This window comes from Pongo pygmaeus, chromosome 12 (genome assembly GCF_028885625.2).
Source record: "Pongo pygmaeus isolate AG05252 chromosome 12, NHGRI_mPonPyg2-v2.0_pri, whole genome shotgun sequence".
NCBI classification, from domain to species: Eukaryota; Metazoa; Chordata; class Mammalia; order Primates; family Hominidae; genus Pongo; species Pongo pygmaeus.
Window position 1 is genome coordinate 65922350 of NC_072385.2, and position 72089 is coordinate 65994438.

Sequence of the window (72089 nt, forward strand, 5' to 3'; positions counted from 1 at the left end):
AGCTTTCAGAAAATGGAATGATCACAGAGAGTGCAGAATTAAGAAGAGTTTTGTGTAGGATGCTTCTCAAGTTTTAAACATGCTAGCATATGTGTTAAAGAGTAAAGTAATGGCTTTTTAGGAAGAGTAGAATATTATACACAGTTTTTAAGAATTAAGCAGAGCTAGGTGCTGGTAATTTCATCAGATTGTATGTCTTAACTGTGCATGATTTTTATCAGCAGCCAAAAAGACATCAAGGTCTATGTGAAGTCAAGGGTAGTGTGGCAGAGTGTTCAAACAAAGTTTTCAGGTCAGCAGACAGCCTTGGATGTACTTTTAGAGGGTGAGGTCAATAACATCACAGCAGCAAGCATAAGCTAATCATCTTGAGAGATTAATGATTTGCTGTTCTCCTAGCCCAGAGACTCAGCAACAATTTTCCCCAAATAACTTCACATTTAAAGGGTAGAAACAATAAGTGTGTGTTTGTGCTCAGGCATGTATATGTGTGAGCTTGTGAATGAGTGCATACTATGAACATACATGTATGTTTGTACCGTAAGGGAAGAGGCTTGCTCTTTTATTACCAAGGAATCCATTTTTTTTCTCTTGTTTTATACATCAATGAGGCCTGTCTAGCCTTCAAAAGCCTTGCAAAGTTCATTATAGTGGCATTAAACAGTAGAGAAAAAAGTAAGATTTTGCAGTTGAAGCATTTGAATGAGATGACCCTTTGGATCTAGTGATATATTGATTCAGAGCACAGGAAGAAACTTAAGAAGACTATCTGTGTTAGGAAAGGGGTCTGCTGGACACCTTTGAAGGATTTTTTTTCATAGTGACAGTCCAACCCATTGGTATAGTTGGCTGATAGGTGATAAACATTATGAAACATGAAAATTATACTACATGGCTAAGTTTTGCTTTTTCAACAACTGTGCTGTTGGGCTGACATAACTCATTTCCTGTTTCCATTATGGTTGTTAGTCCCAGTTCCTCCCACATCTGCACCCAGATATATCTTATTCTGCAGCCTGTCTGCCCATGTGGGCTCTGTGGTGACCTCATTCTTGAGAAGAGGACTGTGAGCTGTGCTCAAGATGGACAGCCCCTGACAAATGGGTGTGTATGCCCTGAGTGCACAGCTGGGGACTGCTCCAGCCATCCTGGGCTCACTGTACTGTGGTGGGGCTTTACAAAAGGTTTCCAGCATATGTTTGTCTGGATATTTTCAACACTCCCACACAGCTCTGTTTTAAATATTTGACCTTATATGACGATGTCTGAGGCTTCCTGAAGTTATTCCTGTGATTTATAAAAGAGGAGAAATCTGATCATACGAATAGCAATAGAATGATCAAAAGACCAAATTGTAATCCACTCATTTGCTGTCTTTTTTTTTGTTTTGGGACTTTATAGATAGAGAACTTAGATCTCAGCTGTTGCCCCGCTTGCCAATGAATCTGTCAATATGTCTTTCTTGAGCCTCATACATACTAAGCACAAAGGTAAATACAGAAAAGTGAGTCTTAGAAACCCTGCTTTCTGGTGTACAGCCTAATTGGAAAATACTGTTGGATACTATGGAGTGGCATTATATAAGACTAACAGAAAACAGTTTTTTGAGTGTTTACTATGTGCCAAGGCCTCATGTTGTCTTTAAGTGTATCATGTCATTTACATTCTGTCATAACAATCCTATCAGGTAGGTGGTGTTTTTCTCCCCATTACTTTGATGAGAAACCTGAAGTTAGTGGGACTGAGGAACTTGGCAAAACCACTCTTCCAGGAGAGCCAGGATTCACACCTAGTTCTTTCTGAGTTCCCAGCTGGATGTGGCTCCGGAAGTCAATGTGGTAATCACATGCTGCAGCACACCTCTAGTGCTGGTCTCTGTAGTGCACAAAGTCAATACTGTTGGAGTGAAGAAGAAAGGGCCTGAGAGCATTAGAATCTTCAGTGGTCTTCTCCCACTCAGCACATGGAAGTGGGACTTGGGCCTTCATCTGGGTTATTCGAAGTGACCCCACATCAAAAGCACCTCACGCTCACCCAAGGTTAAATTCCTCAATCTGTTCTTTTTAATTCAACATAATCATATTAGCACAAATTAGTATATAAAAACATGGAGGCTTGGGTTTTTGTCATTGTTGTTGTTTTTAACCTTATTCCTGCCACCAAACCTGTTTTAGATCATGTGGATAATTACTTGACTTCAGTTTACAAGTTAACTCCATGTAGGAAATAAAGACTCTATGAGTAACTCCACATTCTTTGTTATCTTTTGTAATTTCTTCTTAATTATTATAGTATAGTAGTTAAGAGGAATGGCTTTGGAGTCATACTGTCTATATTTGAATCCTAGCTCCTACACTTACTGGTGGTAGGTGTACCCTCTCTGTGCCTCAGTTTCCTTATCTGTACCTACCTTACTGGGTTATTGAGAGGATTAGTAAAATATATAAAATCTTTGAAAAGTGGCTGGTGCAAAGTAAGTACTTAATGTATGCTGACACTTCCGTGAAGTAATAGTTGTCAATTATTGATGATGGGATGATTAGATATATCCTTTACCCAGTGACTATTTTCCCCAGCATATAGATATTCTCTAAATATTTGTTGAGGCCAGGCCTCAAAGTGTCTGTAATCCCAGCACTTTGGGAGGCCAAAGCAGGTGGATCATGAAGTCAGGAGTTCAAGAGCCAGCCTGGCTAACATGTTGAAACCCCAACTCTACTAAAAATATAAAAATTACCTGGGCACGGTGGCAGGCACCTGTAATCCCAGCTACTAGGGAGGCTGAGGCAGGAGAATGGCTTGAACCTGAGAGGCGGAGGTTGCAGTGAGCCGAGATCACACCACTGCACTCCAGAGTGGGAGACAGAGGGAGACTCTGTCTCAAGAAAAAAAAAAAAATTGTTGAATAAGAGACACAAAGATTTCATTCACTATGTGAGTTGAGCCTTTGATGCTAAGGGTGATAATCATAACATGTGTCTGAGTTCTGAGGATTCTTTCTATTACAGATTTATACAATGTCAGAGCTGCAAGAGGTCCATAGCAGTCTCTGGGTTTAGCCCTTCTAGGCTCACAGATAAGCAAATAGAGGCCAGAGATTCACAGCACCCCAGTGAGGAAGCCTGTGCAGGTTTTTATCCCCATCTGAGAGAAACTTGTAGCAGGGATCCTCAGACTTGTAATATCAGAAGGCACCTTCAATTCTCAAAGCACACTCAAAGAACAACCCATCTTGATTCTCTTTAGCTTAGAAGTAAGATTGGTCATACATCATTCCTCGGGGTTGTTGATGATTACCAGTGAAACCAACTGGGGTTGCCACACTGCCTAGTTCCAGAGGCCATAATTCCCTTAGTCATCATCATCTATAAGAATAGTACCCTTGGGGTTATGTGTGCACAGTATAACTCTGGCTCTGATAAATCAACCAATACAATGTAGATCATCAGAGCTGGGAACTGTGACAATGGATGATACTCAAATCTTTTTATTGGTTACAATATGACAGCAGGTATAGCCACTCTGTGACTTGTGTAGTTCCTCTTTGTTTTTCAATATTTTAATAAATGGGCATTTATTTAGCAAATATTTACTGAGGACCATGATCCAGGAACTAGCCTGGAAACTATGGATGCCCTCCTGGAGCTTACATTATTCTGGAGATGCATAAACAGATCAGAAACAACGAGTTGGCTTGACAGAAACAACTAATTTGAATTACGTGATGCAAACAACTAGTTGAGTGGCCAATTAATTTTCTCAACAATATCTTTGTGTGTGTCATGGGAGAGGGCACAATGTAGGTAGAACTTATACCAGGGCATATACCACAACAGGAATCTATTTTTTTTATAGCTACTTGGCTTCATTTTTCTTCTGAAGATGAAGGTCAGTATTATTCTGTCTTAATATGATGAGGCAGTCAACAGAATAATTTGAGGTCTTGGGTGAAAGAAATTTGTATGGAAAATTTGAGATTGCCAAACAATATCTTAGATTTCAGCAGTGCCTCTATAAAAGCTCAAAATTCTCAATTTTATGCAATATGTAACACTGAGTGATTAAGTCAGATTAAATCATATCGAAGACTATAATATTTTTATTGTAGAACTCATTTGTGTTCCCCACTCAAAACTTCCCCCATCTGTTCATCACACTCAGTAAATTTGTAGCCTTTGCTCCACAAATGCATTTTAATAAACAGAAACATTTTCTTTTTCCTGAAAGTGAGTTACTTATCTCTTTATTTTTCCAAGAGGAAATTCAAGAGAAAAGTTTGGACTATATCTGTGGTACCATTTTCATAGCTCTGTCGACCAGGACTTGGAAAAAAAAAAAGGAACATTTGAATCCATGTGAACATTTTGATTGTTAACTTCAGCTATGTCTTTGTGGATTAAGATTTCAGGAAAAAATACATGCCAAGGTGACAATGTGTAGACCAAGCTTCAGCCCAGAGCCGTCTGAGCTGTCAGAGATATTAAAGCTCGTTAACAGGCTTCTTGTAAGAAACACTCACGAATTATTACTCAGTCATGTGAGCCTCTCAACCACAGTCTCACACTTCACAGTTCTTAGGAAAATCTTCTCATTGATGTTGGAGTGTTGCACTCAAGCTGAGAGCCTGAGGCTTTTAATTGAAAGGCAAACATATTGGTTTTATATCTTGTCCTTTCTGGAGGGTGTAGTTTTTTGTTTGTTTTGTTTTGTTTTGATTTTGTTTTAAAGTAACAGTAGTGAGAAAGTGGAAGGGGGGAAATCCACTCACCTGTGACTATATTAAACCACCCACCAGCTGTTAATAATATAGCACATTATTCCATCCTATAAGAAGTCTTTAATATACGAAAGGAAAGTCCTCGCTGGGGGATTAACAAGCAGAATGGGGTGAAATGCTACACTTGCTTTTGATGGTGTCAGAGTTATCTTTTACAAGCTATTGATGCTGTTTTCTACTGTTTTCTTAAAGATTAGCCTTAGGGAATATAAATAATTAGGCATAAAATCTCTGGCATGATATTTAATCCATCACGTGTCAGTTTTCAGTGGCAGGAAGGGCCGCAGTCAGCTGTGGGGAGAGCAGATCTGGCTGAACTGCCCTTGTCACCTGCTGGGTGGGCGTGTTCTCAGCAGGATCAGAATAGTCCTGAACAAGCTGTATCCTTGAGCAATCTGGTCACATTGCTGATGTTTCTGTGTTTGTTTGTAGTGTGGCCTGAAGGTCTTCTTTGCAGGCAAACTGAATCCTTATAAAGGGGTAAGGGCAAACCAGTGAAACATCAGAGGGTTGCCTCTTTGGGAAAAATGGGGGGATTATGTAACTCTCATAGTTCCAGGGAGAATGGAGAGGAATGATGAAATTAGTGTAGGCTGGTGAAATTGCCTGTGAACCAGGCCAGTATTTGACATTCCAGCTCATGAGTGTGTTTGTCAAGGTTCTGCAGAGAAACAGAACCAATAGGACATACATAAATATATAGAGAGATGTAAAGATTGGTCTCATGTAATCATGTGAAGCTAGTGAGTCCACAGTCTGCAGGGTGGGCTGGCAGGCTGGGAACCCAGAGAGGAACTGATGTTGCAGTTCAGGTCCAAAGGCCAACTTCTGGCAGAATTCCTTCTTTCTCAAGGGATGTCAGTCTTTGTTCTATTCAGGTCTTCAACTGATTGGAGGAGGGTCACTCACATTATCTGTGAGTGGCAGTCTGCTTTATTGAAAGTCCACTGGTTTAATTGTTAATTTCATCAGAAAAACACCCTCACAGAGATATCCAGAGTATCTCTGTTTGACCAAATATCTGGGCACTGTGGCCCACATAAGTTGACATATGAAATCAACCATTATAGCAGGTGACTTGTCAACTAGACTAAATATTGTATATTTGCATCATGTCAAATTCCAAAGTATTTTGGAAAGACAGGCCAAGAAAAGACTACGGTGAATATATGTCAGAATCTTTAAGATAGTATGTAAAAACCTAGTGGATAAAAAGTAGGATAATACAGATTGAATATTGCTTATCCAAAATGCTTGGGACCAGAAGTATTTCAAATTTTGGATATTTTTAGATATTGGAAGATTTTCATGATATATACTTACTGGTTCAGCATCTCTAATCTGAAAATCCAAAATCTGAAATGCTCCAATGAGCATTTCCTTTGAGTTTCTTATCAATGCTCAGAAAGTTTCAGAAATTGGAGCATTTCAGGCTTCACGTTTTTGGATTAAGATACTCAACCTGTAATAGTAGTATAATAATAATTAATAAATAATTATAAATAATAGCAAACATTTATTTGGTACTATGTGTCAGGAATCCTTAAAAACTGTGTGAAGTAGTCAATATCCTGGAATCAATAACTGCATTCAAGTCCCAGCTCTGTGACTTACTGGCTATGTGACCTTGGAAAGTCCTTCAGCCTCTCTGTACTTTAGTTTTCTTACTGGGGGAATGGGAACAGTAATAGCCCTAACGCCAAGGATTACTTGGAAGATCAAATGAGTGTTTTTATACCAAGTGTTAAGAATAGTACCTGACATGCTGGAAGCACTCAGTAAAAGCTATTATTCTTATAGAGGATAATAGAGCAGAGAGATGATGGGAATGGAGGCATGAGATCCATCCAAAACCTAGAAATGATGTATTCATTGGATATCCCTGCATGCTCATATCGAGCATGTTTATAGATTGATAAATGAACATATCCTTCCACTGAAGCTTTAGGAACCTGAAATTCAACTGAAAACACCAAATTCTTGTCTCCCTTGGTAAACCCAGTGACCTATTTTGCCAAAGGAGAATATAAGGGGAAGCGCAACACATATCTTGTGTCTTCCTTAATATTGACACTTTTGATTATCTTTATTGAGTTGGGATTAAATAAAACCATCTTATGCATGGAGCTTCCTCTAGAGATGACAGCGGAACAAAGTAGAAATGGTACCCAGACTGAGCAACCCAAAATAATTTAGGATGGGCCAGTGTGAGAGACTTCACGGGCTTAAGCCTCCCTAGATTTGTTTTTATTATATCTCAGGCTACAGGAATTGTCTTGGGGAAATACTTTTTGACTTACAGTAATACTATTATCTCCATACTGAAAATCAATGTGTATTTTGTTTCACTTTAGAGAATCTTAACAAGAGTAGCCTAAAACACACTTTGGAATGCTCATAGTGCTATTAAAAGTCAGACAGACCTTAGTTTTCCTGTAACTCAGTCAAGGACATTTTAGAGCTGTGATGGCCCAAGTCACAAGGGAACTCTTGGTAAGATCTTTAGGTTTAATGACTTCTTGATTTAACATCTTATTGTTGAGTTTCTCAGCTTTTCCTGTCCTTATTTGTGAGACGGAACTCATCTCTCAGTTTTCATGCCACATTTAACTATTTGGTTTCTTTTCCTTGTCTGACTTTGATTATTGTTCAATGTACTTATAAGTTTCTTTTAGCTAGGGCTTTGGTTTATAAGAGATTTCAAAACCCTCACACAATTATTTTCTCACCAGGATAGAGTCCTGATTAAGAGAACTCTTCCTATTCTGAAAACCCATGATGTCATAGGCCTGACCTAGTTGTTTTCTGCTTGTGGCCTCAGTCTTTTAACTCTAAGTATGGAAAACCAGTAAGCAGCAACAAACAATTTTAGGCTAAGTAGGTTGAAGGGGATTTTCCAGTCCACCATTAAAAAGAAAGAAAAATAATCAGATCATCACAAAAGCCAGTAAATTCTTAGATAACCAGAGTTGTTTACAAATGTTTTGACCACTCCACTTGGCATAAAGGTGAGCTGGATGGCAAAGGGGTGATCACATAAGTCCCCCACATGATGTTTTATTTGCTTAAATGATTTATAAATCCTATATCCATGAGATAATTGGCAACTCGTTTCAATATAGATGTGGATTATGCAACTGCAGTGGGAAAAGGATTCACTGAAGCTGATCTACTAGAAATCTTTACTTTCAATCTATAAAATATAATGTGGTTGAGAATACAAACGTGTAGCCAAATGCCAGTGTTTCCAAAGCAATAGACAAATGGAAAGCAATAAGTATTATCAAGATATGTTGATCTATTAATCTATCTATTTATATATCTGTCTATGTATCTATCTAAGGACTCTAGTAAATGTTAAAATAATCAGTATTATAATTCCGTTTTTTTTTTTTTTTTTTTTTGCTAATAGCCCTCCAGAGCTTCATAGTGGAGTCTAACTTCAGCTTCAAACACTGTATTTTAGGATTCTTTTTTCAATCAGTAGTTTTCTTCTCCCTACCCATTCTTTATGTGATGCTGCATCTTATAGATCAATTGCTACTATTAATCAACTGGAAGAATAAATAAAGTTAACATCACAGACACATCAAGGATCAGTTTTGCCAGCTGGCAAGGACTGGAAAAGGTGTAGTGTGTGTGTGTTAGTGTCATAAATGGCTCTGCATGATGATGTAGTTGTTGTTATTTGCAGAAAACTTTATATTTTTGTTAGGTCAAGAAGCCTATAATTCTTCAAATGATCCCTGAACTTTATTTAATGCAGCAAACCACAAAAGGAGCTGGGTTGAACTTTGGTGTCTGCAAGTTAGAAAGTAATAACTTTCCCCATCTCTTCTGTAAGTGACTTGTGCCAGTGATGAATGCAGACCCTTCCGTCACAAGGGTTTCCTGATATTATACACTTGTAGCAAATAAGGTTAGAACCTTTAAAATATAGCATTTAGTAATGTGCTGGAAATAGCTTCTTCTTGATTCTTTTAAAGGTCACTGCATTTGCTTTCCAGGCATTGTTTTAGCTCAAACCTCTACTGAGTGGAACTGAGAACATGCTTGCTTTTGTGTCTTCAATTTTCCTAAGCTTGAGAATAAAATGGCAGGCTCTTTCACATAAAGTAAGTGGGGTGTGTGTGTGTGTGTGTGTGTGTGTGTGTGTGTGTGTGTGTGGGTGTGTGGGTGCACTCCTGTGAGTTTAGATGTATAAATGCATTCTCAACATAATATTAATATTGGTTATATATATGCACCCTGCTTTTTCAGTAAGGTTAGACTTTTGTTATCATCAGTCTGAAAGCCAAGCTTATGGGAGTGAAACTTGAGGTCCAGCAACTAATGGAAAGCAAACTCCAAAGAAAGCAATCAATTATTTGTACTTCATCTCTGAGCTGCATGGATTAGCCTTCAACAAAAATATATTGACAAGACTCTAGCCAGATCAAATTAACATCAGTCCATAAGCTTTGCTTCTGTTACACTGAAAAAATGAATTCATTAAGCCATTGATATAAAGCAAGAAAAATATAGTCAACCACAGCATTGCTATCAAAACTAGTATTGGGATGATAGAGAATGTTTTATAGTAATGGATAGAAATCAAGGCCAGGCTAGTAAAAAAAAAAAAAAAAAAGGCTTCTTTTATAAAGTATATTTTTGGTACAATTTTGTAATTTTTGTGTACAAATTTGTATTTTTTTGTACAATTTTGTAGTTAGTCAGCACCAACAATATCCCCACCTTCCTCACACCACCATCATTAGAACTGTCATTAACATCATTTTTACCATATTTAGAGTCAGCAGTTGTGGTTCTGTGTAGAAGCCTATTGCAGTGAAGTAAATGTTTATTTTCCCTTATAATTTGTATGTTGAAATCCTAACCCTCAAGATGATGGTAGTAGGAGGTGGGGCTTTGGGACGTGATTAGGTCATGAGAGTATAGCCCTCATGAATAGGTACTAGTGTCCTTATAAGAGAGATTCCAGAGAGCTTGTTCTCTCTGTTGGCCATGTAAGAACACAGCACGAAGGCACCATCTATGAACCAGAAAGTGGGACTTCACCAGACACCGAATCTGCCAATGCCTTGAACTTGGAGTTTCCAGCCTCCAGAATGTGAAAAATAAATTTCTCTTGTTTATATGCCTCCCAGTTTAAGGTTTTTCATAACAGCAGCCCAAATGGACTAAGACACACACTAAAGATTAAAAGTGGTTCATATCTGCTAATAACTTGTATTCTATGTTCATGCCCTAGCTAATTCTGATCCCCTCTCTATTCCTCACAAATTTTACCTGTAACTCCAAGCCCCAAGGACTAAATTCTCTTCCTCCATCCATGATCTGTCTTCTTCTGAATTCCCCATAGTAGTCACTATCTGGTTATTAATAATTTTTCATTTGCAATTATCTTTTTTTTTGGCTTTTAGCCATCTTTACAAATGTGCATTTTTTTTTTCAACTAGAATATAATGGTCTTCAAGGAAAAGACTGTGTTTTGTACATTGGTGTAAATACCATATTATTTGGAGTAGTGCCTTACATGTAGTATTAGTATTTAATAAATATTCAACAAATATTAATCAATAGATTGTAATTTACAGAAAGTTGAATAATTTTTTCACAGTGAAAATGTTTCTATAAGAGGTGTTAATTTAGCCAGGTAAGCTTGTATGTGGAGACCATACCATATGCACTTATCACAGGGTCTTTCATGAGTGCCTGGCTGGGGCTGGGGTGGTTGAGTCAATCAAGAAAGTTGGAATTTGCATTTCAAGTGCAGAATATTTCTCAGAAAAAAGAAGACTTGGTCTAATCTGTAAAATATTCTCTGCATGTGATATGTAGGTTCAGGAAAGTCTGTTAAGAGGGTTGGAGAAAAATGCTATGAGAAGGAAGTAAAAATATAATCAAAAGGTTAAACCAGTAGCACAGAGAGTGAGATTAGTATGGGAGACTGAACTAATGAACAGCATTGAAAAGCAGGGTCAAGAGTTTGCAGTTGGGCTGCACAGATGGTAGTTGTCCTTAGAAGATTATGAATAACTGAAGTATGCCCTTCATACAAGCACATGTAAAGGATTGCTTTAGTGGCACTAAGAAGTGAGCAAGGAGAACTCATGGATAGAATAATCTAGATCTGAGCAGGGCTTTGAGCAAAAAAGGAGGGAAATGAATGATGTACAGAGGAAACTGCTTGACCTGCAAACTGTATTAAGAGGCAAGAGGGAGAGGATGACATTGTCACTCCTACCGGAGCCTCAGTGGAAGAGAAAGACGGCCTTTCCCCCTTCCGGAGAGGAAGAGTGCACAGTAGTCCCAGTTAATGAGCGTAGGAGTGTGGAAGATTGTTCTCTGCCTAATTCCAAAGAGATCTCTCCTTAGGGTCCAGCTCATGGATGATGATGGGAAGGTTTAAGTTCATATAGATTTGTGGCTGGTGAGTTGAGATATTGTTAACCTTTTAGTAGAGAGATGGTACAGAAAGACACTGATTGAAATCAGGAAACTGGATTTTAGATTTGGCCATGTATTAATTGCAAGCTACTAACTTCTCTGACCTTTTGAAAAACAAGAGGAACAGATCAAATAATCTCTAAGCAAGCATTCATAGTCTGTGCTTTATTCTGGATTTTGGCAAACCATTGCTTTAGATTTGACAGCATGGTGCTGGTATAATTTCTTGGGATTCAGCCCAGAAAGCAGCACAGAGCTCCTATAATGAGGGGCCATCTTTTCTAATATCTTTATTTTGTAATATATATTGATTTACATCAAATTTTGTTCAAGGGATGTGTCTTCCAAGATTGTTTGTAGTTGAGTTTGCTGCAGAGGAGCTATGTCAGGTATGACAAGTATGAGAAAATGAGTGTCCTAGAAGATAGGGAATGAAGAAAATAGAGACCTTGAAAGAAGAGTTACATTTTTAGCCTGCTCTGTTCATGTGGGACTTTCAAGAGTGTGGGATGAAGAATGTTGATCAAGAAAGTATCCAGGAACCTGTCTGCATTCTTACAAATGAGAACACAGTGTCTGTGCTTATAGATCTACACTTGTGCATTTCATTTTCTTCAACTTGGAAATGTTAGCTTATGTGAATTTCAAAATAACACCCTGCCATGTGAACTCACTTTGTTTAGATTATTTATTTGTATAAATGAAATGGAACCTCTCTGCAGGTTGGAATTTTCCAGACACTTTGAAATATATATATCTAAGGTGCGGGAAAATATATGAATACGCTTCCTGGACTGATGATTCAGATAACATCCACACCTAAATCTGATGAAGCTTCTAGATCCAGCTATCAATTTATAAGAGAGAAAAGAAGAAAGTGTTAAGCTATTATACGGAGATACAATCGCAACATCCAAACTGTGGAAAAATCTACAGGGCATATTACCTGGCTACTTCAATAAAAATGTTAAAGAAAAAAGAGAGATGAGATGAAATTCATAGGTTAAAAGAGACTTCAAATACTTACAAATGAATTGAATGAATTGATTATGTGGATGGCATTTGCATCCTAATTCAAAGAAACAAATTTTTAAATTATGACATTTATGAGATAACTGAATGTGAGTACTGACTAGATAGTTGATAATTGCTGATGAAATAGTGTTAACTTTTAAGCTATGATAATAATGTTTTTAAGATTCATTATCTTTTTGAGATATATGAGATACATATAGGAGGAGGAAGTGGCTGGAATTGGAATTTCCAAAATAATTTGCTTCAAAATAATATAGTAGGAGGAAGTGGCTGGAACTGGAATTAGCCATGATATGGTTATAGTTGAAGCTGGATGATGGATACATGGCAGTTCATTGTATTATTCTTTGCTTAAAATTTCATAATAAGAAAAAGTGTAAAAATGCCATCAATTTGCATGGAGCATTTTCTTTGATTCTTGGAACTTTATTAGCACTTCCTGAAGTGACAGGGTAGACTATCCCCAAAAGAATGGGATATAGATATTGTTGGCCTTTAGGTAGAAGGTGTTACTAATGCTAAAGTGGGACAAGAATTGCTAATAAAAGGAAGTATAACTTATATTGTGTTAATGGGTTTTCCCTCCAGTTTCCAAGCTAGGTACAGGAGGAGAAGAGAAGCTTAATTTTTCCGGCATTGCTCTTTCTCTTGGGCAGTCTTTTTGGCCTTTTTGTAGAGGCGAGTTATTGGCTGAAAGAGACTACTATGCATTAACAAGTCACAGCAGTTAGACTTAATTCTTCTAGATTCCATGTGTTTTTCAAGCCACACATATGCTTTAGACAGACATTTAGGACATTGGAAATACAAACATTTATAGCAATGGCTTCTCTCCCCTTCACTTTCTGAAGCCCATGAAAAGTGAGCAGTCCTCTTCAGCACTCACATCTTTCTCTGTCACGGTACCTGTAGTGGGCATTTATTGTTCTCAGAGTACCCTGACTTTCATTGGTGAATTCTCTTCTCTCCTCCTCTATTCTACCAATAGACTTTAGAGTAACCTGATCCCACTTCCAGCTCTAGGGGTGGGCCCAGATTGGCTTAACCTACCGATCAGCACATTCCACCAGTTATGGCCATTGTTTCTGGAGAGGACATATACCCCATGCCAGTGTGAAAAGTGTGTATCTCAGTGCGTATCTCAGTGCTAGCATAATACTGGGGCAAAAGGAATGTATCCTACTGAACAAAGATGCTTGCATCCCTGACTATGTCAGGCATTTATCCTACTACCACAAGGAGAGCAGATGTTAGGATGGAGCTCATATTGAGAACTGCTGAGCAGAAAGATAAAAAGAAATTGGGTCTCTGGAGATATGACTGAGATGCTAGATCAGTGAACAAGGAAGCTGCCTTTCCTTGAGACTGTTAAGTTCTGAGAGCCAATAAATCTCCCTATTGTTTAAGCCAAATGAATTGTGTTTTATAACAAATGAAAAATTCTTACCTTTTGACACAGAAATGCTGGGAATATAATATTTTAATGAAGAATCCAGGAGTGAGAATAGACTGCTCACTTTGCCTTTTTAATGGTCTACACCTCAGATCAGATGTGTTAAGACAGTATTGAGATGACCTAGTTGGAAATGTCAAATAAATATACACATTCAGTGATTAGACAAGACCTAAAGGCATGATTTTGCTGAGTCTGATTCTGTCTGGTGGATCCGGAAAATTCTGAATAGTACCAAGTAAAAGAGTAAAAGTGATATTTCAGAACTGCAGAGTAACCTGCATGATGGTACCAGCTACTGGGAGCATGATGTCACTAAAGCTTGAGAGGTAGGGGCAGAAGGAAATCTGGGTTTAGCACTATGTTTCTATTCCCTCCTTGAAAAAACTTAAGTCAACTGTATAGGTCAGCATATACACCTCAAATGGTACTAGACTGCTCCACAGGATAAGCTGCATTTGCCTTAATTGCCTTTGTATTCGTTAATTATGTCAATTGTGTCATCTGTATGTCAGGCACCACCATTCTAGGTACTGGGAAACCTTGCATTATAAGTAGATCATATAGTAAGCAAATAGACAAATAAATATATAGTTTATCAGATAGTAATTAGTGTTAAGGAAAAAAGTAAAATAGGCTAAAGAGTGCCAAGGAAGAGCGAGATAATATATAATGGTCCAGAAGGTGACATTTGAACAGAAACCTAAAAGACATGAAGGAAAGAGCCACATGTATATCTGGAGGAAGAAGGTGTGAGGAGGAGGAAACAGCCAGTGCAAAGGGTCCATAGTAGAAGCAAGCTTCGTATGTTTAAGGGATGTCAGGGAGGACCGGGTGGTTGGAAAAGTGCAAACAAAGGAGAGATTCAAAGGAGATGAGGACACAGAGCTAATGAGCGGTCAGAATACAGAAGACATTGAAGGCTGCTTTAACGACTTTGCCTGAATTTTCAAATATTTGCAAAGCTGGCAGAACAAGTTAAATTTGGGTATCAACCATGTGTTACACACATTTTAGTTTACAAAGGTGATTTGATGCAAATTATATTTAAAAACAAGCCAAACAATACGTAAGTGGACAAAGAAGAAGCCAACGATCTCCTTCCTTCCAAACTTCCTTCCTACTCTCGCCACTCAAACACTTACCCACCGTTGCACCCCTGGAAACAGATGTTAGCAATTTAAGTAGTCAATTATGCCTTTTTTTCTAAGATCATACAAACTTATACTCTCCCCACCAGGCACATAGATCAGGCATGTAGGATTACAATTATTTCTATTTAAAAAAATGGGATTATATTTTTCACAACTTGCTTTATTTATCTATATATATAAAACAATATTTCATGAACCATGTCAATACATAGACACCTACACAATCCTCTCTTCTTGCCATCTTCTTGTTCTTCATTTTCTTACATCTCTCATGTTGGATGATGGCAAAGAATAAGACTGTGATCTAAGTGAGTACTGCTAAATTTTCTCATGCAATATTCCTGATGATGGATACAATTAAGAAGTTATTTCCTACATGTAGAAACTACATTTGGTGCTGAATCAGAATTTTATATCTCTATCTATCTATCTCTCCATCCATCCATCCATCCATCCATCCATCCATCTACCTATCAATCACTGGTGCACAGGACTCAAGAGTCATTTTGCTGAGAACAATTTTTGCCAAAAATGGCAAAAAGATGAATAGAGGAAATCATGTAGTTTTGGAATTGAAAGTTACTTGAATTACTACCTAATCCAACTCTTTTGTTTGATTAATTCAGTAAACATACACTGAATGCCTAGTTCTCAGTAGGCAGAATTATGTTATTGAAGATAAAAATTTGTCTAGGATACAAACAGTTGCAGACTTCATCTTAACAGAAAGATATGTGAAGACTCAAAGAGATTAAGGGGGCTTACCAAGTCACAATAGGGAAGTGATAGCTGCGATTTGCACACAGATCACCTGGCTGTCAGTGCAGGAGGCTGTTTCCATTGTATCTCATAGTCTATAGCAGTTTCTAACAGCAAATAACCAAAAAGGCCAAACCCAAGTGTCCTCATTTGCAAAACGTTTAGCCATTAGAGGTCCAAGCAGTGAATGAAATACTAGTTAGACAGCTCTTATCTATTGGGAGCTGGTAATTTACTCTGAGAAATCTTAGTGTAAAAATCTAATTTCAACCCATTTTCTCAGAGGGTAAATTTTGTTCCATTTCCTTTTCTCAGGGCTCTGTCATTAGCATATTAAACTAATGAGGGAATCAATTATTTAAAACTGGCAATATTTTTTATTATGTCTAATTAAGTGTTTAATCAGGACATTCTGGTCTTTAATCCTCTGAAAAAACAGCATTCACCAGAGGATGAATAATATGGCTTGGTGGAACTTTCCTCACAACCTCTTGTACTCAGAGGGCCAGGATAGAAGCTGAAGCCCTAACAAGGAAGGGGGACAGCAACAAGTCATAAAACATAGACAATGACAAGCCTGATCAGTAGCAGGTAAGATGATGATGATATGTTTCTGAATAGGTTGTTAGCCATGGGGAAGGACATCTACCACCCCAGCTTAAAAACATGGTTTTTGAAGTCTCCATGGCACAATAAAAATTGAGATTTAGGGCAAGTAAGATACTTCTTAATTTTCTTTACACTCCTCTAAAGTATTTGACCACATCATTTAAGTGTTAAGTTAACCAATTGTCTCAATATTCATAAAGTATTTCAAAGACCATCCGAAAATTGTTTAACCAATAATTATATTACACAGGGCAAGCTGTTGATTTCAAAAGTACATATTAAGCATGTATTCATTTACTTAATATTTATCAAGTAAATTGTATTTCCTGTTATGCCACCATATTACCTAAAGGCCAGGCTGTTGTAAAACTGACAGTCTTAAAAGAAAATCCCAGAAAATGTCCAGGAACCACTCAAAGGAAGATAAGTGAGGTGGAAAAAAGAAGTTAATTCATATGGGCATTTATTAATTCAACAAATATTTAGTCAATGCTTCCTAAGTATCAGAAACCACTTTAATTATCCTTGGAAATATAATGAATAACAAGACAGTCATGACTCATGCTTTCTCAATGTTTCCAGTGTCCCAGGAATATGGACAAACTAGAAATTACAATGCCATGTGGTAAATACTAAGATAAGGGTATGTGCTGAGGGCTATGGGAGCACCTTGGAAAGGAAGGTCAGGGAAGCTTGTGAGGGGAAATTATATATAAACTGAAACTACAGAACCAGGAATCAGTAACCACCTCTTCCAGTAGAATGGTGGATAAATATCTGAGTGACACACTAATTGAAAATGACTAAAAATGTTGGATGGATTTTTTCATTTTAATTCTGGATTTTTTACGTATGTCAGGGAGCAGACAAGAAGTTAAGCCCCCAAATTAGGTGGAAACAGGAGCTCGGATGTAAGCGGCACTGAAGCGAGCTTTTGTCCTAACATCGTTTGGCAAATAGGGTGAGCCTGAGCTTTCATTTTGCAGTGAGGTAGCAGGCGGGACTGGACTCCAGAGGCAGGGCTTTAACACTGAACCAAATTGAGGACTAGCTAAAACAGGTCCAGGACAGAAGCCGCCACCCATAATACACGCCCACCAGTGTGACCTGTCAGTTTACCATTGCCATGGCAACACCCTGAAGTTACCACCCCTTTCCATGGCAATAACCTAAAGACCCAGAAGTTACCACCCTTTTCCTAGAAATTTCTACGTAACCTGCCCCTTAATTTGTATGTAATTATAAGTGGATATAAATATGACTACACATCTGCCTTTGAGCTGCTACTCTGGGCACACTGCCTAAGGGGTAGCCCTGCTCCACGAGGAGCAGTACCTCTGCTGCTGCTGTACACAACTGCTTCAATAAAAGTTGCTGTACAGCACCACCAGCTCACCCTTAAACTTTTTCCTGGGCCAAGCCCATACTTTAGGGCTCCTCTGTCCTGTATCAACAGTGTACAGGGAATAGAAAACATCCCAGGGTAGGTTTTTGCAACTTGGAGAGTCAAATATGTCAACCACAAGGATTAAGCTGGGATACCAGAGGCCTATACCCACAGTGTAAAGGTGAACAAGAAATAAGCATACCTCACTTCTTGTCTCTTTCCTAGAGGATACTACACATAAAGCTGTTGTTTTGAATTTTAGTTCTAAGTGGAAGAGGAAAAAGGCTCCTTTGAGAAATAATAATCCCCAGCCAGCCCCAAAAGCCTTAGAATTCTGAATGCCAACAATTTAGGCGATACAAAAGAGCCAAAAAACCAAAACAGAAACAAAAACAAAGATGAGATGTTAAAGTGGCTTCAGGTTAGTAGTGCTCTCAGAATTCTAGCAGTAGCAATCACAGATACTCTCTGTGGAAATTAATCTGAAACTAACAATATACAATACACAAAGAAACAAGGCACCATGAGTGAAAGCCATCAGAAATACAAGAGCATAATCAAATCCCCAAAATGTTCATATGTTGGAATTATTTTAAACAACTATGATTACCAAGTTAAAATAAATACTACAAGACTGAAAATATGTTTGGAATGCAGGAACTATAAAAAGCAAACTTACAGATTTGAAACAGTACCAGACAAAATTTCTAGAATTAAAAATAGAACAATTGAAATTAAAATATAAATGGATGGGTTTAGCAGCAGAGTAGACTCAGCTGAAGATAGAATTAATGAAATAAAGAATATCTCCAAAAAAAAAAAACAAACAAAATGCAGAACAAAGAAACACAGCACATGGAAAATATGAAAGAGAGATTAAGAAAAGCAGGAGATAGAGTGAAATGATACAGCATAGATCTAGAAAGAGAGGAAGAAGAGAATGGTACATCAGAAACTGCTAGCTATGTAACCAAATGCAAATTCTTTATTTCCTGGGCACATAGACTGTATTTTCTAGCTTCACTTGATATTAGGGTGACCATATGACTGGATTATAGCCAGTTGATACAAAATATTATGTGTTCCTTTTCTAAGCCCAGTTTATAAAATACTTCTTATATCTGTTCCTTCATGTTATTTTTTCCTTATGATTGGCTTGGATGGAGATGACTTTGAAAAGTCATGTGTTAAAAAGGCAGAGCATCCATCAGTTTGTTCCCTGAATGACCAGATGGAGGAGATTAGTCCTGCCTAGTTATGCACCTACTCATGACAGAAGAGGAAATAATAAAGTTCTATTGTGTTGAGCCATTGCATGTTTAGGTCCATTTATTGGCAAGTTACTAGACATGTATTAGAGGCAATATTTTAAAGATATTGGCAGATAAGTTTCTAGAATGAATGAGAGATCCATTCATTATTCAGAAATTCAAGCAAATGGCAAGGAGGAAAAACAAATCCACACAAAGAAGCATCATAGAGAAACTGAAGATCACTAAAACAAATAAGAAGACCTTAAAAGCAGTTGAAGAAAAATATGAGTTTACCTTCAAAGGAATGATATTCCAACTGAGATCCGACTTCTCAAGAATAACAAACTGCAAGACAATAAATTAATATCTTGAAGAGACATTCAGAGAGACAGTATCATCTTACATGTGCGTGTCTACAAAACATATTTAGACAAATAAATGCTAAACATTTATCACCAAAGGAACCTCATTAAGGATATACTTCAAGCAAAGGGAAAGTGATCTCAGATGGAAGGTCTAAAAAGAAATGACAAGAACAAAAATATAAGTGTATAAACTTAGAAAGTATTGACTATATGAAATGACAATAGTAATGTCTTAAATGGTTAAAAATAATAAAACCACAATATATTTAAACAGTAGAATTAAGTAAAGTTCTGGGAATTGGTGTTGAATGGTTTCGTCTCTTGTATTTTGGAAGAAGGAGAGTAAAGATATTTAATACACTTAAACTTTGATGAGATAAGCAAGCATTCTGAAATTTCTGGAACCGAAATAAAGTGAATTACTCTAAATTAGGAATGGGGTAAGTAATGAGGAAAAAATAGGCAAATGAAGGCAAGAGAAGAGAGAAAGAGATATTTTTTAAAATGTAGAACAAATAACTCATAATTAAATGTTAAAAATGAATTTAAATATATCTGTAGCTACAATAAATGTAAATAAACTGAAGTCCCATTTAAAAAAAGATTGTTAGTCTAGATAAATGTCTAAAGTATAGCTACTAATATGTATGATTTACAAGAGATATGGCAAACCTATGAGGTCACAGAATGGTTGAAATCAAATGGAATATGCCAAGGCAAATTCTATGTAAAACATAATGTATATTAACATACAGTAATAAAAATATATATTATTTTGCATATAAGAAAATGTTATATATTTAAAAACAGAATTGGAAGGAACAGATGTCAGTAGTGATTAAGAGGATTATTATATAATAATAAATGATTCAGTTAACTAAGAATATGTAACAACTCCACCCTTATGACAACATCAGAATCTGTAAAGTAAAAATAGCTAACAACATTATGGGGAGAAATTTAAAACTGCACCAACATAGTGGGATATATTAATATATATCTTTTGGAAATTGGCCAGGCATGGTGGCTCACACCTATAATCCTAGCACTATGGGAGGCTGAGGTGGGTGGATCACTTGAGCACAGGAGTTCAAGACCAGCCTGGGCAACAAGGTGAAATGCTGACTCTACTGAAAATACAAAAATTAGCTGGGCATGTTGGTGTGCACCTGTAGTCCCAGCTACTTGGGAGGCTGAGTTGGGAGAATTACTTGAGCCCAGGAGGCAGAGGTTGTAAGGTTGTAGTTGTAGTGAGCTGAGATTGTGAAAAAAAAGGAAAGAAAAGAAATTGATAGCGCAAGCAGACAATAATCACTACTGATACAGAAAATTGAACAATATAGCAGCTTTATCAGCTAGATTTCTGTAGAACAATGCAATCAACAAATGCAGAATAAAAATTCCTTTTAAATGCAAGCGAAATATTTATTAAAATGGAACACATATAATGGGTCATAAGCTAATTAATAAAGGCTTCAAATGAATTGTCCTATTGATCACATTAAAATTCTTAGAGATCGGTAACAGAAAGCTGACTGGAAAAAAACACATCTATTTGGAAATTAACAAACATGCTTCTATATGAATTGTGGAAAAAGACATAATAGTGAAAGTTAGACTATATTAAATTTAACTACAGAATTGCTGACATTCAACAATTTTTAACCTACAAAAATGACAATTTCCTAAGGTTTAACCTAATACTTAGAAATAAACTATAGCTACATTTCTACATCATCAAGACTTGTGGGGATATGGCTAAAGCAGTACCGTAGGAAAATTTATAGCCTTTAATACTTATAGTTTAAAAGAAGGTCTGAAACTAACTATGTAAATTATTTAACTTAAGAGAAAACCCAAAGAAAACAAAAGCAAGAAAGTAATAAATTTAAGAGCATTAATTAATGAAGTATAAACATACAATAAAAATGAGCAATAAACATTTATTTTGTGAAGGATTAATTTATTTGACAAAACTGGAAAAAACAAAGGGAAAAAAGCACAAACGATATTAGCAATAAAAAGAACATAATATTTCAGATAATTATCAAAAAATTAGATAGTATAATTTAAAACTTTGGAATGTAAAAGATCTATGCACATAAAAACCAAGAGTTCAGATAGTTTTTAACAAGTGAGCGCTATCAAATATTCAGAAAAACATTAATTGTAATTTTTTGTTGTCTATTGCAAAATATAGATAAAGCTAGCATAATTTTGACACCAATACTGATGGTGATGAGCCAAAAAAATGAAATCATCTGTAATTATAGATGCAACAATTCTAAACAAAATAATAGTAAACCAAATCCAGCAATATATGAGAATCAAAATTATCACAAATAAATTTTCAAGAATATAAAGTGGTTTAACCCTATAATATCAATTAATGTAACTTGCTAAATTAATAAATTAAATGAGAGAAATTATATGGATAAGTCAATAGATGCAGAAAAAGCATTTAATAAAATTTCATGTCCTTTTATGATTAAAAAAATAAAGTCTCATCAACCTAAGAATAGAAGGAAACTTTAACCACCAGATAAAGAATATCTACAGAAAACCTAAAGCAAATGTTATAATCAAAGCGGGAAATACTAAAAGGGAAATATTTTCCTTATAACTGGAAAGAAATCAAGGATATCTAGATCTGTTTTCATTCAACATTGTATGTAAAACTCTATCCAGTAAAGAAACAAGAAAAAGAAGTTAAAAGTATAAAAATTCAGAACACTTACTAAAAAATGTAAGAAAAGAAGTAGAACTGATATGGTAATAAAGGAGAGGGAATTTAATCATATAAAATAATCAAAACTACAAAAGGCAGAAAAAAAGTAAAAGACAAAAATAGGAACAAGAGCAAAGGCAATAGAAAACAGTAAAAAATACAACAAATATTAATTCAATTACATCAATGATCACTTTTGATATCAGTGGTCTAAATACACCAATTATAAGACAGAGATTGTCGGAGTGGATCAAGAAACAAAACCCAATTACATGGTGCTTACAAGAAGCTCACTTTAAGTATAAAACATATTTAGATTAGAAGTAAATGGATAGAGAAAGATATACCATGCTAACCCTAATCAAAAGAAAGTGAGAGTAGCTATATTAATTCCATTACAGAATATATTTTAGACCAGAAAACTTATCAGGGATAAAGGGGGTCATTACATAATGATTAAGGGGTCGATTTTTCGAGATGACATAACAATCCTTAGAGTGTATGTGCCCAAGAGCAAAGCATCATGATACATGAAGCAAAAACTGATATAACAGGAAGAAGAAATAAATAAATCCAGTATTAGAGTTAGAGACTTCAACACCTCTCTATCATAAATGGACAAATCCAACAGGCAGAAAATCAGTAAGGACATAGTTGAACTCAACAGCACCATCAAACAACAGGATCTAATGAATATCTACCTATAGACTATGTCATGTAACAATAGCAGAATACATATTCTTCTCAAGCTCACATGGAACATTCACCAAGATAGACTAAGTTCTGGGCCATAAAACATTCCTTAATAAATTTTTAAAATAAAAATTATGCAATGCCTGATCTCAGACCAAAATGAAATTAAGCTAGAAATAATAACAGAAAGATAGCTGAAAAGTTTCCAAATACTAGAGACTGAGCGATATATTTCTTTTTTAAAATTTTTTTTTTTTATTATACTTTAAGTTCTAGGGTACATGTGCACAACATGCAGGGTTTGTTACATAGGCATACATGTGCCATGTTGTTTTGCTGCACCTCATCATTTACATTAGGTATTTCTCCTAATGCTATTCCTCCCCCTGCCTCCACCCTACAACAGGCCCTGGTGTGTGATATTCCCCACCCTGTATCCAAGTGTTCTCATTCTTCAATTCCTACCTGTGAGTGAGAACATGCAATGTTTGGTTTTCTGTCCTTGTGATAGTTTGCTCAGAATGATGGTTTCCAGCTGCATCCATGTCCTTGTAAAGGACATGAACTCACCCTTTTTTAGGGCTGCATAGTAATCCATGGTGTATATGTGCCACATTTTCTTAATCCAGTCTATCATTGATGGACATTTGGGTTGGTTCCAAGTCTTTGCTATTGTGAATAGTGCCGGAATAAACATACGTGTGCATGTGTCTTTATAGTAGTGTTATTTATAATCCTCTGGGTATATACCCAGTAATGGGATCACTGGGTCAAATGGTATTTCTAGCTCTAGATCCTTGAGGAATCGCCACACTATCTTCCATAATGGTTGAACTAGTTTACATTCCCACCAATGGTGTAAAAGAATTTCTATTTCTCCACATCCTCTCCAGCATCTGTTGTTTCCTGACATTTGAATGATCATAATTCTAACTAGTGTGAGATGGTATCTCATTATGGTTTTGATTTGCATTTCTCTGGTGACCAGTGATGGTGAGCACTTTTTCGCATGTCTGTTGGCTGCATAAACGTCTTCTTTTGAGAAGTGTCTGTTCATATCCTTTTGCTCACTTTTTGAGTTGTTGTTTCTTTCTTGTAAATTTGTTAAGTTACTTGTATATTCTGGATATTAGCCCTTTGTCAGATGGGTAGATTGCAAAAATTTTCTCCCATTCTGTAGGTTGCCTGTTCACTCTGATGGTAGTTTCTTTTGCTGTGCAGAAGGTCTTCAGTTTAATTAGATCCCATTTGTCTATTTTGGCTTTTGTTGCCATTGCTTTTGGTGTTTTAGTCTTGAAGTCCGTGCCCATGCCTATGCCCTGGATGGTATTGCCTAGGTTTTCTTCTAGGGTTTTTATGGTTTTAGGTATAATATTTAAGTCTTTAATCCATCATGAATTAATTTTTGTATAAGGTGTAAGGAAGGGATCCAGATTCAGCTTTCTACGTATGACTAGCCAGTTTTCCCAGCACCATTTATTAAATAGGGAATCCTTTCCCCATTGCTTGTTTTTGTCAGGTTTGTCAAAGATCAGATGGTTGTAGATGTGTGGTGTTATTCCTAAGGCTTCTGTTCTGTTCCATTGGTCTATATCTCTGTTTTGGTACAAGTACCATGCTGTTTTGGTTACTGTAGCCTTGTAGTATAGTTTGAAGTCAGGTAGCATAATGCCTCCAGCTTTGTTCTTTTTGCTTGGGATTGACTTGGCAATGTGGACTCTTTTTTTGTTCCATACGAACCTTAAAGTAGTTTTTTCCAATTTTGTGAAGAAAGTAGTTGGTAGCTTGATGGGGATGGCATTGAATCTATAAATTACTTTGTGCAGTATGGCCATTTTCAAGATATTGATTCTTACTATCTATGAGCATGGAATGTTCTTCCTTTTGTTTGTGTTCTCTTTTATTTCATTGAGTTGTAGTTCTCCTTGAAGAGGTCCTTCACATCCCTTGTAAGTTGGATCCCCAGGTATTTTATTCTCTTTGTAACAATTGTGAATGGGAATTCACTCATGATTTGGCTCTCTGTTTGTCTGTTGTTGGTATGTAGGAATGCTTGTGATTTTTGCACATTGATTTTGTATCCTGAGACTTTGCTGAAGTTGCTTATCAGCTTAAGGAGATTTGGGGCTGAGGTGATGGGGTTTTCTAAATATACAATCATGTCATCTACCAACAGGGACAATTTGACTCCCTCTTTTCCTAATTGAATACCCTTTATTTCTTTCTCTTGTCTGATTGCCCTGGCCAGAACTTCCAACACTATATTTAATAGGAGTGGTGAGAAAGGGCATCCCTGTCTTGTGCCAGTTTTCAAAGGGAATGCTTCCAGTTTTTGCCCATTCAATATGATATTGGCTGTGGGTTTGTCATAAATATCTCTCATTATTTTGAGATACATTCCATCAATTCCTAGTTTATTGAGAGTTTTTAGCATGAAGGGCTATTGGATTTTGTCAAAGGCCTTTTCTGCATCTATTGAGATAATCATGTGGTTTTTGTCGATGGTTCAGTTTATGTGATGAATTATGTTTATTGATTTGTGTATGTTGAACCAGCCTTGCATGCCAGGGAGGAAGCTACGTTGATCGTGGTGGATGAGCTTTTTGATGTGCTGCTGGATTCGATTTGCTAGTATTTTATTGAGGATTTTTGCATTGATATTCATCAGGGATATTGACCTGAAATTTTCCTTTTTTGTTGTGTCTCTACCAGGCTTTTGTATCAGGATGATGCTGGCCTCATAAAATGAGTTAGGGAGGATTACCTCTTTTTCTATTAATTGGAATAGTTTCACAAGGAATGGTACCAGCTCCTCTTTGTACCTCTGGTAGAATTTGGCTGTGAATCCATCTGGTCCTGGACTTTTTTGGTTGGTAGGCTTTTAATTATTGCCTCAGTTTCAGAGCCTGTTATTGGTCTATTCAGAGATTCAACTTCTTCCTGGTTTAGTCTTCGGAGGGCGTATGGGCCCAGGAATTTGTGCATTTCTTCTAGATTTTCTAGTTTATTTGCATAGAGGTGTTTATAGTATTCTCTGATGGTAGTTTGTATTTCTATGGGATCAGTGGTGATATCCCCTTTATCATTTTTTATTGCATCTATTTGATTCTCCTCTCTTTTCTTCATTATCAGTCTTGCTAGTGGTCTATCAATTTTGTTGATGTTTTCAAAAAACCAGCTCCTGGACTCATTGGTTTTTTTAAGAGTGTTTTGTGTCTCAGTTCTGCTCTGATCTTAGTTGTTTCTTGCCTTCTGCGAACTTTTGAATTTGTTTGCTCTTGTTTCTCTAGTTCTTTAAATTGTGATGTTAGGGTGTCAACTTTAGATCTTTCCTGCTTTCTCTTGTGGACATTTAGTGCTATAAATTTCCCTTTACACACTGCTTTAAATGTGTCCCAGAGATTCTGGTACATTGTTTCTTTGTTCTTATTGGTTTCAAAGAACATCTTCATTTCTGCCTTCATTTCATTATTTACCCAGTAATCATTCAAGATCAGGTTGTTCAGTTTTCATGTAGTTGAGCGGTTTTGAGTGAGTTTCTTAATCCTGAGTTCTAGTTTGATTACACTGTGGTCTGAGAGACAGTTTATTGTGATTTCTGTTCTTTTACATTTGCTGAGGAGTGCTTTACTTCCAACTATGTGGTCAATTTTGGAATAAGTGCGGTGTGGTGCTGAGAAGAATGTACATTCTGTTGATTTGGGGTGGAGAGTTTTGTAGATGTCTATTAGGTCCGCTTGGTGCAGAGCTGAGTTCAAGTCATGGATATCCTTGTTAACCTTCTGTCTCATTGATCTGTCTAATATTGACAGGGGGGTGTTAAAGTCTCCCATTATTATTGTGTTGGAGTCTAAGTCTCTTTGTAGGTCTCTAAGGACTTGCTTTATGAATCTGGGTGCTCCTGTTTTGGATGCATATTTATTTAGGATATTTAGCTCTTCTTGTTGAATTGATCCCTTTACCATTATGTAATGGCCTCCTTTATCTCCTTTGATCTTTACTGGTTTATTATCTGTTTTATCAGAGACTGGGATTGTAACCCCTGCTTTTTTTTTTGTTTTCCATTTGCTTGATAGATCTTCCTCCATCCCTTTATTTTGAGCCTATGTGTGTCTCTGCACGTGAGATGGGTCTCCTGAATACAGCACACTGCTGGGTCTTGACTCTTTATCCAATTTGCCAGTCTAAAAGTCTTGACTCTTTATCCAATTTGCCAGTCTATGTCTTTTAATTGGGGTATTTAGCCCATTTACATTTCAGGTTAATATTGTTATGTGTGAATTTGATCTTGTCATTATGATATTAGCTGGTTATTTTGCCCGTTAATTGAGCAGTTTCTTCCTAGCATCGATGGTGTTTACAATTTGACATGTTTTTGCAGTGGCTGGTACCAGTTGTTCCTTTCCATGTTTAGCGCTTCCTTCAGGAGCTCTTGTAAGTCTGGCCTGGTGGTGACAAAATCTTTCAGCATTTGCTTGTCTGTAAAGGATTTTATTTCTCCTTCACTTATGAAGCATAGCTTGGCTGGATATGAAATTCTGGGTTGAAAGTTCTTTTCTTTAAGAATGTTGAATATTGGCCCCCACTCTCTTCTGGCTTGTAGAGTTTCTGCTAAGAGATCTGCTGTTAGTCTGATGGGCTTCCCTTTATGGGTAACCCGACCTTTCTCTCTGGCTGCCCTTAACATTTTTCCTTCATTTCAACCTTGGTGAATCTGACAGTTATGTGTCCTGGGGTTGCTCTTCTCAAGGAGTATTCTTGTGGTGGTCTTTGTATTTCCTGAATTTGAATGTTGGCCTGCCTTGCTAGATTGGGGAAGTTCTCCTGGATAATATCCTGAAGAGTGTTTTCCAACTTGGTTCCATTCTCCCTGTCACTTTCAGGTACGCCAATCAAACATAGATTTGGTCTTTTCAGATATTCCCATATATCTTGGAGGCTTTGTTTATTTCTTTTTACTCTTTTTCCTCTAAACTTCTCTTCTTGCTTTATTTCATTAATTTGATTTCAATCACTGATACCCTTTCTTCCACTTGATCGAATCGGCTATTGAAGCTTGTGCATGTGTCACGTAGTTCTCGTGCCATGGTTATCAGCTCCATCAGGTCATTTAAGGTCTTCTCTACACTGTTTATTCTAGTTAGCCATTCCCCTAATCTTTTTTCAAAGTTTTTAGCTTCCTTGTGATGGGTTCGAACATCTTCCTTTAGCTCAGAGAAGTTTGTTATTACTGACCTTCTGAAGCCTACTTCTGTCAGCTTGTCATAGTCATTCTCCATCCAGCTTTGTTCCATTGCTGGTGAGGAGCTGCAATCCTTTGGAAGAGAAGAGGTGCTCTGGTTTTTAGAATTTTCAGCTTTTCTGCTCTGGTTTCTCCCCATCTTTGTGGTTTTATCTACCTTTGGTCTTTGATGTTGGTGACCTATAGATGAGGTTTTGGTGTGGATGTCCTTTTGTTGATGTTGATGCTATTCCTTTCTGTTTGTTAGTTTTCCTTCTAACAGTCAGGTCCCTCAGCTGCAGGTCTGTTGGAGTTTGTTGGAAGTGCACTGCAGACCCTGTTTGCCTGGGTATCACCAGCAGAGGCTGCAGAACAGCAAATATTGCTGCCTGATCCTTCCTCTGGAAGCTTCATCCCAGAGGGGCACTGGCCTGTATGAGGTGTCAGTCGGCCCCTACTGGGAGGTGTCTCCCAGTTAGGCTACGTGGGGGTCAGGGACCCACTTGAGGAGGCAGTCTGTCCATTCTCAGAGCTCAAACACCGTGCTGGGAGAACCACTGCTCTCTTCAGAGCTGTCAGACATGGATGTGTAAGTCTGCAGAAGTTTCTGCTGCCTTTTGTTCAGCTATGTCCTGCCCCTGGAGGTGGAATCTACAGAGGCAAGAGGCCTTGCTGAGCTGTGGTGGGCTCCGCTCAGTTTGAACTTCCCAGCTGCTTTGTTTACCTACTCAAGCCTCAGCTATGGTGGATGCCCCTCCCCCTGCCAGGCTGCTGCCTTAGAGGTTGATCTCAGACTGATGTGCTAGCAGTGAGCAAGGCTCCGTGAGTGTGGGACCTGCTGAGCCAGGTAGGGGATGTAATCACCTGGTGTGCCATTTACTAAGACCGTTGGGAAAGCACAGTATTTGGGCTGGAATTTCATGATTTTCCAGGTACAGTCTGCCATGGCTTCCCTTGGCCAGGAAAGGGAAATCCCCCAACCCCTTGTGCTTTCCAGGTGAGGCAATGCCCCACCCTGTTTCGGCTCACCCTCCGTGGGCTGCACCCATTGTCCAACCAGTCCCAATAAGATGAGCTAGGTACTTCAGTTGGAAATGCAGAAATCACCCGTCTTCTGCATTGATCACGCTGGGAGCTACCGATTGGAGCTGTTTCTATTTGGCCATCTTGAAAAGAAATTCCTGAGCAATACATTTCTAAAAAAAATATGAGTCAAAGAAGAAAGCTCAAGAGAAATTTTAAAATACTCTGAACTAAAGATAAAAACAACTTATCAAAATTTGGAATATTCTGAAATCAGTGCTTAGAGGGGAAACTTGTAGTATTAAACGCATATGTTAGAAAAGAGGGAAACTCAAATTAATCACTTAAGCTTTCATCTTAGGCAACTAAGAAAAAAGAGCAAAGTAAATCCAAAGTAAGCAGAAGAAAAGAAATAATAAAAATTAGAGCAGACATCAGTGAAATTGAAAACAAATAAAGAGATAATCAATAAAACCAAAAGCTGGTTCTTTAACAAAATTAATAAAATCAGTAAGTCTCTACCTAAGTTATCTAAGAAAATATAGGAAACACAAATTGCTAATATTAAAAATGAAAGGACTATTACTGCAGATCCCAAAGACATTAAAAGAATAGTAAATATTATGAAAACTCTATGCCCACAAATTTGATAATCTCAATTAAATTGACCAATTTCTTGAAAGACACAAGAAACTGTCAAAACTCTTGCAGGAAGAAATAAACAATTTGAAAAGTCTATATCTATTAGAGAAATTGAATTAATAATTAACCTCATTAACAGAAATTACCAGGCCCAGATGGGTTCCCTGGTGAATTCTACCAACCATTTAAGACCAGTATCTTTCACTAAAATAAGATGCAAAACTCTTCAACAAAATAATAGCAATTCAAATTCAACAAGGTGTAAAAAGAATTATACACCACAACCAAGTAGGATTTATCCCAAGTCTTCAATGCTGGTTCAACAATGAAAATTAATTACTGTAATATATCATATCAACAGCCTAAAGAAGAAAAATAACATGTTCATATCAATAGATGCAGATAATATCTAACATTCATTCATGATAAAACCTCTAAGTAGACTTGGAATAGAAGGAATCTTCCTTAACTTGATACAAAATATTTACAAAAATCCTACAGCTAACATCATACTTAATGGTAAGATACTTGAAGTTTTCTCACAGCCTGAGAGATCAGGTACAAGGCAAGGATGTCCTCTCATCACTCCTTTTCAGCAACAAACTGGAAATCCCAGCTAATGTAATAAGGCAAGAAAAGGAAACAAAAGGTAAGAGATTGAAAAAAAAAAAAAAAAGAAAAAAGAAATCTCTTTGTTCACTGATCACATGACCATGTATGCAGAAAATCTTAAGGAATCAACCAAAGACTTCTGCAACCAATAATTATAGCAAGATTCAGGAGACAGCAGTGAACAGGCAGAATTTTAAATTAAAAATGCAACATCATTTGCATTAGTACCCCTAAAAATAAAATGCCTAGATATAAATCTAGCAAAACATGTAAAAGATGAGGAAAATGACAAAACTCAGATGAAAGTAATCAAAGGAATATACAGAGAAAGATTCCACATTCATGAATAGGAAGACAATACTGTCAAAATGTCAGTTCTTCCTAATTTGATTTAGCGATACAGTGCAATCTTAAAGCTATTCATGGATATTAACCAACTGATTCTGAGGTTTATATGGACAGGCAAAAGACCCAAAATAGCCAATGCAATATTGAAAGGGGAAAACAAAGTTAGGACTGGTGCAACCTGACTAAGAAATCCTACAAAGCCACACCTAAGATAGTGTGGAATTGGCAAAAGAATAGACAAATGGATCAATGAAACATAACAGAGAGACCAGAAATAGACCCATATAAATATAGTCAACTGACCTGAACAAAGAAGCAGAGGCAATACAGTGGAGCAAAGAGTCCTTTCAACAAACGGTGCTAGAACAACTGGATGTCCACATGCAAAAAAAGTGAATCCAGACATAGACCCTACACCCTTCACAAAAATTAACTCAAAATGGATCACAGTCCCAAATTTAAAGTACAAAACTATAAAAATTTCAGAGGAACATAGAAAATGTAGACAAACTTGGGCTTGGCATTTTAGATGCAACACCAAAGACATAACCCATGAAAGAAAGAACTGACAAGTCTGGCTTTATTAAAATTAAAAACTTGTGCTCTGTGATAAACACTGTCAGAATGAAAAACTAAGCTACAGCTTGTGAGAAAATATTTGCAAAAGACACATTTGATAAAGGATGTTCTAATGTCCAGAGTCATCAGTACGATGAACCAAGGCTCACTCTTCTAACCTCTTCTCTTTTCTATCAATACTCTCTCCTTGGTGTTTCAGTTTCATATCTTTAAATCTCCTGTATATGTTGATGACTTCCAAGTTTTATGTCTCCAATTTATACCTCTCCCCAGAATGACAAATGCATGTGTCCAACTGCCTTTTTTCCATCTCCATTTAGATGTCTAATAAATATTTCAGTCTTAGCCTGTTCAAATCCAAACTCCTGATATCTGCACCTTCCTCTTACCAAAGTCTGCTGCTCCTATAGCTTGCCCCTTACAAAAAAGCGATTTTATCTTTCCAGTTGCTCAGGCAAAAGAAAAAAAAGCCTGTTAGATTTACCCTTGACTTCCTTTTAACACTCCCCACACTCAATCTATCAATATACCTTTTGGCTGTATTCTCAAAATATGTGCAGCATCTGACCACCTCTGATGTCCAGCATTACTCTCAAGATCATCTTGCCCCTTATCACTGCCAGTTTTCCAACTCCCCGCCTTTTCTTACTCTCCCACTTATGTGGCTTTCCAACATTCTAAATTAAAGCTAAATTTTTTGATAGAGCCTCACACGATCTGCACAACCCACTGCCTCCTGACCACATCTCCCATTACCTTCTCCCTTCATTACCATTCTCCAACCATCTTGGCCTCCATGTTAAGCAGGTCAAGTACACTATTTTGCAGGGGTTTTGTACTGGCGGTTCCCTGTGCCTAGAATTTTTTTTCCACAGATATCCAGGATCCTTTCAGTGGAGTCTTTAGGGTTTTCTAGGTATAGAATCATATTGTCAGTGAAGAGATAGTTTGATTCCTTCTTTTCCTATTTGGATGCCTTTTATTTCTTTCTTTTGCCTGATTTCTCTGGCTAGCACTTCCAGTACTATGTTGAATGGGAGTGATGAGAGTGGATATCCTTGTCTTGTTCTAGTTCTCAAGGAGAATGCTTCCAGCTTTGGCCTGTTCAGTATGGTGTTGGCTGTGGGTTTGTCATAGATGACTCTTATTATTCTGTGGTATGTTACTTTGATGCCTAGTTTCTTGAGAGTTTTTACCATGAAGTGATGTTGTATTTTATCAAAAGCTTTTTCTGCATCAATTGAGAGGATCATATGGTCTTTGTTTTTAATTCTGTGTATGTGGTGAACCATATTTACTGATTTGCATAAGTTGAGCCAACCTTGCATTCCAGGAATAAAACCTACTTGATCATGGTAAATTAAATTTTTGTGTACTCTTGTATTTGGTTTGCTAGTTTTTTATTGAAGATTTTTGCATTTATGTTCATCAGGGATATTGGCTTCTAGTTTTCTTCTTGTGTCTTTGCTAGGTTTTGGTATCAGAGTGATGCTAGGTTTTGTAGAATGAGTTAGGGAGGAGCCCTTCCTCAATTTTTTGCAATAGTTTTAGTATAACTGGTACTAGTTCCTCTTTGTGCATCTTATAGAATTTGGCTGTGAATGCATCTGGTCTGGGGCTTTTTTTGGTTGATAGGTTTTTTAAAATTATTATTACTGATTCAATTTTGGAACTTAATATTGATCTGTTCAGTGTTTCAATTTCTTCCTGATTCAATCTTGGGAGTTTTTGTATTTATAGGAATTTATCCATTTTCTCTAGATTTTCTAGTTTGTGTGCATACAGGTGTTCATAATAGTCTCTGAAGATCTTTTGTATTTCTGTGGGGTCATTTTAATGTCACTTTTTTTTATTTCTGATTGTGTGTGTGTGTGTGTGTGTGTTTATCTTCTACTGTTTTCTTTGTGAATCTAGCTAGCACTGAATCCATCTGGTTTATCCTTTCAAAGACCAAGCTTTTGGTTTTGTTGATTTTTTGCATGAATTTTTGGGTCTCAATTTTATTCAGTACTACTTAGATTTTAGTCATTTGTTTTACTCTGCTAGCTTTATTTTTTGTCCTTGTACTTCCTCTAGGTATGTTGTTAGATTGTTAATTTCAGATATTTTTAGCTTTTTGAGGTAGGCATTTAATGCCATAAAGTTTCCTCATAATATTGCTTTTGCTGCATCCCAGAGATTTTGGTATGTTTTGTCTCTGTTTTCATTTATTTCAAAGATTTTTTTGATTTTTGCCTTAATTTCATTGTTTAACCCAAAAGTCATTCAGGAACAAATTTTTCAATTTCATTTAACTGTGTAACTTTAAGAGAACTTCTTGGTATTGATTTATGTTTTTAATCCACTACAGTGTGAGAGTATCGTTAGTATAATTTTGATATTTTATTTTTTATTTTTATTTTTTTTTGAGATGGAATCTTGCTGTCTCCCAGGCTGGAGTTCAGTGGCACAATCATGGCTCACTGCAAGCTCTGCCTCCCGGGTTCTCGCCATTCTCCTGCCTCAGCCTCCCCAGTAGCTGGGACTACAGGCACCCGCCACCACGCCCAGCTAATTTTTTGTATTTTTAGTGGAGACAGGGTTTCACCATGTTAGCCAGGATGGTCTCGATCTCCTGACCTTGTGATCTGCCGGCCTCGGCCTCCCAAAGTGCTGGGATTACAGGCATGAGCCACCATGCCCGGCCAATTTTGATATTTAAAAAAATTTGTTGAGACCTGCTTTATGGCCAAACATGTGGTCAATCTTGAAGAAATGTATATTCTGTGGTTGATATGTGGAGTATTATGTAGATGTGTATTAGATACAATTGGTCAAGTTCAGAATTTCTTTGTTAGTTTTCTGCCTTGATGATCTGTCAAATGTTGTCAGTGGGGTATTAAAGTCCCCTGCTATTATGCTGTGGCTGCCTAAGTCTTTTAGTAGATTTAGAAGTATTTGTTTTATGGTTCTGGGTGTTCCAATATTGGGTGCATATATATTTAGGATAGTTAAGTCATCTTGTTGAATTGAACCCTTCATTATTATGCAATGCCCTTTATTGTCCTTTTTTTACTAGTGTTGGTTTAAAGTCTGTTTTATCTGATATAAGAATAGTAGCTCCTACTTGTTTTTGCTTTCTGTTTGCATGGTAGATCTTTCTCCAACCCTTTACTTTGAGCCTATGGGCATCATAATGTGTGAGATGAGTCTTTTGAAGATAGCAGACAGATTGGTCTTTTTTTTTTAACTTTTTTTTTTTTTTTTTTTTTAACAAGGTCTCACTTTGTCACCCAGGCTGGAGTGCAGTGGTGCAATCTTGGCTCACTGCAGCCCTGACCTTCCAGGCTCAAGGGATCCTCCCACCTCAGCTCCCAAGTAGCTGGGTGTGCACCACCATGCCTGGCTAATTTTTTGTACTTTTCATAGAGATGGGGTTTTTCCATGTTGCCCAGGCTGGTCTCAAACTCCTGAGCTGAAGTGATCCACCCACCTCAGAATTACAAAGTGTCAGAATTACAAGCATGAGCCACTGCACCTGGCTGGGTCTTGTTTTTTAATCCAGCTTATCACTCTTTACCTTTTAAGTGGGGCATTTAGACCATTTACATGCAAGGTTAATTCGTTATGTGAGATTTTGATCCCATTGTGAAGTTGTTAGCTGGTTGTTTTCTAGTTTATATTGTGTGGTTGCTTTATAGGACCTGTGGGCTATGGACTTAAGTGTGTTTTTGTGGTAGCAGGTATTATTCTTTTGTTTCCATATTTAGAACTCACTTAAGAATTTCTTGTAAGGCTGGTCTAGTTGTAACAAATTTCTTAGTGTTTACTTATCTGGAAGAGATTTTATTTCTTCTTTGCTTATGAAGCTTACTTAGTTTGGCAGCATGTGAAATTCTTCATTAGAATTTCTTTTCTTTAAGAATGCTGAAAATAGGTCCCCAATCTCTCCTGGCTTATAAGGTTTCTGCTGAGAAATTCACTGTTAGCCTGATGGGATACCCTTTGTATGTAATCTGACTTTTTTCCTCTAGCTGCGTTTAAGATATTTCTTTAGCATTGACCTTGGACACTGCATATAGTGTGGTGACTATATGCCTTGGTGATGTTTATTTTCTATAGTATCTCACATGCATTCTCTGGATTTCTTGTATCTGGATGTCTACCCATCTAGCAATTTTAGGGAATTTTTCTTGAATTATTCCCTCAAATATGTTTTCCAGGTTGTTTACTTTTTCTCTTTCTCTCTCAGGAATGCCAATAATTCATAAGTTTGGTCGCTTTACATAGTCTCCTATTTCTTGAAGAATTTGTTCATTTTTAAAAATTATTTATTCTTTATTTTTATCTGACTAGGAAAACTAGACTTGTCTTCAAGATCCATAATTCTTTGTGCTCCTTCATCCAGTCTATTGACAACATTTTTAATTCTATTTTGAAATTCCTTAAGCAAGTTTTTAAATTCCAGAAGTTCTGGCTGATTTCTTTTTAAGATGTTTATCTTTTCCTTCATTTCTTGGATTTCTTTAGAAGTTTCTTTGTGTTGATTTTCAACCTTGTCTTGAATTTTTTTTTTTTTTTTTTTTTTTTTTTTTTTTAAGACAGAGTCTCGCTCTGTCACCCAGGCTGGAGTGCAGTGGCATTATCTTGGCTCACTACAACCCCCGCCTTCTGGGTTCAAGTGATTCTCCTGCCTCAGCCTCCAAAGTAGCTGGGATTACAGGCACATGCCACCATGCCCGGTTAATTTTTGTATTTTTAGTAGAGATGGAGTTTTTCCATGTTAGCCAGGCTGGTCTCGAACTCCTGATTTCAGGTGATCCGCCTACCTCAGCCTCCCAAAGTGTTGGGATTACAGGCATGAGCCACTGCGCCCAGCCTGAATTTTTTATCTGTCATTTCTGAATTTCCACTTTGGCTAGAGGCCATTGCTGTAGAGCAATCCCTTGGTGTTGTCACTACCTTCCTATTTTCCATGGAGCCATAATTCTTGTGCTGATTCCTTCTCATCTGGAGATGCTGGCACTTCTAATTGTTTTCATAGGAGTGGGATTATTTATTTTTCTTTTTTCCCCATAATATTATTTTTCTTTTCCTTTCCGTTTATCCCCCTCCTTAGGGGGTGTGAATGCGGAGAATGCTATGTAGGGTCTTTTGGCTTCGATTTTATGTAGGGCTGTGCAGTTTGACCTACAAGGCAGTAGATGGCGCTTATAGGTAGGAACCGGCTGTGGGCAACTCGACTAGGTATATATTTGATCTTTGTTTAAGGCTGAAGTTCTCTGTTGCCTCAGGCAATGAGCTGATTGGAAAGAAAGTGGTCTTAGCTCCCTACTCAGCCCTGGGGGCCTACAAGAGTCACAAAGGGAAGCATCAGACTGGGCAGGTCTGCCTACAAGTCATCCAATGGCAGGCACAGGCACCAGCACTGAGGGAGAATCTAGTGGGCAGCCACCAAGTACCCAAGAGGTGTGCCTAGGCGTGGAGCTGGAAAATCTCCTTTGCCTGAAGTTCTCTGCGCGGGAATGCAGGGTGGCCTAAACTCCTAATCCAGGAGAGTGGGTGCTCCAGATGCTTGGAAAACTGCTAGGCTGGGGAACAGAGAGGTCCCCCTGCACCAAGATCTCTGCACAGGAGGGGTGTAGTGGCTCAGGCTGCTGAACCAGGCAAGCAGGCACTCTGAATGCCTGTCCATCACATTTTAAGTGGCAATTCCTCCCTTCCAACTCCTCCATCTTCCGTGCATGTGTTGCATAGTACTTATGACTATTTGACATAATATATATTTTACATATTTATTTATTTTGTCTTCCCCCAACTAGAACATAAGCTCTAAGAAGGCAGGGAATTTTGTCTGTTTGATTCACTACTGTATCCTCTGAACTTAGAATCTTGCCTAGCACATAATAGGTCATCAATAAAAAAATTATTAATTGAGGAGAAGAAAACAGTACTCTGGAGGAACTAAAAAATAAAACACACAGAACAGTTTGAATGCAGCATAAAATGGATGAGAGACCAGCCTGCAGAGTTACACTGGAACCAAATTATTATGCATATCTTGGCCATGTTAATGTATAAATTAAGAATTACATAAACTACATTACTTACTCAACCTAAGAAACTTTCAGATTCCTGATAAAGGAAAGTCAACTCTGCCTGCATCCACAGGTGGCACTGGCTGTCTTGCATAGCCATTTGAAGTCTGAAATATTGAGATGTTCTGGTATGTGTACTGTTTGAGGTACTATTTTGGATACATAAACACATACATATCAATGCATATCATACACAAATACATACACACACATACATACATGAGATTTTGAAACAAGGGACAGAAGCAATGCAATCAACATCTAGAATTCTCTTGTAAAAGCAAAAGGGTGTACAAATGCATTATTGTGTGTGATCTTTTGAACTTAGAAGCAAATGGATTTAAGAACAGCCTTCTTGAACGAATCTACTTGTAAGTAGAAGATGCTGTCCACATAGATTTGAGTTTAATTGTAGTCCATAACCTGACTGTAGAAAATAGTATCTTATAAGCTAAATAGCAGCAGCAAAACATTTCTGGTTAATACCTATGATGCATTTATCCTGAATTGATTGGATCTTCTATTACATAGAGCTGGCTTAGCTGATCCGTTCTAAACAAAGCTATTTTAAAAGCCCACTGTGATAATCCTTTTACAATAAGCTATGAATGATTTTTAAAGGAATACATTTTATTTGAACTAATGTGTCCTAAACCACAATGGCCTCTGTCCAATAAGTTCACATATATAGGTTGCTTGGTAATTTCAGATTCATTTTTATCATCTTGGGTTGATGTGTATTGCTAATAATGTAACAACGAGCATATCCATTGCCAGAAGATATTTGACTGTCATGTTTTCAGAAGAAAGACCATCTCTGTTCCAATGAAAAGAAACTCTTCATAATCTTTTGCTACAACACTTTGGGTCTTTCAGAACTGAGGCTCTGTGGAAAACACGAGACTTACATGCATATGCAAGCTGACATGCTAGCTTGAGATGTAATTGAAGACACATTTCTCCATGAATTGAAGTGTTTTAATGTAAAATGCATTTCCCATTATACTTTTTTGCACATTTAATTTTTTTCAGAAATGGTTCTTTCCATCATTTCCTTTTTTTAAAAAAAATATTTAATAGTGTGAGAGGAGGTCTGTTGTGGTTTTGTTGAGGCTAAACCAGCTGTGGCCCTTCAAATATTCATGTGTTGGAATAATCATATCCTCTTTTCCTGGAAGCAATTCAGTTTTTCTCACAAAAACTCTTAAGGGTTTGCTTCTTCCATTTTCCTTAACTCTGGGTCAATAAGGATTATAAATCTCAGTCAGACTGTTGGTTTATAGAACCCTGGAAACAAAATGGCCACCCATTTTTTAAGACTCCTCTCCATGAGTCTAGGGATTTTGTGAAAGGGTGCCACCACCTCTTCTCATTCTCTTTTTCTGGAACAGCTACCCATATGTCAGAGAATGGCAAGAACTGAACGTCTCCTAGAGAGAAGAGCCACTCAGCCTGTGGATGATGTTCCATTGTTAGCCCTACTCTGGTCAACAATGCTTCAAGTTGCTGGTGGAAATTCAAGTGTCAAGCCAATTTTTATACTCTAGATGGCAAAAAAATGCAGCTAATTCTGAAGGGTTTCTCCTTCTTCCCCTGGCAGCTGGTATGTTTATATAGTGGGGATGAAAGGCCTGACATCTGTGTTTACATTTCTACATTGCAGGGTCCCCCAAACCCACAGTTAGGGCTCATTTATATCCAAGCACCTCTGCCCCAGAATTACAACAGCAAAGTCTTTCAACCTCTCTTTGGCAAGGGGCTTTGATCTCCCTGTGCAAAATGCTCTCTGATGAGTTGTGATTAGAAGGGGAGGGCTGGGAAGGTTTTATACTTTGACAGCTTCCTCTTCTCTCTCCACTCCCAACCACACAAGAACATGACCCAGACCTTTAAGTACCCAAATGTCTTCCTATAAATTCCACTGAATCATCAGAATAAAGTTAAACTATCGTGTGACAAAAGTAGTGGGTCTGAAAAAATTTTGCATTTTTGGTAAGTATGCTCTTTGACTCTGATTTCTTGTTCCAGGTAGATTAGAATCACCTCGGTTGCTTATTAGATGTAGAAACTCCAGAATCCTATGCAACTCCACCAAATGTCAATCTCTAGGTGTGGGCCCAGGAAGCTGTATTTTCACACATTGAAATGAATCTTATGCATATCATTGTTTAAGAACCCCTAGGCTTTTGGGGCAATGGGGAGGGATATTTTAATTTTAAATACTTTGTTGCAAAACATCATCTTATTTCTTCCATCCTCTGACCCTTTCAATGAAATGGGGGTGGTCTCCCCAAGTTGGAAGCAGTGTAACTGGATGACCTGAAGTCATCTTCTTTGAATGTTTAAATGTCATGCTTAATTTTTCCTCACCACTTTATGGTACCTTCTATTTATAAATTTTTGACTTGTAAATTGAGGCAAAGTAGCTTAGCAGGTTAAGAATTTTCATGAAACCAAGTCTTCTGAAACTTGATCTTGGATGTGATCTAAGTTTCACTGCCTGGCTTATGCTATACCTTATCATCTGAAATGACATTCTGCCTTTTGTTTTAATTGAAATTTTTTATTTAGATAATTGTAGATTCACATGCTGTTGTAATAAATAATCCAGAGAGATGCTTTGTACCCTTTACCCAGTTTCCCCTAATGGAACATTTTGTAAAACCATAGTACAGTATCACAACCAGGATTGATATAATCCACAGGCTTTAGCCAGATTTCCCTATTTTTACTTGGTGTGTGTGTGTGTGTGTGTGTGTGTGTGTGTGTAGTTCTATATAATTTAATCACATGTGTGGATTTGAGTATCTATCACCATGGTCAAGAGACTGAACAGTTCCATCACCACAAGGAACCTTGAGTTGCCCTTTGATAACCATCTCCATCTCTCTCCTGCCCCTTCTCCAAATCTGTGGCAACCACTAATCTAGTCTTTATTTCTAAATTTTTAAAATGTGATATAAATGGAATCATGCATTACGTAACCTTTTCAGACTGGCTTTTCTTCACTCAGTATAATTCCCTGCAGAGTCATCAGATTGCTACACACATCAATAGTCCATTCCTTTTTATTCCTGCATAGTATTCCATGCTGTGAATGTAACCACAGTTTGTTTAACCAGTCACTCAGGAAAGGACTTCTGAGCTATTTCCTGTTTTCGGTTAGGGTGAATAAAGCTTCTCTAAAGATTAATGTACAGGTTTATACAAAATACAAACACCCCACATTTTTTTTAACAGTCTCCTCAACTTGTGTAATTGTTTGAGGCCAATCACTAATTTTATCATGGCCATAAAATCTTTCTAGTTAACTTCAGTTAACCTTATACTATCCCCTTCCTGGATGCCAAAGAAACACCTATGTGCACCAAGCTTAGCATTTACTTTTAGTTGTATTATTTTTGTTGTATTTTTTGCCTTCTCAATGAGATTGGGAGATGTTTGAGGACAGGGACCATATCATAGGCCACTTTTTTTTTGTTTTTGGTTTTTTTGGTTTGTTTTTTGTTTTTTTGTTTTTGAGATGTAGCTCACTCTGTCATCCAGGCTGGAGTACAGTGGCATGATCTTGGCTCGCTGCAGCCTCCGCCTCCCATGTTCAAGCAATTCTCTGCCTCAGCTTCCCAAATAGCTGGGATTACAGGTGCTTGCCACCACACCCAACTAATTTTTGTATTTTTAGTAAAGGCAGGGTTTCACCATCTTGGCCAGGCTGGTCTTGAACTCCTGACCTTGTGATCCACCTGCCTCGGCTTCCCAAAGTGCTGGGATTACAGGCGTGAGCCACTGCGCCCAGCCCCATATTTCACTTTTTTATAGCCTGTAGTGCCTACTACAGCTGTTAGACATAACCACAAATGAACTAACCAGGCAATAGTTTTAAATTTAATTTGATTTATTGTGCCTCTGTGACAGAGTATATCATGTTACCGTGTGGATATAAGAAAGCATAATGAACATACAATTAAGCTGGAAAACTCAAGCCAACATGAAAGGATGTGAGGTTGGAAAACAATGAGCTACTGTGATTTTGCTGTCAGCTTACGTGGACAGAGAACTGAGAGGTCAGTGTGGGCTAGAGAAAGGATGAACTGTTGGTGAGCTGCTGAAGAAAACAGTTGGTAATCAGGACAGGTAGGTGAGTTGTGATCAGACTATGACCAACTCTTATGGACCAAATGCCTGTGTCCTCCACCAGGATTTGTATGTCAAAATCCTAATCCTCAGTGTGATGGTATCAGAAGGTTGGGCCTTGGGAGGTAATTAAGTTACGAGAGTGAAGCCCTTGTAAATGGGATCAGTGCTCTTAGAAAAGGGTCCCCAGAGAGCTTTTTCACACTCTCCACTACGTGAAGATATAATGAAAAGCTGGCACTCTGCAACCCAGAAGAGGGCCTTCATGAGACTCGGACCATCCTGGAACCCTGATCTTGGACTTCTAGCCTCTAGAACTGTCAGAAAGAAATTTCTCTTATTTATAAGCCTCCCAGCCTATAGTACTTTGTTACAGTGGCCCAAGCTGACTGAGATGCAGGCCTCAAGGTGTACCTATTAGGTATGTGGGCTGATTTCATTTTCTGGAATATATTATTGCTAAGAAAAGCTAACTGAGACTTGAGATGTTGAAGTGGATCAATGTGACACTGCTAGGCTGAACTCTGATTCTGCTGGAACGAGGCCCTGCTGGCCTCTAGATGTTTTGGGAGTTTCTGAGCTTTTAGGAAATGTTCTGGAACACTGAGATTTATGTCCCTTGACTTGTGTAGGGCCAGTTATTCCTTTTAGAAATAATTTGAATTGGGTCACAGATGTGTTCGGTGCTCCAGCAGCTGCTGAGGGGGTCTATGGGGCTAGCAGATAAAATAATGGAGCACTTGCTCTGCCAGAGGAAAGGCTTGGTGCTGAAAGAACCAGAGACTAGCGTAAACTCTGGAAGAAGGAGCATGATCCTAGCATGGGGTGAAGCTGCACCTCACCAACTTCCTCACACCACTGTCCCTTTCCCCTTCCTAAAACATCTGGACAATTCTGCTGTGAGGAACTCCTGCAAAAATAGCTAATCACAAGGAGCTTTCTGCTTCCTAGAGGTCAGAGATCCAAGGGACGGTCAGCAGCTTCATAAACAGTAGCCTGGGTCTGTCAGTGGTCCACAAAGCCAAAGATCACAGAGCAGTGGACATCAGAACAGAACTGTGGTCATCACCACCACACCACATCCAGGACTCTTATGATCAATTGTTTTGAAGGAGACCTTGCAGGAGATCTTAGACTCAAGATACACACTGTTTTATAAAGGTAATATAGTGGTACTCACTCTACAGTGACACCTGGGAGGGATGGATTCTATGAGTTCTGTTATTCTGGGGAAGAATGAAGGTGAATGCCAATGCCAATCATGACTTAAGATGCCAGCTGTGCTCATCAGTGGCCAGCTGCAGAAGACATTTACATGTACCAATAAAGAGAAGCTAATACTCATAGGGTTTTGTCAATGATCCTATCCTGTACACTTCTGTTTAATTTCCATTTTCAACTTTGAAGGTGAGGCACTTGTTAATATACCTGAACAGCTCTGTTTGTAATTTTAGATGTCTGCAACAGGGAGATTGCTCATAGCCTAAAGGTCCCACGGTAAAAAGCAAAAAAATGTGTAATTCCTAAATACGTATGAAATTTCAGGCACAAATTCACTTAGAGTATTAATGACTTTAATGAAAACAGGCATCCAACTTAAAATCAACAAATCATTAGACTTGCAGTAAAAGTGTAAGAAATGCCCAAATATACTTGCTGATTGTTTTCCTTGATAAAGACATTGACTGTTAAGTCTAATGGTGCCTCAAAGATCTACTGGACAGTGAAAAAGGCAACCAGCTAGTGACTTGAGTTTTTTTTTTTTTTTTTTTTTTTGAGATGGAGTCTCGCTCTGTCACCCAGGCTAGAGTACAGTGGGGCAATCTCGGCTCGCTGCAACCTCTGCCACCCGGGTTCAAGCCATTCTCCTGCCTCAGCCTCCTGAGTAGCTGGGATTATAGGCACGTGCCACCACACCTGGTTAATTTTGTGTATTTTTAGTAGAGATGGGGTTTCAGCATGTTAGCCAGGATGGTCTCGATCTCCTGACCTCGTGATCCACCCGCCTTGGCCTCCCAAAGTGCTAGAATTACAGGTGTAAGCCACTGTGCCTGGCCGACTTGAGATCTTTTAACCAAAAAAAGTACTTTCTTTCTACTCAGTTCATAGAGATAACATCAATTATTATTATTATTATCATTGTCATCATTTTATATTATTATTTAACCTAGTTTTGTTTCTTGAATAAATTCAAACATTCTGAGGTGTAGGTGTAGCCTTAAAGTACTCTATAGAATAAAGTGCATGAAGTACAAGGCAGTGTGATGTTAGAAACATAATTTCCAGTTTCAATTGTTTTTGAGTAAAGCTCTTCAGGTTCAAGTTGCATTCTGCCGGGAGTCTTCTTTTCACTCCAATTCAACCCATGGAGAAGAAAATGGCTGCCTTGCCTTTACTGTGAGAAAGTTTGGCCCTCTTAGCTCTGTTTTATAGAGAAGGAAATTACATACATTAGCCAACATCTCATAGCTGACAAATGATGGAACCTAGGTCTGTGTGGCTCCAGAAATTTCCATTATTTCTCCCATGCCATGCTCAAGAAAGATAATCAGGATATAAGTCACTAGCTTTAGCCCTCTCCACTGAGCATTTTCCAAAAGGGAGAGTAACTCCCTCCCTTGAGAAATAAAGAATAAGTAAGCAGGAAAATTCCTTGAGGAACACAAAACACTTAATTGCTATTCATCACTTCTCTTACTCAGGACAAGATTAATTAACTCTGATCTTTTCATTTGCATGAGCCTAATGTAGATTGCCTAAAAATTGCTTCTTAAAAAAGAGACTCTTCTGGGAAAATACCATGTGAATAAATCTGAACTCTCTTCGTTCCTTCCTACTGCCTGAACTTGTTTTAGACAACAGAAGTCTATGATTTAAAAACAAAAAAGCCAAACGTTTCAAATCTGATGGTGAAAACCCTTTTCATCATGTTCACAGATACCATCAAGGTTTAAGAAGTATTGCAGTTTATTAAGATGTATATTTTCAAGCTTCATAGAAATGACAGGGTCTCAAGCTGCAGTGTGACTCCAGGCCAAAACTAGAGACAGTTTCCAAATTCCTTATTGTTACACCCAGGAAGAAGCCCTGCACATAGGTTGTAGATTTGTCAAAAACTTAATTCTCCATGACAATTTCCATTGAAGGTAGAGGAAAGTCAATAGCCTGGAGTTCACATCATCTTGGACAGTGGCTAGAAGATGGTACAATAAAGAAACCATAATCATGATAAACAGTGATTTCCAAATTAGATGTGAGAAAAATAAGGAATCAATAAAATGAGAAAATGCCATCAGTCATGAAGGGTTGGCCTAATTAAATAATAGACCAATGCAAACCAGAGATTTATCATACCAGCTGTACAATGTGGGTTTATTCAAAACAATGGAAATTGACGTACATTTTACATACAGCCTCCTCTCATTAGCTTCCTCCTTAACCTTTATTTGGAGGTCACCTAGGAAAATATACCTCCAACCTTAACTAGTTTCTGTATTCTTTCTGGTGTAACCCAGTCCCCAGTAGAGCACTTATGGCCTTGACCTGCCTAGTGGACAGAATGGTGGTTTTTCTTTAGTCTTGCTACAGGCTGCCCTTACGTGTTTTGCTTTGCTCACTCATGTTCACCATCAGTGTTGGCATCTGAATGTTTCTTTTGGCAAAACATTCAGAGCAGCAGGGCTCTGAGTGCTGGCCCTGTAGAGTCCTTTGGAAGGGTGTGGATTGGGTGGGGTCCCTGCATGTCACTGGCCCTGCCCACTATTACATCTGCCAGATGGACTTGCAGCCATGAGATCTTTGACCAGGTTAGTCAGTGAATCGAGCTGAGGATGGCAGCTTCAGGATGAAATACACTTTCCTCTGCAAATGGCCTTTGTGTTTCTCTTCCTTTGTCATCCTAGGCCACTGACTTCCCAAAGCCTAAAAGCACACGAAGTTCCATGTAATATGACCACTCCCAGGACAGCCTGAAAGTTTGCCATTTGAAGGTTCAGTTCTGTTTGCTCTGTTGTTTATCCCCAGTTTATTATTCATCTTGCATGGTTTAAAATATTGACTTTCATATCCACTTCCTCCTTAGCTTCACTGAGCTAGCCCAGATATTCATGAACTCAGGTCCTTTTGATAGTGTTGGCTGTCGTTCCATCTTTTTCACACCACCCAACTGCCTGACAATTTGTCTGTATTCTGCTCAATGTCACAAATATGAAGCTGAGGTCCCTTCCAGGATATTTAAATCACTGTAGTTGGTGGCCATACCTTTGAAAGGATTCTGCTTCCTCCAGTTGTTAATTATCTGAAACTGATGATTTCAGTATTAATAATTGATAATTGATTAACCATTCAATTGTGGTAATAAATGCCAGGCTGCCATCTGACAAATTCCATCTCACCCTTATGTCTAGTACAAATCATATCCTTCTCTAGGCTGTCACTTCAGCACCTGGATGAGGGTGAAGGCTAAACAGTATCACTTGACCGGTATGATCTATTGCAAGTGCAGCAGGATTTGGTGCCCAGAGGAATAAGCTCCTGGCAACACCGCCACAGAGCCTTTGTTTTTGTTTTTATTTTCCTCATTAGGTGAAAGCCATCCAACTTTCCCTGATGTTTCCTTCTCTTTTTCATTATGTCCATGTGCATAAGAGGTTAGACCATTTTGATTAGTCACTAAACAATAAGTAGCAAATGATTAATGATGAACCAAATGATTCAACCACATAGTTTAGGCATAGCCTGAATAACTACTTTCCAAAGACTTCATATAAATGCCACTGTGTTCAGCTGAGTTGTTGAGCTCTTACTCTTTCTCTCAGTCGCTAGCTTCTTTTTTTGTCCTGACCTTTTCGAGGTTTGTATTGATTCCTTTGTTATGAAAAAGCAATCTGATAAAATTTTAGTATAGAAAAAAATTATCTGATAGAATAATTTATATGCTATTTATATGCTGTTTATATGCTAGTCATATAATGTCTATTTATATGCTAGTCATTGTGCTTGGCACTTAGTGTACTGTGGTGAATAAAACACATTCCGTTGTGGTGCTAGCAGTCTACTAAGACCACAATGAATAAATAAACAAACAAACAAACATATAATTAGAAAGTAGTAGAAGTATGCAAGTGAAGCCCATAACGTAGTGCCTGGAACCTAATGTTAAATAACTGCAAATTATTATTCCTGTTAATAATAATTATTATAATAATAATTACATAAAGTTGTTACATATACAATATTATTACATAATATATTGTCATTATCATACAAGATAGCGGGTGTTCTGGTTATCTACTTTTGCGTAACCAATCACATGAAAATTTAATGTCTTAAAATAATAACAAACATTTATTTTGCTCATAAATCTGCAATTTGGGCAAGGCTCAGTGGCATCAGCTGAGACATCTCAATTGGAGGCTGGAGGATTCTTTTCCAAGATGATCCACTTACATGCTTAGTAAGTGAGTGCTAGTTAATAACATGGGAGCTCAATCAAGGCTATTGGCTGGAGGCCTCAGTTTCTCCTGACATAGGACTTACAATGGGGCTGCTTGAGCTTCCTGACTACATGGGGGCTGGGTTCCAAGAGTTTTTCAAGTGACAGAAAGTGAAAGCTGTCCTTAAAGCCCTGACCCTAGAAATTATCAGCATCACTTCCACCATATTCTATGAGTCAAGCAGTCACAGAACCTGCCCACTTTGAAGAGGAGAGGCCATAAACACCTATTTTCAATGGGAAGAAGATCAAAGAATTTGTAGCTATTGTTGATCTGGCACAATGGGTTAACATACAAGCTCAAAAATGCAATCATTCCTTTTCATAAAATACCAGCTTATTTGGCTGGAGCACATTTTAAAAGCAATTTTATTTTTCATTTTAGGTTTTTGCATGAAGTAGGTAGCATAATTGGTGTTGCCCTTATTCTGCAGGGAATTGAGACAGATTTTAACTTGCTTAAGGTGCCAGCCATACTGTATAAACCTAAGGAATTTTGCTTCTCCTCAGTCCCCAGGTGCTTTCCACAACGTTTTCCGGGTTGTGACTGGGTTTTAACCAGTCACACACACTGGTTTGTGACTCAAGAAGTACATAGTTTTAATGGTCATATCTGCGCACCACTGGTACCCAAGTTTTACAATATCCAGCTGTGGAATGGATCATCTTGTCTCTGAGGCCTCAGTTACTGAGATCATTGTTCACTTTTGGTGTAACATCTGTTGTCTGGATCTTCCTAAGTGATTTTCTGGGTTGGCTTTCTTTGTCACTGGGAATAGAAGAAGTTGCGAAAAGCCCAGTGCATTCTTTTCTGCATTGTAAAACCATCAGGACTTAATTAAGGAAAAATCCGTTAGCAATAATTGATTTGTTTAACTATCATTCAATTTCAAGTATTTTCTCTCTCCTTTTATTAAAAATTACTTAAAAGTTGTGGATGCCCAGCTCTGGTCTTTTGAGTGTGTTCCCATCTACTTTACCTCCTATCCTTAGTGAGTTTGCCATAATTACATTGTAGTTTGAAAACTAATTCTGTTTGGAATGTGTTAAAATCTTTCATTTAACATCGATTCTTTTTAGATATCTTTAGATTCAGATAACTAAACTAAAAAGAAAAAAGAGTTGATTAAACCTGACAACTTTGAGTTGTCAGGTTTAAACAATTGTCTAGGTCTTTGGAAAATCTACTTCATGTTTGTCTGTAGCTTCTTTCCTGAATTTTTAGTCTCCTTTTATTTAGAGAAAAGTTGCAACCATATGTTTCTGATTCATTTATAACTAACTTATTTAGAATTAGCTCAAGAAGATATTGTTTTGTAAGAACATGTACTTTAAAGTTGTTTGTAATCCATTTTAAGCCCTTTCTCTTCTTTAAGTAAGGAAAAATTATTTGCCAAACTTTACCTGAAAATCCAAAATTGGCTTGTTTCAAGATGCTGGAGCCATTAACAGTACTGAATGTAAGTCAGGGTATTGCTCCAAACTCTGTTCCTCCATGTTTGCCTAGAATTGGTATGGATATGAATTTGTGAACATGTCATTAGATCATTGGGCAGCACTTGACCAGTCTGCAGTTGAGGTTTCCCCAGGACCTAAAAAACATCCATAGATCTGGTTGTGCATAGATTGATGAGTCTACTGTCTGGTGAGGCCATTTTAGGACATTAAGAGATTTGGAGATACAATATAGAATTGAATCCCCCATTATTGCAAATGTTTCGGAATTGGAAGAATATCTCCACATGGCAAGATGAACACCTTTGTAAACCAAAGAAAGAAACAGTTTGCATGGACTAAATGCAGTTTAAAACATAAAGGAAACAAGATAATGAAAATTTTGAGAAACTAAATTACTGGAAGAGAGCTGGCACAGAAATGGTGAGGGTGAGGTGAGGAATGGGTCTTTGAATGGTGGTTCTAAGCCTAGCTAACAATCAGAGTCACCTAAATGGACACTTGTTTCACAAGCACAGATTCCTGTGACACAGGATGGTTTGGTTCAGGCACCTGTATTTTCTAAAAGCTCCTCAAGTGATTCTGATGATCAACCTAGTTTGGGGACCATATTGTCATTGGAAACATTTGTAAACTTTTCATGCATACAAGCATACATATACCCCCCATCCCCCAACACACACACACACACACACACACACACACACACGAAAGCACAATTAACACAGAGGAAACTAAAGTCCAGTCTGGGCCACAACAGTCTCTTTTATCCCCTGAAATCTGACTCTGCCTTCCCTCAAACTTTAGGAATAGAAATCAGGTAAGTTAGCAGTCTTACTTCTGCGTTCTTCTATACAATTCAGACTACCTTTTTCACCAGGTCTCAATTCAGGGCCTGAGGTGGGTGGGAGAACAAGACAAAGTAAATAGATAGCTACAGACACCTGCGACTGTGGGGAAGCTCTTCCTTGTGTCTTGAGTGTTTTATGTTCAGCTTACAACTTTATTATGTGCTTATGAGAAAAGCCCCAGCGTCATTACCAGGAATCCTCTATGTACACCAGGACTACATTATGTGATTTTATTGCTTTTTGGAATCTTGTCAATATCCTCAGTGGAACTCTTAATTGCCCAAAAGGAGTTGAGTAAAGAGATTGGTGATGATGCCAAGTCCAATGGATAAGGATGGTCAGTCCATAACACCAGATTGCCCATCCATTCAGGGCAGTGCCTTCTCAGTAGACTGACTGTTTCCAGATTATGTTTAGGAATGGGTCCAACTTGGTTTCAACAACTAAATTCACCAGGTAAAAGCTTTCCTTATGATTTTACTAGACTAGCATTTTCAACAGCCATTAATGAGCCAAGTACTATGCAATTTTATAAATTAAGGGATTTGGGCTATAATTATGTGTAAATCCTCCCCAAATTACCTGCTCTAGTCAGAAGGCATGGTCTGAAAAAGGAAGCAATAATGTTTTGGAAAATGATGACATTCTGTAAATAAACTCTGGCAGCAAAAATTTCTTGGCAAAAGTAATGTTCAAGTCAATAAGCCTCAATTTATTGCTACATGAATCAGAAATTAATTCTTCCTCAGTCATTTCCATACTTCTGAAATATGACATCATTGGCAGAATCTGAACACATTATGGGTACCTAGACTCTTCATATAGTAAGTCAAAATGAACGTAAACAGTTGAAGAGGGAAGCAACTTAATTTTCTTGAAATTTTCTGGAGAATTGAGTTTACTGTAATGAGAATATATGAGGCTGCCAAAGGGTGTGAGGGGGATGGGAGAAATGGAATTATTATGACCTTGGTGTCCATAGAGACATTTGTATTCTCTGGAGGATAACAAAGCCAAATACTCAAAAGTCTGTTCACAAGGAGACATTGTTGCTGGGACTACCTTTTATTCAGCTTTTCTGATCCTTTTCTCCATTTCCAAGGAATGATATAATCTCTGATTCTGCTTTTGGAGTCCTTCCCAGCCCATTCCTTTGTTGTCTTCTAACCTTCCATCCATGTGTCAGAGTGGTGTGAAAACATCCAAGCATCCTGCTTAGGAAAATGTATTTGCTATTGATATTGTTTGGCAAAACACCTTGATAGGGTATTTTGGTTGTGAAAAGTGAAACCTCAAGTCAAGATCTAGAGGCAGGAGGCAAAATAAAGGGGACATTGAATTGTTCTTACATGAAAAGATGCGGAAACTTTTTTGTGTGTGAGCAGCCTGAGAGCAAGAGGGAATGAGGGACCCAGAAAAATTGGAAGCATGGAGCTACAAGATCAAAGGAGAGAGGTTGGCTTAGCAACATGGTGGGCATCAGGGATAGTGGGGGCATGGGCCAAGTTGTTTTATAATGGCAATGTTTGATTTTACATTTTAAATTGTTTGCTGCACTGCTCTGAGAACAGGAGCCCCTTGGGGTACCATGAACTTGAGTAGAGTTCATTATGTACACTTCCTTGTGTTGGTGATCATTTGGCAGAGGAATTAAAAGGAGATGAGGTGACAGCCCACACTGGGGTCAACCTATGTGGTGAGATGGTTTCAGAAGATGAGACACTGGGTAGAGGGCAGACTATTAGAGACAAATGAGCCCCTGAGACGCCTCTACTCTCATGTGAGTCAGCTCCCATCTCACAAGGGCCTCTGTGGTCATCTCTCAGCTGGTCTTCCTCTTCCCTCTCCTGCCCTGCTACCATCCTTTCTCTACAATAGCAACTGAGGTGAGCTTTAAAAATGTAAATCTGATAATGACGGCTTCTCATTCCTTTCAGAATAAATTCTAAATTCTCTGCCGTGGTCGACCAAGCCCTGTGCAGCCTGGCTCATGGTTGCCCCTCCGACCTCCTCTCTTCCACCTTTCTCCTTCCCTCCCACTGATCTACCCACACTGGCCTCCTTGCTGTTTCTCCTACCACCAAACTCCTCCCCATCTCAAGTTTCTACACTTTGTGTCTCCTCTGCCTGATAAGCTCTTTGCCCAGATGCTGGCATAGCTGGATCCCAGACATCATTCAGATCCTAACTTAAATGTCACCTTTGCAACAAGACCTCCCTTGACCATCCTAATTAAAATACTCGCCCCTCAACCGCTACTCTTGATTCTTTACTCTGCTTCATTTCTTTTCGTTGTGCTTATTATCACCTTCCATTTTTATTTATTTGCTTATTTATTTGCTGTCTGTCTCCCTGGGGTTGACAGCCTCTAAAACAGCCTCAGTGTTCTCTGTCTTCTGGTATTTCTCATCTTGAATGTGGGCTGAATCTAGTGACTTCTTTCTAATGAGTAGAATTCAGGAAACGTGATGGGATTAGGTTACAAAAAGAGTGTGACTTGCATCTTGCCTTCTCTTGCCCTCTCTCACTCTGTCTCTGGGGTCCTTGTTCTGGGGGCTGCAAACTGTTATGTTGTGAGTAACCTATGGGGAGGCCCTTGTGGCAAGGAACTGAGGCCTCTGGCCAACAGCCAGCAAGGACCTGAGGCCTGTAAACACCTGAGGCTGTGTGAGTCACTTTGGAAAAAGTTCTCCTCCCAGCTGGCTTGGAGATGACCACAGCTCCAGCTCACACCTTGTAGCGTTATGACCCTGAGTCAGAGGCCCCCAGCTCAGCCACACCCAGATTGCTGACCCACAGAAACTGTAGGGCAGTAAATGTTTCTCATTTTAAGTCACCAAGTTTGGGGGTGCTTTGTTATGCCATAATAGATAACACACTGCTCCACTGGAATGAAAGCTCCATGTGGGTAGAGACTGTCTGTCTTGTTTCGCACTCTCTCCTAAACAAATAGTATAATGCCTGGCACACAAAAGGCACCCAATATATTTTTAGTTTAAATTAGTCAATTAATACTGGGATAGGAGGCGAGAACACTGAGTTTTTCAAAATATGTTGAATCAGGTCTTGAGCCAACATTGATATTTAAAGTCGAGGCTATTCTTAAAGTTGACTCCAGAAGTATCAGGAGTACTCATGTAACAAACATTCCGGTAATACTGGGCTCATAATACTAATCTCTTGAGCACGATTATTGATGCTGGTCTCTGTTGCTGAGCAAACTTCCACTGACAAGCCCAAGCTGAGGGTGGGGCCAAATGTTACCCAGTTGCTGTGTGCATTTGGAAGAATGACTCAAACCTCCCAAACTTCCTTCATCTGTAAAGACCTCACTGAGGTGTTGGTAATACAGAGAATAAAATATGTAATGGGCTAAGGTTTGCTCTCAATAAATGGTGGTCTCCCCTCCCTCAGGGAGCTTGTTATCTAGTGAGGAGACAAGATCTGTGCATAAGGAAGATGATTCACAACACTCCACATGAAGCATAATGTGATGTTAAATACCAGATGTTTTCCAGGCAGGAGTTACAATAGAATAATTAATTATTTTATGGTTCTTCTTTTCTGTAGGGTGTTGGGTGCACATTTGTCACCTGGGAATACTACCAGCAAGCCTCATATTTTTTCTGCAATAAATGCTGGAAAGGAAAAAGAAATGCTGAAAATGATGAAGTAATTCCAATTCTGCTAATAGAGACCTGGAAATGCACTAGGCAAAAATGGCAAGAGTGTAAGACACTGCTGCTGATTATGTCATAATGATTATTTTATTCAGTTTGAAGAAGACTCACTGTTCTAAGGAACTAGCATCCATTTCCAGGAAAGACAGAGCAGGGATTCTCCATCCATACCTCCATGGGATGAACCACATCGAAAATAATGATTTCCTTCTAATAGCTTACTCTACATTATATAAAGAATTCCTTGGGATTCTAAAAAAAACCTAATAATATAGTAATAATAATAACAGAGGTTTGTTTTTTCTATGTGTAGTCTAATATTCAGATTGTGAGCAGCTGTTTTGGAAGGCAAGATGAGTGAATGGATGTGAAGTCGTCTTAGAAATGTCCAGGCTTCCAAAAGAAATTTCACTTTTAAAAGAAAATAGCCTAATGTGAACCAAATTAGAATCAGCACATCTAATCCTACGGAGAAAAAGTGACCATGGCTGTCTACACATATAGGCAGGTCATTCAAGCTCATTCAAAAATTCCACTTTCACTGGTGGTCTGTCTGTGTCCACATGGTGACAAATGGCCCCAGCAGGATTTTTGAGGTGTTGGCGCCACCAGTGAGTGCCAGATGGAATGTGGTGAAAGTTCTGATTTGTACCTTTCAGACCAAAGGTACTTTCCAGAATGGACGGGTCCTTCTGGCTGCCTTTTGTAAGTGCAGCCACAGGTATTCTGTTGAAGCCTGTGGGTGAGAAAGACATAAACAGGTGCTATAAATTCGTCAGACCAGGAAGCCACAGGCCGTTTAGTAAATGGTAAACCCAATGGCCCAAAAGAACAAAGGGGTCTGTTTTCATCAGAATGATCAGGCTCATTCAACAAATATTTACTGAGCACCCGCTTTCTGCCAGATGGAAGAGCCACTGACAAGGCCTCTTATTTAAAGAGTGCCTGAAGTGAGGAAGCAAACCCCCAAATCATCTGGGATGGTATGAACTGAACTCTGGACCGCAACATGATGGAAGGGAGGAGCTGGGGTCCCAAGGGCAGTCCAGACAACCTGAACCTGTGACACTCACCCTGCCCACACACTCTCAGAGCTACAGCTTTCACGGGGGTGAGTTTTCTGCCTTGATTTACTCAGGCCAAGACCTTTCATTTTCTGGACAAAATACAGGTTTTTCTGTAGTATTTCACAAACAAGACAATTCTCTCAGGGAAGTGAAACAGCATTGCTTCTCAACTGAAATCTGAATTTCATCTTCCTAAGTTTATATCGTTAAGTCACAATTATTGAGTCATAAAGACCAAAGAGGATGTTGAAAGTTAATTTATTTACCACACTATGGCTTAGACTATTCTAGAAATATGAAAATATCTCCTATTAAAGCAGACTTTCTGAGGAGAAACCATTGCTTTTTCAACTAACGTTTTATCATGTTTTATTGTCTTCATAGTTAACTATTTTTTAAAATCATATCTAACATAAGTCCCTCCAGCAGCATTTTATATCTCTTTTACAATACTTTGCCCCTGGATAGTTGAATAGTAGTTCATCAAGCCTCATATAACAGTAATTAAATTGTCACCTTGGTGTTTTTCAGACCTAATTCTTGCTAATTCTTTGTAGGTGACATGGATGCTTGTAAAATGAGCTTGCTGAATGGGAGACCAAGAACAATGATGATATTGAGCTGTTACTACATGCCAGACATTTAACCCTTTCATCCAGGTTATCTCAATCATTCCTTACAGAAAGGCTTTTGAGGTAGGTTCAATCATTTCTCCCATTTTAAAAGTGGGAAAACTGAGACTTTACGAGAGGTCAATATTTTACACTAGACCCCCACTGTTGGAAGGGGTGGAGCTGAGATGTATTTCCAGTTAATTACACAGATGAGACTGCCCACTTTTTCTATGAATATTTCCAACTATTAGATTGAGTGAATGTTAATTAATCAACATATTATTTTAAAAATAACTTGCTCATGTTCTAATGCCCATTTGTCACTCAAGTGTTTGCAAAATTGGGGAATAATTTTTTTCTAGACTCTTACTCCTTTTCCAAATATAAGCTCTTAAAAGCCTTTGTTTAATCTTTGACTTTAAATCCACAAAACATAATAGCTGGTGAGATATCTAATACCTTTGCTATTTTCTTTGAGGATACAAGTCTTGATATTTATCTCTTTAAGCCAGTAGCTCTCAACCTTGGCTATGCATTAGAATCACTTACAGGAGCTTTTAAAGATCCTGATGCTGGACCACACCCAAGGCCAATTAAATTAGAATTGCTGAGGGTGATACCCAGGTGATTACAATGAACATCCCAGGTTGAAACCCCTGATTTAAACAACTCTGCCCTGGACTTTCCTGTACCTCCATTTCACCTGGCCTGCTGTGGCTTTTGCTTATCTAGTTAGAACTATTATTTGGCCAGTTCATCACTCGTTCCCAAAGGGGATCTCATTATCTGTCTCTAATACAGAGTCTGAAAAAGCTAAATATTCTGTCTCCCAGATGTCCTTGCAACTGGAGGTGCCATATGATACAGTTCTGCCCAAAGACAAGAAAGTGAATGTCTGTTGAGGGCTTCCAAAAAGGCCAATACATATAGGTGTTCCCAACAACAGGTAAGTCAATTCAGGTGGTTGGATTTTTCACTTTTCATCTGAATGTTTACATGTATCTGAATGTTTCCATAGACATAGACTGAGCATGTGACTTGAGTCAGTTAATTTGAGTAAGAAACCAAGGGAGAATTTTATTTCTTTCTATTGATGCCTCAGTCTCTTTCCATTTTTTCATAGAGACCCAGGAATCCATGTCAAAAATGTCCTAAAGAGGAGGTAAAGGCTAAGGAATTTGAGAACCCTAAGATTTTCTTTGAAATTCTGTGGAGATGATGCTAAGAGGATCACTTATAAAATGCTTATTGGATGTAATTTCCATGTTGGACGGGTGATATTTCCAGGGAGAAGCTTAAGGGATTGTAGGTAATATAAAGTCTCAAGGTAGAAAACCCTGACTCTGAGACTGTGTATTTATAATGTGTGTGTGCATGTGTATGTGTAATTCATTTGCTGATCTTTGTTTAACTTTTTATTAAACTATAATGTATGTGCAGAAAAAAATGCACATATTAGAACATAGAGCTTAAAGAATTTTCACAAATGACCATATCTTTGAACCCAATACCCAGGTCACAAAACAGAACATTACCAGAACCCTAAAAACCCTTGTTCTCCCTTCTAATAACTACCTTTTTGACCAACAATAACTACCAGGCTTCCATTCTTTCCTTTTTAAAAAACAAACCAATGAGAGGAAGCGCAAGGTCATCCCTTCTCCTGTTTTCACTTGCTCTCGATTGACATGGGAAGTAAAACCTGTACTATGGCACATTTAATTATGGGAAAATGAAAAGAAAGAAATAAAAAACAGACCAACAAAGCAAAGATTTAAGTTGGCATCGCTTTCCATATAATTGTGATGCCGGCAGACACTCAATAAACATATCAGCATTGTTAAAATGATTTATCAGCCAAATGGTTGAATGTAAAATATTACCAATACAGGTGTCATCATTGATCTTTCTTGGGTCTCACTGCTGAAGAATGGGGCTGTAAGATGATTTCAACAAACAATCCTTGACAGGAAACCAAAGGCAACAAGGCACGGGGACAGACAGCTGACAAATGCAGTATGGGGCCATTAAAGCATGTGATGAATTTGCCAGGAAAGTATATATTTGTGCAAGAGGTGAGCTCATATCTCCCATAAATTTGTCAGCTGTGACACAGTGTTCTCCGGCTTGGCATGAGTAATGCCTTGCTATTTGCTGCCTTTGTCTGGCAAAAGCTCTATCAGTCACTCCAGGGTTATTTACAAAGAAACGTGTCTATCAGTTACAAGGACATGACTTTGCTGCTAAAAGATAACAAAAGAGGAAATCAGGCAGTGGCCTCTCAACGAAGGATGCGTCTTTTCCAGACAAGCTCTGGACTGGAATGAATCAGATGGATGGCAATTGGCCGGGCTGGCCCAGTGCCTGGCATGACCAGCCTTAGTGCATTTATCCACACTGATTAGATTAGAAATTATTAATAGGGGGCTACGGAGTAGAGCAAAAGGTCATTTAGAGTTTAATTCTGTTCTCAGATAACTTCATTTCGGCTGATGGGATTGTTATTGTAGGGGTTTTATATGTTTATAGGAAACAATATACTCAATAATGAAGTCCTGCCTCCTTCTGCAAGGTCAGGAAAGCTATTGTGTAGCTAGATTGAAGTCTTCACAATTGTGTTAATTAAGTAACAGTGATTGGACTTGGTCTTCTCTCGAAATGCATTTAAGAGCCTAAAAGCTGCTGAGAATGTATTCTTTCAATATAAATATATAGTAAAGCAAGTGAGACCAGAAAGCAGCTGACGATTGAGTAAACAGAAGAGCTGACATGAAGCTTTTACTTAAGGAAGACAGGAGCCTGGTTGGCAGATGTAACTTCTTGCCACATAAATACAAATGTCTTGTCAGTTTATGATTAAACGTAACAGGTCCCTTTTTCTTACTCAATTCCTGATGAATCTGAAAGATAAAGCTGTAGAATGTATCGTTGGTGGTACATTATGTCTCATGAGTTACTTTGTTCCCTTGCAGGCCTGCCTATTTGAGGCAGATGATCAGAGTATGGTAAGAGGCATGTCCTTCTCAGATTAAAGGGCCATAGCCTTGGTCTTGGCTTATAGTCCATGGTCATTCTGGAGAGGGAACCCAGCTTTGTCCCCTCCTTTGGAGGGCTTATAACTCAGATATTAACATTTGCTGAAGATGGTTGTAATTTTGTTTGTTCTGAGATACAAGATCTCTTCTAAATAGCTAAAAAAGAATTTAGTTGACTCTAAGTGAAAAGTGAGTTCACAGAAAGCACTTTGTTGCCATGTGTTTCTTAAAGACCACAGAAGACTTTTGGGCTCCAGTTAAGCAAGTCTGATTCCATTTGGCTCCAGATGCAGTGATACCCCATGAAGGGGAAGTTTAAAGTGAAACTTGGCAACTGGTGATTGAGTCTTATCTTTCCAACTCTCCTCCAACACCCCCACCCACACATACAAGAGAACCACCATCCAAAGACAGAATTTAGGAGAGTTGTTGAATTGAAATGATAGTTTCATTGATGTAAGTTTTGTAAAATACCTCAAGGCAGAGATTCTCAAATGGAAGTGATTTTGTCCCCCAAGGGACATTTGACAATATCTGGAGACATTGGGGTTGTAACAACTAGGGGTAGACGATTGCTACTGGCATCTAGTGAGTAGAGCCAGAGATGCTGCTAAATATTCTGCAATACCTGCCCCCCACATAGAGCAAAGAGTCATCCAGGCCAAAATGTCAATAGTGTGAAGGTTGAGGAACCCTGCTCTCAAGAACCTTTGAATCAATGAAGAATGAGGAGTTGGGAGAGGTTACTGTCTCTAGGGAATGGGTTACCATACAGAATTTCTACTTAAAAAAAATTCTATAATTATGACATTATAAATAATCATACTAGAATTTGGAAAAATTTCTTATAAAATGTGCTCGGCCAGGCGCGGTGGCTCACACCTGTAATTCCAGCACTTTGGGAGGCCGAGGCGGGCAGATCACGAGGTCAGGAGATCGAGACCATCCTGGCTAACATGGTGAAACCCCATCTCTACTAAAAATACAAAAAATTAGCCAGGCGTGGTGGCAGGTGCCTGTAGTCACAGCTACTCAGGAGGCTGAGGCAGGAGAATGGTGTGAACCCGGGAGGCGGAGCTTGCAGTGAGCTGAGACTGCGCCACTGCACTCCAGCCTGGGCAAAAGAGTGAGACTCTGTCTCAAAAAAAATAATAATAAATGAATAAATAAATAAATAAATAAATAAAATGTGCTCATTTCAATGAAAACTTGGGAGATAGAAAAAAATTGCTTTTTTTTTGTGCCACATGATTTTAGAGTTATTTGCTACATGTGCTGCATGATTTTAGAGTTATTATGGTGTGATGAAATGTCAAGACTCAAAATCTTTGTATGAATATGCATGAGGTGGCATGATGTACTGGAAGGAAGACTAAACTGAGATCCCATATATCTAAATGCAACCTTGCCATTGATGAAAAATGAGCCTGGTCAAGGCCTCAGTTACTGTTTCTGGCCAGTCACTGAGACTGAGAAGCTTGACATCACTACTTGGGTATTCCTTCCTCAACAACAGTCATAGCCAGGACAAGGATTTCTCCTTATTTCTGAACCTAACAGTCATCCCTTCCTTTACATTACCAGTGGCCTGACTTTAGTTTGGGTCTTTGTTGCTTCACATCTGGACTGTTGCAGTGGTTTCCTAGCTGATGGTTTACCCTTGGACATATGCTAAGAAATGCTGCCATTTTGTCTGTTTAAACCATTACTTTTTTCATGTCACTCCTTTCAAATTCTTCAATGGCTTCCCATTGCCTCTAATGGTTACTCTTGGTGTGACACCTCCATCCCTCCCTGATAAGCCTAAGAATGCTTTTCTATCTTTGTCCCAGGTGATTGCCCTACTTGGGTCTTTGCTGTCTCAATCACGTTAATACACTTACTACCTTCTTCATAATGGCATATCCTAGAATGAAAGTCTTATTGCTCAGCATTTGTTCAGAAACACCCTCCTTCCTGGAACATTCCCTCTCTATTGCTCTCTCTCATCCTTCTTTCAAATCTGAAATCCAGAGCATCTCAAGAAAGCTTAATGAGATTTCCAATAATATCTCTGTCCTCTAAGTTCCTATGTACTTATGATTGTCTGAGCAGTATGCATAGTACTTATATATTTGACTTTGTATAAAATTTTTCTTCTCCCTTCATTTACATCTTTCATCCCTTCTCAACTAAGAGAAAAGAGTCCACCACACTGAGTAGGCTTTACAGGAGCTAACAGGGGGTTCAATGGGAAAGGTAAAGAAATGTTTTATACCATCTTCTGGGTTTCGTGCACATTCATGATTGGCTAAAACTAAGACATTTTGGGAGAGAATTGTAGCGATGTATTCACACACATAAATTAAAATGTAAAGTCTTTCAATAGGCTGTAAGCCTCATCATGACAGTCACGATGCCCAAGGCACCTTGTGTCCTCTTGGCTTTGATATAAAAGATGTCCAAAGAAGGCTTAGGTGGATGATTTTATTCTGCACATGCTTTTCTACGTCAAAATCATCAGTGAAATAAAAATAGTATCCAGGATTGGGAGACTTTCGGTTACTACAGAAAGCACTTTGCATTTAAAAAAATATTTTACTAGCATTAATTTTTTTTTATTTTTGAGAGAAACATCTCTGTTTAAATGTGTCTCTTGTAATCCAAAAGTGAAAGTTTTCTCTGAAGGTCTCATTTGACTCTTGTAACACATTCCAAAGACAATGGATTCCACTAGACTCCTAAAGTTAAACAAAATGATCGAATTTTGACATGGAGTTGGAGAAAGTGATCCATATTGCTTAGTGTTTTGGGAGAGTGCTTTTTGTTGTTTGTTTGTTTTTCTTTAGAGAGCTTTCTGGGATATAGATATAATGTGTGATTTTATGCCACACCAGCATCAAAGTGTTCTTTTCATCTTTCCTTTTGACTTAAGCGTACTCATGATTAATGTATGCCAATAGATTTTACAGATGCAGCCATCTGCCTTGCCTTACCTGTAAGAGTTTGTTTGTTCTTACCTCCTTTGTAGGTTCCCAAAGTTTTATACATCCTTTATGTATAAAAAGGATGGCATGGCTGTCTATATACTGCAATATTCACGTCAGGATTTCCGAGTCTTGGCTACGACATTGTTTTTTTTTTTTTTTTTTAACTGGAGTCACCAACATGATTGCTATAGTTAGATATACTTCTTTATTATTACCTGACTTGTTTTGTTTTTAATCTATGCATTTGCTAATGTTACTCCCTTTGACTAGACTGCTTCCCTTTTAAAAGGACAATATAGCTAAATCCAATGTTTCTTAAAGTGTGGTCCCTGGACCTGCAACATCGGCATCATATGAGAACTTGTTAGAAAGGCAAACTCCCAAGTCTTACTTGTTGAATTAAAAACTCTAGGGCTGGATTTTAACAAGCCCTCCAGAGCGTCTGATGGAAGAATAAGACGGAGAAGCACTGGCTTCATTGTTCACACTGTGGCCTCTAGGGCAGGCTGCTTGAATTCAGATATTTAACCTTCAAGCCACTTAACTTTCCTGTGCCTCAGTTTCCTTCATCTATGAATGGAATAATAATAGTACTATCCATATAGAGTTTTGGTGAGATTAGACTGAGATAATACATTTTAAAAATTTAGTAAGTCCTGACACCTGGGGAGCACTTCATAAACTTTAGCTGTTGTTTTCAATTTTTTTTCCATTCTCTAGGCTTACAGCACTTCTTCCTCTTGATCATCTTTCCAGTTCTTGCTGGGCTGGCCCCTTCCTCTGTCTTGAACATCCCTGACACCTCTCTTCATCTCTTCTGATGTTGTCAAAGCAGGGAGAAGGGTGCATATATTTTTCTGTAGTCAAATACTGAGCTTTCCCCTCATTAACTTATTTTTTTCTTGAAAACCTATACTTAATGAGGAACAAACAAAGAGGCAGAATACAATGCACTTAATTTTTTCTTAGATCTGGTTTCTATTTAAAATTTAATCTTATTTTTTAAGGTCCAACTGATTTTTTTTAGGCCTTGGGAATATGAACCATACTTGTTTAGGCCTCGGGAATGTGAGTCTGTACTAGCATAATTGATATGAGGATGGATGGTGGGGGGGTGTTTTCCGCCTGTCTTCAATGATGAATCCTTCTTGTTTGTTCTAGATGCTTCTGGACTTGTTATCCTGTGTCATTTCTACCTGGTGCCAGTTTTTGACAAATGATAGTAGCAAGTTGTGGTATGCTACCTCAGGTTCCTATTTTCCCTGAGTGCTTGGGTGTAATAATTTTAGAGACAGCCAAATGGCTAATGAGTCTTGCCCTCAGGAGCTCAGCACAGAGGGAATCCTCACTAGCCTATCAGATACCTCCTTGGAAAATGGTGAAAGTGTGAGAGAGCAAGATGAATGGACATTTGTGTATCACATTCTTTGAGAATTGAATAGAGGATTTATGGTGTTCCCTGACTTGACACACTTCACACTTGTCATGTTGGCACATTGCATTATACTCTGCTGCCCATGGGGCTTTTGATGATGTTTCAGAAACAGGTAATAGATGTTTCTGTGCTGTATCCATGCATTTGCAGAGAAAGATCCAATATTAAAACAAAGGTACAGTAGAATCCATCACTAACAACCAAACACCAAAGCCCACCTCTGCTCTCTGCTGTCTCGTTAGTCTCAATTCCTTATCCAGACATATACAGCCCTTCTCCAACTAGACATGGTCCCCCTGAAATAACAGCATAGCCCATAATCAGTGCTGTTGCTTTATGCACGGCTTAACATTGGTTTGGGAGTGTCACGATTAGTGACTACTGTTCTGGCAGCACAGTGCAGTAGAAAGAACACTGGATTAAGTATCATGAGCTCTTCATGTTAACCGGGGACCTCCTGGGTGTTAGCTTGGATGAATCTCCAATGGCGTGGCCTAGTTGCCTCGTGGAACACATGTGCACAGAAATTCCTGACCAGCCTCCCTCCCAGGAGGAAGACATGAGAACTTGTTTTGAAAAGTATACTTTTCATACTTTTTTGATTTGCTAAGTATGGAAGTGAGAGAAAACCACCTAGTTGACTATTCATGAGGCAGTTGGAATACAAATGTATTTACCCTCAATTTTACAGAAAGAGAAACAGGGCCTTTAAAATGGTGAGGAAGTTTTTTCAAGGAACACTGTAAGTGATAGCCAAAGAAGGTCTTGACTTCTGTCTTTTGCTTACTAGTTGAGGTTCCCTGAGATTTCTATATCTACCTTAAACCCACACCCCATAGTCAAAGGGCCACCACAGGCCTGGGCAGTAAGGAATCAGCAACAGCTATGCTGCGCTCAGGGTAAGAAGCCTTTTGCTCATCTTTTGGGTGAAATTCTGCAGCAATCCTTGAAAAAGAAGGCTGCCATAATGGCTGTTACTAAATTTTCCAATAGCCAGGCAAAAAAGAGGCCACAGATGCATTTAGTTTTATGAAAAAATGTTTTAAATGAAGATTTCTTTTACAACTGAGTTTATGAATGGAGAGTCTAACTGGTTGCATATAAATAGTGAGCACTATATGTTTACCACCTTCTGTGAAATTAGGACAGTATTTATAGATCTTTTTCATATGTACCCTGTCTTCACCAATAGAGCATCAGAAAGAGAAGAAACTTTAAGTTTTAATTCTCTGTCATCTTCTCAAATTCCAGAGGTCAATGCTCATTAGATATAGACGTATCAACTTCAAGTGAAGACAGATTGAAAACATCTGCAATAAAATAAAGAGAAGATTTCTGAGCCTAATAGTCTCTCATCCCATCTCCCAAGTAAATTAGGATCCCTTTAAGACATTATCTGTCAGGATTAACTACACATATTCCCCAACTTCAATATTCCTGCTGCTATTTAGGGCTTTTGTAGGGCTGCTTAAGGTTCTTATAAGCCCAAATGTTAAATCCCGTGATGCTGGAGTTGCTGACAGCTCTGCCTCTGTGTCGTGTGCTTTAAGCATGCAGTCTAGCATCTTTTCTTTCCTATTCATGCCACCGGGGTAATACAGCTTCCCCAGTATCCTCCTGAAAAGATCTTAAATCAAGAGGTAAGTCCTGAAAAACATGCAATGGATCATCAAAAGAAGCCGTAGTGGTGAAGAGAGGACTGTGAATTGCAGAGTGACCAATATCTAAGTCTCAGTCAAGTATGCACTCAAGTTATACTGTTGAGTTCATGAGAGGGGTGCATGCTATGTGTAACAGCATAGCATAGTTCTATGTATGTAAGTCATAATTATTTAATTTTTGTGTTCACCCTGACCTTGCTTTTGTATTAATTAGCTATTACTGTGAAACAAATTATGCCAAAATTAGCAGCTTAAAATGATACACATTTATGATCTCACAGTTTCTGTGGTTCAGGAATCCAGGCACAGCTTAGCTGGGTCTTTTGCATTATAGTTTTTTATAAGCTTGCAATCAAGGCTTTAGTCTAGGGGTTGCATTCTCATCTGAAGCCAGGATTGGGAAAGGATGTGCATCCAAAGCCACTCTCATGGTTGATGGTAGGACTCAGTTCCTCTGCAGGCATTGTACTGAGGGCTTCAGTTCCTTGCCAACTATTGACTGCAGGCCACCCTCCATTATTTGCTGTGTGACCTCTCCAACATGGCAGCTTCCTTCATCCAAATGGGCAAACTCTGAAGACTGCTATAGAATGAATGTTTGTTTTCCCCAAATGCATGTGTTGAAACCCAATCCCCAATGTGATAGTATTAGGAGGTAAGGCCTTTGGCAGGTGATTAGGTTATGAGGGAGGGAGGAGCCCTCATGAATGGGATTAATGCCCTTATAAAAAGGACCCCAGCGAGCTGTTTCTTTCTCCTGCCATGTTAGGACACAGCAAGAAGATGGCTGTCTATGAACCTGAATATGTCTAGCCCTCACCAGACACTGAATCTGCCAGAACCTTGATCTTGGATTTCCAGCCTCCAGAGTTGTGACAGCTAAATTTCTGTTGTTTGTAAACCACCCAGTCTGTGGTATTCTGTTATAGCAGCCTGAACAGACTAATATAAAGGCAGTAAGGAGAATTTGCTAGCAAGATGGAAGCCACAATCTTTTGTAACCTAATCACAGAGGTGACAGCCTATCACTTTTGCCTTATTGTGTTTATTAGAAGCAAGTCACTAGGTCCAGCCTACCCTCAGGGGAAAGAAATTCCACCAGGGCACAAATACCAGGAGATGGGTATCAGTGGAGACCATCTGAGAAGTCTGCCTACTAAGGCTTTCCATGTCTACCTCCAAACAAGGGAATCTATCATGATTATTGCATGTGCCCTGAGCACTGGGTTTAGATGACATTAAGCAGAATCAAGGTAATTGTTCAGGAAACCTTCAGTGGGGGAGTCTGCCCTGTGTCTAGTTTCTCTTTTGCTTCAGAAAATACTTACTTGAAATGTTTCTAACTTAATAATACTTTGTGTTACCTGAGGGTCTCTAAAGGCTTTGTAAGCATCAGAACAAAAAATGTCTTCTCCACTTTCTAGGAGTTCTTAGATCATTATTTTGCTGGTACAGTAACTGGCTCTCCTAGTTCACTGTGAAGCTTGCTTATTTACTGTGCTGATGGTTTGGACCATCAAAAGTGTAGAGTTAAAATAACCAGGGGAGAGAATATTAGACCCAGAATCAAAGTAGCCTACAGTTACCTCTTTAGGTACCTTGTTTCTTCCGTCTGCAAACTGTAAGCTCAAGTGTCTTTTCTCAGGTGGTCACAATGTAGTTTGAGAATAGAGGGATTGTGGATGAAGATGCTCTGAGTTATTTAGAAGAGATGCACTAAATCAGTAGTGGATGGTTGTTATTTGATTAAAATGGCTAATTTTAAAATCTTCATTTTCTCTCAGTTATATTGCTCCTGTGTTATGTCAAACACTGGTCATGTCTTGCCTTGTTCCCCTGTCCCTCTGTTCTGCATGCTGTAGCTGTAATAGTGTTTATGAGATGCTAAACTGACCATATCACTCCTCTACTTAAAACTCTACAGTGATATGCAAAGGTCATCATACTAGAGTGTCAAGTGAACAAAGCAGAGTTATATAGACATATTGCTTTTTTTCTTTTTTTTTGAGATGGAGTCTGGCTCCGTGCCCAGGCTGTAGTGCAGTGACGCGATCTCGGCTCACCGCAACCTCCGCCTCCCTGGTTCAAGCGATTCTCCTGCCTCAGCCTCCCAAGGAGCTGGGACTACAGGCGCATGCCACCACGCCCAGCTAATTTTTGTATTTTTAGTAGAGACAGGGTTTCACCATTTTGGCCAGCATGGTTTCAATCACTTGACCTTGTGATCTGCCTGCCTTGGCCTCCCAAAGTGCTGGGATTACAGGCGTGAGTCACTGTGCCCGGCCTACATATTGCTTATATATATAAAGCATATTTTCCAAAGGAGACTCAAGAAATTTGTATTAGTGGTTCCCATGGCTAAGGGAAAGAACAGAGAAAGACTCTCTTTTAAACTGTAAACCTTTAGTACTTTCAAATTTTGTGCCATGTGACTATACAACTGAATTAAAAACAAAACCAAACAAAACTCTTCTATGGCCCTGAATACCTTTAGGAGAAATTCAAATTCCTAACCTGTAAGACTCTCGCAATAGGATCCTTTGCCCACTTTACATAATTTTCTGCTGCTCACTATCCCGCAACCCCTTCCCTATATTCACCTTAAGGGAAGCATGCTTTTCTGCTGCCGTGTACCGCTTTCTCTGCAGCAGACCTACTGAGCCAGGTGCAGGCCCCACACATGACACCTTCTTGTCTCTGCACTTTGGCCCTTACTACTCTTTCTTCTTGGCATGACTTTTCACCACTCTTCACCCAGCTAAGTCATCCTCCAGGAAGCTCTTTCTGATTCCCCCACAATATCATGTGCCATTTCTTTGTACACATTTTGATTGCAGCATATGCTGCATTATATTCACAGCAGGTGCCAGGCTCAAGCTACAAACTCAGGGATGCCAGAAGTGTGCATTTTAATTTTTTCTGCAACTAAGCTTATCTAGTATAACTCTTGTCTTAGGTGAAGTTTCCCACAAACAGATGCAGAGATGAGGATTTGTGTGGGAGCAGTTTATTAAGGAAGTACTCCAGGAGAAACTGAGAGGCATTGAGGAGCAGGAGAGTAAGGAGAAGACATCAGGCAAGGGTACAGTTTCAGGCAAAGTCCTCCTGATTTCAGCCTGATCCTGCGGGGAAACATATTATACAGTAAACTCATAATTCTGGTTCAGTTTTTATTGTCTGTCTCCCTTTTTATAAGCTCCAAGAGGGCAGGAATCTTTTTCTACTTGCTCATGGATATAATCTAAGCAATTACAACAGTGCCTACTAACAGAAATCACTAACTATTATCTTTATTAAGTGAATTAATAAACTGCAACCTTCTCCTTGTTGCTTCTCCTTGAGAATATGCCTTCTCCTTGAGAAGCATATTCGTTTGCTCACCCTAACAAATTATGGGCATCTACTATGTTTTCGGCTCTAGGCTCTGAGAATAGAATAATGAACAAAACAGTTAGTATCCCTGACCTCATGGAGCTTGTAATGGGGAATATCGGAAGTATTTGGCTTCTCACTGGAACACAGTGAGCGCAGACAAAATCTGCAAGGATATTGCAGCCATTCTGCATAGATACCTTTACATCCTTCTCTACTGAATCCATCCTAACCTGGGTGCAAAGTTTACAAGAAGTCTACCACCTCCCCGGGCTTTTCCTTGGTGATTTCATTCAACTTCACGCTTTAAAATACAAGCTACAAGATGATGATGCCAAATTCATTTCTCCTGCTCAGAATTCTCTCCTAAATGCCAGTTGTCCAGGAAATAAGGTGCAGTTCCTTTGCCATTGGATCTTTCCAAAGTGTCTGTCACAGGAACTTAAACCAGCCTCCAATTCTTTTCCTTTTTCTCTTAATCTCCTTCTTCTCCTCCCATATCATTGAGAGGGGTGGTTGTGGGGGCAGGAGGAGGAGGACTGAGCTGGACTTGGCATCATCCTGAATTATGCCAAACCTATTGTTTATGCCATACCTTCTAGGCCCTAGGTCCTGCTGACTCTGGATTTGGTCTTCAAAAAGCGTCTCTTCTGCTTTTTTGCTTTAACAATCCTAATAACTAATTTAAGGAGGAAGAGGGCCATGGAGTAAAAATGAAATTACAGAGAATGAAAAGAAAATCAGCTCTTATATCTAAACATTATCCCACATTATATTGAAATTAGCTGTTTAAGGGTCTCTTTCTATTACATTTAAGCACTTTGGGAGCAAGAGCTATGCCTATTCATCTTTGTAACATCTGTAGTTGATACAATCCTTATTCACCATAAATGCACTGGTTGGACCAAACCAAAGATACTTGAAAACTCTGCAACTTTATACCCTTTTTTCTAGCAAAAAAAGGCAATATGTAGTCTTAGTTAAGAGCATGGACCCTAAATGCAGTCTACGTGGGTTAAAATTCTGGTTGTCTCCCTTATTAGCAGTTTGACCCTGACCAAATTGCTTACTCTGTTCCTGCCCCACTTTCCTTATGTATAAATTAAGAACATGGATGTTATTCCTTCTGTAATATTGTTATTGTAAAGTTAAATAGGTTAATACTTGTAAAGTGCTTAGGCGAGCTTTGGTACAGACTGTATATATGTGTTAGCTGGAAGAAAAAGCATATTCCTTCTTCTTAAAACTCCCCTGTCTTTGTCAACCTGGTTAAGTCTGCTTTCCTATCTTCTTCAAATTTCCTTTGGAAAGATTTTTTATGCTGTCTCCCCCAGAAAGTGTCCCTTTCCTCAGATTGAGTATTGTTCATTTATGTTCCTTCTCTTAGCTATCTGTTCTCCCACCTTTTATAAAACGCTTCTGGCCGGGCGTGGTGGCTCATGCCTGTAATCCCAGCACTTTGGGAGGCCAAGGCAGGTGGATCACCTGAGGTCAGGAGTTTGAGACCAGCTTGGCCAACATGGCAAAACCCCATCTCTACTAAAAATACAAAAAAGCCAGGAGTGGTGGTGGGCGCCTGTAATCCCAGCTACTCAGGGGGCTGAGGCAGGAGAATCTCTTGAACCCAGCAGGCGGAGGTTGCAGTGAGCCAAGATCACACCACTGCACTCCAGCCTTGGCAACAGAAAGAGACTCCATCTCAAAAATAAATAAAATAAAATAAAATAAAACACATTCTATTTTATTCTGAAGGGGATAGTGCTACATTTCCTTAGAACTGGCCTATAATCTCTTACTTATCTTTACATCCTCAGAACTTATCACTGTACGTGGCACAAAATAGATAACAAAGAAATACTAAATCTCCTTCTACTTCCTTCCTGCCGAGTTTAACTCAACGTCCAGGGACAAATCTGTACCATAGTGAGTAAAGATTCATCTGCTGTAATTACTACTCTCAAAACTAGCTTGAAGGCACAGCCTCGCTTGCACCCAATGCCTACATTTTCCATACCTGGGATCAGTCTTGCCCACAATAAATGGGATTTGTAGTCACTTCAATAAGCTCAGAGAATGTGGCTCAGTGAGGCAGAATGCCTTTGAAGGAGATACGTGTGCTGTTGCCCTCTTTGAACTATATTATAGAATGATTCATCTTCCATGAGCCACATAACCTCCAATCAGGGTTCCCATCCACCCTCATCCTTCATTCTTTCTTCAGTTGCCCATTTTTTCTCCCCTCTTCCTGTTTCATCTGTCTCACCTCCTATGATGCCTGTGCAGGCACACAGACACGCACACACACCTTTGATCCTGCTGACATCAATGGCACTAAGGAAAGAAGTTCAATATGTCCACTGGCGTCAAAACATAGTAATAACAATCCTTCAAAATGACAATCACAGGCAGCCTAGGGGCATTCAGGGGCTCTTCTGCTTTGTGCTTGCTGGTGTCTTTAGTGTTTTTCTTTGGTGTTTAAAAGCACAGGTAACTGTAGTTTGCTCTACCTGAGAGGTGCCAGTGTGCTGGCATTCAACAAACAGACAGTTATGGCCCTCCTGTGGTGAGGAAAAGGCAGAGTAGGGGGTTGTTTTGTGCCCCATCTCAGATTCCAGCAGAGCAGGATCTCCCGTTTGCAACCAGTTGCTCAGCTGCATTCATGTTTGTTATTGTGTTGACAAGGAAAAAGGTACCATTTCTGGCAGCACCTCTTAGCTTCCTTAGCTGCCTCAGGCACTTAGACAATGCAGGAGGCACACACTGACTTGATTGCTACCTGACTCCTCTTCTGCTTATCTAAGCCCAAAGTACCCACTGGGGGTCCAAAAAGCAACATCCTAACTAGGCAGCTGTTCACCAGATCTCCCTCTACCTTCCTGCAGCTTCTGCTACTCTCTTCCTGCCCAATATAATCCAACATCCAGGGACAATGAAACAGACTTCCCTTTGACTCCTAAGACAAGCCATGCCCACTTTCCCTAGTAGAGAACCAAGGCAGACACTGTTGATGCTCTTTTGTGTCTATTTTTTCTGATTTTCTCTTCTTTGTCAGCAGGAGCAAGGAAAACCTCAAACCTCAAAATTGAATACCACTTTGAGCCACACCAAGCTGGAATTTTCTAACTCTGATTTGAAATTTAATGTTCTGTTGATGGCAGACATCTAAATTGTTGTATGATTCCTTTAACCAGCCACCTCACCTACCAACCAGAAAGCTTCATTTTCTAATGAAGCTTTTCTTAGGGATCCACCAACTATGTTAAATCAACATTCAGTGATTTATAAATTAATGAAACACATACAGATTAGCTGTTCTTCTGAAAACACACTGGAGGTACAACACTGACAAAAATATTCTTGATTTAGTGTTGTTAGGGCACTTGAAACACAGATTGTCATATCTAAAGATGGGACATTTCTAGATGCACTGCCATATAACTGGCACAATTGTGTTAAATGTCATTAGTCCCCCTTGTTCTTTTGATGGAATTTGGAAATGATACTAGTTTCTATGTATTTTCTTCACATTTCCAAAGATGAGCATTTGACCATCTTCTTTTGTAGTAACCAGACAGAGGAAGAAGGAAAATAAGTAAGAATGTGAGTTCAGAAGTTATGAAACTCAGCATCCGTATACTTTAGAATTTTTTAAAAATTTTGAATGAAAACATACTAATATGGTTTGGCTGTGTCCCTACCCAAATCTCATCTTGAATTGTAGCTTCCATAATTACCAAGTGTCATGGAAGGGACCTGGTGGGAGGTAGTTGAATCATGGGGGTGGGTTTTTCCCATGCTGTTCTCACGATAGTGAATAAGTTTCCCAAGATCTGATGGTTTTACAAAGGGGAGAGCCTCTGCATATGCTCTCTTGCCAGCTGAAATGTAAGATGTGACTTTGCTTCTCCTTTACCTTCCACCATCATTGTGAGGCCTCCCCAGCCAAGTGGAACTGTGAGTCCATTAAACCTCTCTCCTTTATAAATTACCCAGTATTGGGTGTGTCTTTATTAGCAGTGTGAAAACAAACTAATACAGTAAATTGGTACTGGGAGTGGGGTGCTGCTGTAAAGATATCAAAAATGTGGAAGTGACCTTGGAACTAGGTAACAGGCAGAGGTTGGAACAATTTGGAGGGCACAAAAGACAGGAAGATGCAGGAAAGTTTGGGACTTCCTAGAGACTTGTTGAATGGCTTTGACCAAAATGCTGATAGTAATATGGACAATAAAGTCCAGGCTAAGCTGGTCACAGATGGAAATGAACTTGTTGGGAACTGGAGCAAAAGTGAGTCTTGTTATGCTTTAGCAAAGAGACTGGCAGCATTTTGTCCCTGCCCTAGAGATGATTTGGGGTATCTGGTAGAAGAAATTTTTAAGTGGCAAAGACGTCACCGAGCATAAAAGTTTGGAAAATTTGCAGCCTGATGATGCAACAGAAAAGAAAAACCCATTTTCTGGGGAGAAATTCAAGCTGGCTGCAGAAATTTGCATAAGTAATGAGGAGCCAAATGCTAATCACCAAGACCTTGAGAAACATGCCTCCAGGGCATGTCGGAGACCTTCATGACAACCCATTCCATCACAGATCTGGAGGCCTAGGAGGGAAAAATGGTTTTGTGGGCTGGGCCCAGGGTCCCTCTGCCCTATGTAGCCTACAAACATGGTGCCCTGCATTCCAGCTGTTTTAGCTCCAGCTGTGGCTAAATGGGGCCAATGTACAGTTCAGGCCATTATTTTAGAGGGTGCAAGTCCCAAGCCTTGGCAGCTTCCACATGGTGTTGGGCCTGTGTGTACACAGAAGTCAAGAATTAATGTTTGGGAACCTCCACCTAGATTTCAGAAGATGTATAGAAATGCCTGAATTGTATGGAAAAGCACAAGTATGGAAAAGCACAAGATGTATGCCTGAATTGTATGGAAAAGGACAAGATGTATGGAAAGCACAAGTTTGCTACAGGGGTGGGGCCCTCATGAGAACCTCTGCTAAGGCAGAGTGGAAGGGAAATGTGGGGTTGGAGCCCCCACACAGAGTCCACTCTGGAGCACTGCCTAGTGGAGCTGTGAAAAGAGAGCTACCATCCTCCAGACCCCAGAATGGTAGATCCACCAACAGCTTGTACCATGTGCCTGGAAAAGCCACAGACACTAAATGCCA